Below are 71,668 nucleotides of genomic sequence, written 5' to 3'. Positions count from 1 at the left end.
GATGTTGGGATTATTCCAACTTTATTGCTGGATTTCTTTTTTAGCTCAGTATTGCACAAGAGCCCCATCACAGATATGAGTTAAAAAGCCATCTTACCATGTGCTTGCATACTCAGTTTTTTCTTCTTGGTGCAGATGCTCACATGTAATTTGGCCTAACTTTGAGTCCTGGCCCTCAAAAGACCTATAATGGAGAAATTTGGCTGACCTGTGATAGCAAGCACTGTCAGCCTTGGTTCAAAGGACACTAAAATGGTTTTCCCATGAAGGGTTCTTGGGTAGCACAATATTGAACTGGATGCAGCAGCATCTTCCTCAGATGGTCCCAGCCCTCACTTAGAGCTGTAATGTTTATTCATTAATTCTGCTTGCTGGGTTACAGAGTTCTCATTTACATGTCTGTAGCTTTTGCTAATACAATTCTGCTTTCAAGAAGGCTTCAGTTCCAGCGAACATCCTTTCAAGCTGCCTCAATCTTTTGACCTGGAGTACATTTCTAGGAAATCTCCAAGTAATTTCTTCTTTCCCCAGTGTAAGACCATAATCTTGCTTGCATACATCAGCAGTGCTGTTTTTCACAACTGCAGCCTCAAAGTGCAGAATTTTAGCCCCTCTTCTTGCTGAAGAGCACTGGGTTTTCTATCATGCCAAATTTAGGGTAGCTGTCTACACTCCTATATCCAGGAGGAAGAAACAGCTCCAGATCCATCATATTCCAGGAGAAGTGCCTGAATGGCAGCTGTTTGTGTGATAACTATTTACCACTTATGAGGTGAGATATTTTCACTGTGGGTGTCTGGGTGAGCACAGTTGGTCACTGTTTGGTGTTTACATGTCCCTGGTGTTTCCAGGCCCCTGTGCTGTGTTTGTAGAGAGTTATCCTGCTGCCCTGAGCTCCCAGAAAAGAGAGCAAGCAATGAAGGTGTGCCCTTTTCCAGATGAACTCTGTAAAGTTTGTTCTCAGGAATTCAAGCCTCTGGTGAATAACAGCTCTCTGGGCAGAACAAGAACAAAGCAAAATAACCTGTGGTGAGTGTCCCTGGGGATGCCAGGGAGGGAGGACTCTGCCTCCCTGGAACAGCTGCTGTGAGGCAGAGGAAGGAGGGAGAGATGTCTGGTACTCAGCTGGGTGAGCAAATGCCTGCTCACAGCCCCTGGTAGTGGGCAGGGGGAAAAATACCTCCATCAGGCTGAACTGAGGGGCTGTGGGTTTATTTAACCCAGCTCATGATTCTGTTCCCAGAGGTTTTGATGCAAGAAATGTTGCAGCTCCTGGCAGGATGTGTTAAAATGAAACTTGAGTGAGACAGAGTGTCTGGAGACAGGAGATCAGGGAGAAGTAAATGAACAAAACTTCTTTCTCAGAAAGGGTGGAGGGATTTGTGGGAAATTCCCTTATCTCTGAAACTGAATTTTGAAAGCCACAACCCTCATTTGCTCCTAAAACTGTTTCAGTACCTGTTATTTTCACTGAGCTGTCTGGCAAAGGGGGTGTCTTTGGCAACAGATTAATAAAAGTTAAAATAGATATGGCACAAGTCTCTGTAAAACATCTGCCTTATCTTTACATAATGAATTTACAAAGATGAGCTTGAAAGAAATGTAATAAATTATTCAAAAACCTCCTATGCTTTTGAAATGCTAACAAGTCAAATCCTTTGAGACTGCTTGATCAGATTATGGTGTATCATACAGTAAATCTAATTGGTTATATTCAGTTCTGAATTATCAGATTTACTAGTTTGGTCAAAATAATTTAAACAGTGCTGAAATAATGCCAAACAATTTTAATTAAAATAAATTCACATTTACAAAATAAGAAACTCTACCCAAATTCTTTACAGTTTGGGATCTGGGAATAATTTCCTCTTTTACCAGACCAGTGCTCAGCAGCAGTGCTCATGTCTTCCCTCTCCCTTTTTTTGGGTGCCCAACTTGGGACTATAAATGCCTCAATTTACTCAGTTGCCTGGGACTTTCTGAAAGCCAGTCTTCTTTTAAGGCAAACCACAATAAAGACCAAAAATTCAAATGGAATTTGAATTTGTTTAACTCAATTGCTTTTCACCTAAATTGTTAGCATGAAACATGCACTGTAGTAATTGGCTTCAGGCCTAGATATAATTTATGGGGGAGAAATCAAATTGTTGTAGGATCCACACCTTGGTACCTTCTTTGTATGTGGGTTAGGACAGATCCTTGCACAAAATTCACTTGCATTTAGGTCTGTGAATCACATTCTTCATCACGACCTGATGAAAACTGGAAAGGGTTGTACATCCTGCCCCTTCCAGACACTGCTGTGGGTGGAAATACCTGTAAAACCCCAGGCTCTCCTCTCCACAGATGGAGCTGGGGAATGCTCTCCTGCCTGCCTGTGTGACCACCACCACAGCCCCCTGAGCTGGGGGCACCTGCTGCTGCTCCAAGAGATCCTTGAAGGGGAAGGGGAGGAAGGATTTTAAGGCATGATCAAGTTGGCCTCTGTGGAGATGACTGAGGTTTCTCAGCTGCAGCAGTTCTGAATGCAGCTCTGGAGGTGGTTTTGCTCTGCAGCCCCGTGTGGTGTGAGAACCAGGCATTAGTGGTGATTTGCTGCTGTGTGGGCTGTAAACTACTCAGAAGGAGCTGCTGCAGATCTGCCCATTGCAGATGTTACCAGGCCTTGCTTTATAGGTGATGTGAAAAGGTATAAAAAGTTCTTTAGGCTCCTGCTGGGTAATGATGCTGGTCCAAATCACCAGCTAGAGCAGATCAGTGCAGCTCCACTGAAATCCATAAAGATCAATCGACTGAGAGTGGTGGAGGATCTGCACTGCTGGCCCTCACTGAAATTCTGCTAAGGTTACTGAGCACTTCACATGGGCTTTTGCTCTGGGGGAGGACAACTGAGTGGTTTGAGAGCAGTGAAATATTGATTTGGAGAGACACCACTAAGCAGTTTGCCCTAGTAATCAATTCCAGAACAACATTAGCATAAGTCAGGGAAGGAGCATGTCATTGTAAAAGCTGTGCTGGCAGAGAGATTCCCAAGATGGGCTGGACAAGGATTAAGGGATTTGGGTTTAGTATCTGGAGTGGGGTTGAGACACACAAAAAGGTTTTGTTTAGAATTGCATCCATGTCACCAAAGACAATGCAATCACTTGCAGGTTTGTCCCTGAGTCTCTCTCCCACTTTATATGGAGTGGGAAGAAAGCTCTGATTCTGGGTTAGAAGGCTTGATTTGGGTACTGGCTTCCTGCCTGCCCTGAAATGATGAACTCAGCAAGTGACTCTGAACAAAGCCAGGCAGCATTGCTGATGCTGGAATGGCTTCAGGAAAGGTGTTTGCAGCAGGACTCTTGTCTCTGCACTAGCCCTGCTGCTGGTGGCACATAGGCCTTACCAGAACTGGTGCTGGACATGTGCCTTGTGCATGGAAGCCACATTTGGGGTGGGGGAAACACCCATTAATCCTTGGCCTCAGTGAATCTGTCCAAGGAAGTAGGAGAGCACTGCAGGCAGTGCAGGCTGTGCCAGCTGATAGATGCTATCTGTAATCTGTACTCCCATGTGAACAAGGCTGCAAAGACTTGGATTGGGCAGAAAGGTGATATGGAATTGTCTAAATAGGATGAGATTGTTCACAGGATTTCTTGAAGCTGGAATCACTGGAAATCTGGCTACAGGAAATAGCAAGATTAGTCTGGTGATTTACAAATTATGGGGTCCCTGGCAATTTAAACTTCATAGAGGAATTAACTTTAGCAGCTGACTAATTCATGAACAGAAAAAACTTCTGGTTTTAGTCACTGGTAAAACATTAATATTTCAAACTGTATTGCAATTATTTAGATACTCCATTGCTTTTGTAAGTTTAGCTCAAGTACAGAGAGAAAATGACATCTTTTGTCTGTTGCTATGACTGGAAGGGCAGGTCTTTTCCAGATGACACCAATAGAAAAAGTTCTGACTCCCCTGCAATAAGCCATAAAATGCATAATTATTTTGCTGTCTACACTGAACAATGTTCAAAATGGAATTCCTTCTGCTGTCTCTAGTATCCAAGACAGGTCATCATTAGTTGATTTGAAAGGCAAAATATTGAAATTTGATCCTGTAGACTCAAGTCCAGGACAATAGATACCACCTTAAGTGCTGTAAATCACAGCTGGGTGATTAAGAGGGTTATCTTGAATATGTATGAGTGTGTATATCTCTGAAAAATCTGCCTGGCTTCATTGTGGAGTTGCAATTTTTATTCACATCCATTCTTGTAGGGGTTACTGTATTGAACCATACCAAAAGTCCATATTTGGCCAACCTGTTTCGGTCCCTGGCTGGCAGGTGATTAAGAGTCATTAGGTGCTTTAGTTACCTGTTACCTGTATGGTTTTGCAAGGAATGAGTTATCAAATGCTGTATTTAACACTCAAAGTAGACTCAGCAATGGATGTAATGTTTCTCTTCAAAGCCCCGAGGGGGTTGCTCAGGCATTACTCATTCTGTGCTCTTTGGAAAGGTGCATCTGCAGGAGCTAACCTTCCCATCTTTTCTCATGTTTTTTTCACTGTTTTCCCTTTGAATCCAGTGCATGTGCTCTCTCTACACTTGCATGCAGCTATGGAAGGAACTGTGTGAATGTGGAGGCGGAGTTGTCTTTTGTGTGTAAAAAGTAAATATGTATTTTGCCCCATATCCACTAATTTCACACATAGAAATGCCATTTTGCTGTTCCAAATTCTATTTCATTTTCCCCCAGATCCAGCAAAAATTGATTTGGAATTTTTCTCTCATTTGTTTCCTTCTTCAGACACAGTAATTTTTCTTTGTCCCAGGATCTATATTATTGATCTTGTGTGGCTTGCTTCACTCTGGCAAATGTTTCTATTCCTATTCCAATTGGATTGACTTGGACTTGCTGGCCAATTTGAGAACTGGCAAGCTCCTAAGTGGCTCCTGTTGTCTGTGTGGCACAGTCAAAGGCAAGATTCAGCTGCAATGTTTCTGAAGGGGGATATTTGTTAGGGCTGCTTGGTGTTCAGAGGATTTTGTATTACTCTCTGACTTTCTAGCCCTCAGGCAAATTAAATTGTTGACTGGTGTCAGTGTCCCATAGTTTCCTCTGGCTGGGCTTGGTCTTGGGGACTATTTAAGTTATACAACTTGCCTTGTGTCCTTAGAGCAACCGCTTACCCAGAAAATCAGGAAAACTTCCTGATGTTAACTATGTGAAAATATTACCAAATTCTTGCATAAGACCTGTTTGTACCAATGAAATATTTTTAACACAAAATAGATGCCCTTTTCTATTAAACAAAAGGCTATGCCCTTGGTGCAGTTGTAGTGAGTGTGTCCCAGGCCAGCCAATACTTCAGAGCAGGAATGGGATGAAGCAAAGAGAGCAGCCCTGAGGTTTGGATGAGGCGCTGGGGGGCTGCTGCTTTAACTTCTGTTCCTAAGCTGCCATTTTGGGGTTTGCACCCTGAACTTCCCCACCTTTTCAGTTTAACTGATGGGTATGTTCCCCTTGCAGACTGGAAAAACTGCCTGTTTCCCCAACCTGAAGGTGTGCAGCTCTGCCAAGGGACACTGAATCCAATCAACATCATCCCTAAAAAGTTGCTACTAGGGTCCATTGAACATGTCTGTGTGTTTTTTCAAGGAGAGGCATCAAGATCAAAGTCTGAGAAAACCATTTGATCTTCCAGCTGTAAACAAGTACTAAAAGAGAACATATGCTATATTTAATTACCCTCCATTGAGGTGCTTGCATCCAAACTCTGACAGCTTGTAGAGTTTCTTTTCCCCTTGTTTGAAGCCAGGGGTAGTTGCAGGGATGGGCATTGTCAGAAAAGATGAGTGAAGAAGATAGAAGAGTTGAACAAGCTTACATCCTTGAGCCCTTTCTGTTTCCTGCTGGAGCCACTGGAATGCAGCTGGGACATTGGTCTTGCCTTGGGTGTGTATCCATGGGTGCTCCCTCTCTCATTCCTGTGCTCACCAGCTGCTCTCAGAAACATCCTGCAGAGAGTTCTTGTCTGAGTCCTTATCCTCAGAAGTCTTCTTTTGTATGTATCCTCCCAGCAGTAAAACTGACAGATGGCTAAATCTGAACAGTAGGTCCCAATTTCATAACTAATTATCAGAAAGACCTCACTTTGCTTCCCAAATACTTGAACAAGATGAAGTGGTGACCTAATCACACCAGAACTGCAGGGTGTGTAGTGAAGATTAGTCAGGCTGGTCTAGCAGAGCATTTGTGTGTTGAACTATCAGAACATCAATCCCTGTCTCTAATTGAATAGTCTCTATTCTGAAGTTCATGACTGCTTTTGCATTTTAGAGCACCACCCAGATGTCAAAATTCAGAAGAAGTCAGTGGATTTCCTAGTCATTTATGTGAATTATAGAGTCATTACTGTAATGAGAAGTAATTATCTGTTACCTTGGAAGGTCAATTCATTGGGTAACTGATCAAAGTGGACTTTTTCCAGTGGCTAGGAGCATTTTAAAAAGTGGCCAACCAGGAAAAAACCCAACAGAACAAATGTCCTTGTCTTTTTCATAAGGAGACCTGCTGGATTATTCACAGGGTGTATATCAACCAAATTTACAAGATTTAAGGTTTGACAAATTCTGCCTCATTGTTTGGTACTCCTGAGAAGTAATAATAGGTAGTTGGGCTAAATGACATCCCTAGAAACCAATTTTTCTTCTTCATTCCCCCCTTTCCTGAGCTTCTTAGGTATGATTTTGTTCCAAAACAATGATGCATAGCCATGAAATGGCTTTGCCCTTTATCACTCCAGCATAGGAGAAGATAAACTGAACAGACTTGTTTATTCATTTTGGAGGAAAAACAAAATTAAAAGGCTTCTGTGTATTGTGGTAATGTAATTCCTAATCAATGACAGTGGGTTTAACAAAGATTTATGGGTTTTTAATTTGTAAGATTAATGACTACATACATTGATTCTGTCAAAATGACAGTATCATGGTCACGTACGTCGTGGAGCAGATAGCGACCTCCTGCCAGACACATCCTTAAAGAAATGCAATTATCGCTGCCCATTTTACAGTGCTTAACTTTTTTCTCTCAGTGAGTGACAACAGAAAGGGTTTTGGGCATAAATTAATCTTTCTAGATGAACTGTTAACCCTTCGTGCCTAGCAGCTAGTTTCATTGAGTTACAATGCCTGCATACAGTTTTCTGGGGTGTCCCTGGCCAGTACAATCAAGCAGTGCCAGAAGCACCATCTGGAGGCTCCCTGGAGCCCTCTGCTCCAGCAGGATCAGATCTGCAGCATGAATGCTTCATGTTGGACCTCACTGCTGCAGCAGTCACTGCCAGGGCACGTGGCAACACGACCTTCCCAAAGGTACACAAAGCACCGTGGGGAGCTGCACAGCCTCTGTGGGCAGGTGGGAGATGCAGGGGTGGGGGTTATCTGCTCATGCTGACCATTCCCAGGACTGTGAAGTTATCACAGTGAAGTGTCATTACACAATTACTGGTGTCCCAAGAGCTGGGTGAGGAGCCAGGTCTGGGACAGGGTCCAGGCTGAGAGCTGCCATCAGTGTCACTGCTCTGCTGCTGGGTGGCTGAGGTGTCCCATGCCTCCTGTAGATCTCCCACCTTGTGCTGGGCTGCAGGACGTGCCAGCACAGCCTCTCCTCTGCACTTGGATGTTGTGCTTGCTCAGGACTTGCAAGGTGCTGCTCCCCCACTGTCCAGGGATTGACAGCCATTCCACAATGGCTGTCAATGCATTTTAGCCCTTTCTACCATCTTGAAACCCCAGGGATTTCAAGATGGTAGAAAGGGCTAAAATGCATTGACAGCCATTGTGGAAAGTACACCCTGGCCTGGTCTCCTGGATTTCCCAGCCCTGGCTCTGTTTCCACAGTTTGTAGCCTTCTGTCCATTTGTGACTTCTCTTACTGTTTCATATTAGTCCTTCAAGTGCATTTGGCACAAGAAGTGTAGCGTGAAGCCCTTGGCCTCTCTGTGTTAATCACCTGGTTTGATGTGTTAGGCCCTGTCCTCTGGAGCTGGCTGCTTGTCTCAGAGCAGAGTTCCTCAGCATAACAGGGCCAACATGACCTAAATTGCTGGATGCTGGATGTTGGAATATGTTCCCTGGAAATATACAGAATTCTTGCTCCTGAATCCTTAAACCACTGAAGAAACTTCAGCTTTTCCTCTACAATGAAGCAATGAAATAAAGTGTCTTTGCAACAGAAACTTGTCCCAAGTGACCAGATGTGGCACTGACAGCATTTGGTGTTATTGATGGAGCCTCCTTCAGCTTGCTACAGCTTTGTCAGGTGACACTGGCTGTAGTGCAGCTGTCCCTGATGCAGGGTGTACATTGTGGTTTCCTGAGGGAGGCAGGGGTCCTCTGGAAATCATGCATTGGCTCTACAGTGGGTCTTTAATGTAGGATCATCTATTTGCAGTAATTCTTCCAGCAGATTTCTGCATCAATGAAGTTCTCAAAACAAAATATTTATTTAAAAATATCCAGGCAGTGATCCTGAGGAGCATCCCCACATCATGGAGAGCAGCTGTCTACCTTACCCCCAGGTTAGGAAGCAAATCTCTGTACCTGCTGAGAGGCCAGCCTGGCCAGCCAAACATTTACAGTGTGCCCAGTTCATTATAAACTGGATTCACAAAGTGCTCATGAGCCTGCAGGTGTTGGCTTGTCCTTCGTCTGACTCTGCACTAACTCAGCCTTCAGCTCTTGCTTGTTTATTTACATCAAGGAGAGGTTGGGTTCAGGAGCTGTAAAATTGAGATATCTTGGTGAGCACAATGTGATTTAAAAGGCTTATCCAGATGAGCTGCTTCTGAAATGTCTTCTGATCACCTGGTGCTTGGCTGGGAGCTCACTGGACATGAGCAGCTCTCATTTCCCAGCCCCTGCATGCCTGAGCTGTGCCACAGGCTCACCAATGAGCATCCTGTGGCACTGGGAATGTGCCAGTGCTGCCTGAGGAGACGGGGCTTTGCAGGTGCAGGAAATGGCTTTGCCAGGAGGCGAGGTGGGGGTGGTGGCACTCCCACCCATCAGGAGGCTGGTCTGAGAACCCACAGCAACACTCATTTCTCCACCTGCTCCCCATAATGTGAGAGCTGTGTCAGAGGCTGCCAAGCTCCCAGGGCCCTCTGGAGTCAGCAGAGCTGTTTGCTGCAGAAGGCTGGTGTGGCTCCAGGTAAAGGTGGGAGCTCTGGGTGTAAAAACCTGCTCTGAAGGACAAGGTCAGGACACCCATAAGAATTCAAAAGCTGGGTTTTCCCTGTCTGATGCTGACTGCCATCAACCATTGACTAACAAGAAAAGGCTCATTGTTCCTCTTTGTGACCCACTGATCATTAGAGAAATGGATGGAGAGGGAACATGCTGTGCTCCCAGTGTGCCCATGGCTTGTGAGCCAAGAGGGATGTCTGGTGGCCTTCTGGAGGCAGGAGGACTATATGGTCAAAACCAGCCTGAGTTTTGTCTTTTAGAAAACTAAACAAAGAAAAGTACAGCAAAGTCTTTTAACTTGTTATGTAATAGTTTTTGTTTTCCAGAAAATCACTAGCAAATGTGTGCAATGTAGATTTTAAACGTTCAGTCTTTTGTGAATATGAGGATGAGTTTTGTTGAATCCATTTAGTAGTCATGTTTCATCTCATGGAACATTTAAATCTTTTAAACCTGGTTCCAAAACCATGTGGAGCTGCTTGAGCTATATCTTCAGTCAGTTCTCTCTTGGAATTTAACCCCAGCTCCAATGGGAGCAGAGCCCTGCAATTTCTTGCTGCTCATGAATCTGATCCTGGGTGTCTGCAGGTGAGTCCTGCTCTGCTCAAGGGGCACAGTGGGAATGCTGTAAGGCAGCACATTCTGCCACCTGGGGCTTTCTCACCCTGACATCAATCAAACACCTCTCTAAGTGGGCAAGGCCAGGGATGACTCACCACAGAGAAGGAGAACTTGTCCTCCTACATCTGCCCGAGACTTTAACGGAGTGGGGAAAAATGATGACAAACGCAGCTGTTAAAAACCCCACTAAGATAATGATATTTCTCCTTAGTTGCTTTATGGGGGTGTTGGAGGATAAGTGGTGCAGAGAGGCCTGAGTGGAGAATGGTTTGGTTTTGTTTAATGTACTTCAGCATTCTGATTGTCATCTCTGCCATTACCTTTATCTGCATCCATGCCTAGGGGTGCCTTGCAGTGTGTCTGCTGCCTGCAGTGCAGTAACTGGTACAGGCTGGCAGATGTGGGGTGGCTACTGAACACGTGTGAGCCTCTATTAAGTGCAGCTTTCCTAAACCCCTCTGACTGTAAGGATTCCCACAATAAACCCCTCCTGCTCTCTCCTCCCGCTGCCCCCGGGCTGCGCTGCGGGGCTGCCCTGCCGGAGCCTCCCCGCACGGAGCTCCCTGCAGAGCCTCGGTGCTGCTGATTGCTGGAGCTCACCCAAACGCACTCCTGGAAAAGGTCACACCAGTGCAAGATGGGCTTAAATGAAAATTGCTTTATTATGCATGTGGCTCTTCCTGCAGGCAGCTGATTAAGCAGCCAGCTGTGGCCAGATGTCTGCTGGAGATCCTCTGGGATGCAGTTTCAAAAGGTGGTTTGGATGACTTGGAGTTGTGCCTCTTGGTTGGCTCAGCCAGGCTGGGGATACTTTTTGTCACAGCTGGGCACATTACACCCCATCAGTGCACTCTGCTCCTGTGTCACTGGGCACAGTTATCCCTTCCTTAAAGCTGCCCACGGTTCAATTAGGTTGCTTTTTCTGAAACTCATAAGTAGAAAAAAAGAAAGAAAAGGGAGGAAAAACTCCGCAGTATGTACTCTATTTTTCTTCATTAAAGGATATGGGGGAGAGGGGAGACCTATTAAAAAAAAAAAAAAAACACAGAAGAAATTCAGGAAAATGGATCTCTGCTAAAGACCATTTTAAGCAATGTTTGCTAAAATGTACAATTTTGTTTGGCTGAAGCCCTGTGTGATTTTAGCCCAATACCTGAGATATGCACTAGTCATAGGCTGATGGATTTCCTCCTGAACCTGACATCTCAGATTTGGTCTTTTACTCATACTTTTATTCTAGAAATGTAGCAATGCTGAAGGTCTGAACCTGCAGGACAGCAACCTGTGAGAGCTCAGTCCAGCAGAATCAATTACATTTACAAAGATGACTGACAAATGACCAGGAAGGTTCTGCTGGAAGCTACTGCCTGTCACCAGGCTCATGGTGGTATTTAATTCTCAAGGCTGAATGTCTCCATCCTGTTGTTGGAAAGTCTGGTTGTCCTGAGGCCAGGCTGCAAACTCCATTATAAAATCCAGGAGGGAAAAGTCTTGACTATTTAAATTCTTTGCCATTTTCCAAGTGGGCAGGGTGGCTGGTGGAGGAGGGCTCATTGTGCTCATTTGTGTGATGTACAATGTGGGACCATGGCATGCGTCCCCTCTGCTGCACTTTGGGTGTTTTCAGTGGCCAAGATGAATTTCTCTCTGCTGGCTGGGATGAGTGGCTGCTGGGGAGTTTCTACATGACAGCCATCTTTGTGTCCTGAGGGGAATGCCAGCTGCCAGGCACATCTGCAGGGACAGCAAGGGGCCTGGGCCCTTCTCCTGTGGATGGGCTGCCTCACTGTGCTGTGACACTGCAAGGGTGGGAGAAATGATGTTCTAGAACACCAGAAGCTGATCCCTCCTGTGACACCAGCCCTTTGCTGCCTTTTGTTTGGGAGTGTGAGAGTTATTGTCTATCTGCAGGGCTGTGCCCATCCCTGGGGGTCTCTGTCCCATTTGGGGCCAGGTTCCAGCAGCAGAACAGATCCCAGGGTCTCTCTCCTTGCCATGGCAGGGACAGCACCACAGTGTTCCTCTTTCTGTTCCACATTATTGCCTTTCCCACCACCCCTTCCCAAGGCTGACCTGCACCTGCTGGAGCACAAGGCTCTGCCTGGGCATCACAAATCCCTGCAAAACCCTGAGACCAGGGGCTGTTTCATGGTGCTGCTGTACAGCACAAGCCAGTGCTGAGCCATGCACAGCTGAAGGTCTTCAGAACTTTCTGTTGCAGCAAATTAATCTGTAAGGCTGTAAAATTCAATATCATACTTTTGCCTGCAGTTCATCTTGTCTGTTTAGTCTGCTAGAAAAAGATGCAGATTGGGAGAAATAGGTGGAGCAGCATTTCTAGCCTGTTGGTAAGGCAGGAAAACATGAGCCTTTGATATTTTTTGATACAATTTTGTAATTGTAATAACTATTTATGTGCATTTGGCTCTCTGTAGGAAGCTAATAGTAAATTCATTTTTGATGCCTATTTATTACAAAAGACTGGAGCCTTTCAACCCCCTCAGTGTGTCGGCAACTCCTGGGAATTAATTGCAGCCTGTCAGAAATGCAGATCCTGCAAATCCAGCCCCAGTCTGCAAAGAGTAGGATTATTATTTAATTGTTAAGGACTAAATGAGGCTGCTTTTTAAAATTCTACTCTTCTTGGTGGGCTTAAAGAGGTGTTTGAAGAACAGAAAGCGGAGGCAGAAGTTGGTGTGAGTTCAGTGGGGTGTGTTGGAGTGGTCCCACCTGCAGCACCCACAGTGAGAACTGCTGAGGGAATTGTGGCTCACTGCAGGAACTGCTCTGAGTAGCTGCTGGCTCTCATGGTTCTCATGCTGCCCCTCAGCATGAGATGGGATGAATGGACACCTCTGCTGTCCTTTGAGCTGAGTTAGGTCCCAATGTGTTTTGCCACCTGCCTCATCTCATAATTCTGTGCCTGACCCCACCAGGCTCCATTTAAAACCAGTGGGGAGATCTGGGCTGCCAGCAAGGCTTTTGCTGAACCTCTCTGCTTTGCTAGTTAGAATGTCTTCTAACTTCCAGGACAAATTTACCTGAGGAAAAATTGGTAACTGCTTATTTTTGTTCCAGCTCAGTTTCATCAGGTTTTTCTGTACTGCTATTTATCCCTTTATATACATATGCATATAGCACATGAAGTCTTAGAAAATGCAATTAATACTGTGCTGTATTGTTAGAAGTGTCTGTGATTACATTCTGGGATTTTTCTCAGCTGCTTTGTGTTGGTGACTCATTGTCATTCAAGCCCAGCTGGCACAACTGGGTTCTTGGTTGTTTCTGACTGCTGAGGTTTTATAGCAAATGTATTGTTAGAGGCATACAAGGGGAGAACCTTGTGTTTATTGCTGTTGAATTCATCCCATTTTTATCACTGCAATCTGCAAGGCCATCTGATTCTTACATGAAATACCTGCCCTTCAGTCTTCTGCAGTATAATTCCATTTTTATAACCTATACACTTCATCAGTACTTCTCATGCCACAGCTGTTAATGAAAGTATCGAGAAAGGGAGACCCCAGGCTCCTTCCTTAAGGAACAACTCTGATAAGCTCCATCAAGTCTGACAGTGCCCCTTTACCCTCATTTGTCTCTTTGAAGCTGTATTTTAAAACCTCTTCCCAAGCCTTTTACAGCAGGGAAATCTGACAAGCACTGCCTGCACGGTCCTCTCAATGTGCTTAACCCTTCAGTGTTTGATCTCTAAGACATTTTCTGATCTCTTGATCTCTTCTGATCTCTTGAAATTTTCTGGTCAGTTCTTCTTTATTCTCTGCTTAGTTTTAGTATCATTTGTCCTTTTCATGTCCTTTTACTTCTCCAGAGAAATAAGGAGCTTAATCCCAGATAGTTTTATATTTGCTGGGGGTATGAAATCTGCAGTGTTAGTCATGTTCATTTGAAAAAATGTTGGGTTTCTTCCATGTGCAGTCTTCTGAGGTTCAGAATCCACTTTCTATCTCTTATTTGTAGTGTATCATAAGTATCTATAAATCAGAAGTATATAATAAGAATCCATAAATCAAATAATAGCTCCAAACACAGTAGTAAGTTATGCACCATAATTTATTATAATACAAACAAGTTCGTCAAACACAATATATTGTCTACTTATGAAAATATCAATATTCACAATTTAAATAGGTGATAGGTCCCATAATTTTATATACCAGCAATTCATCTAAAAAGTATTTTGTTCCTAGCTGTGGTCTTCAAGAATGCATACCTATAAGTAATTGTAAAACTGTCCATTCACAGCTTATTTTTTCTAATTGTAGATACTTGAAATATAAATTAGAGTACAAAAGACCATCTCCACAACAAAGATGTTTTTGTCTCCAGAATACTTTTTCCCTAAATAATGACACTATATGTGCTTGGTTAAGTTTTTCTATTGGAAAATTAGGAGGTACAAATAATACAGCAAGACAATGGCTAGTTAGCAACAGTCATTGCAAGATGCTTCACACAACCAAAAATAAGGCAAGTATTATCAACAGCAGCTCCCATATGGCAGACTAAAAAGTCAAGGCTTTATTATCCAAACTGGACTCTAAGAAGGCTTTGAATGTTTGCTAACAAGACACAGCTTGATCCAAAGCCCTCCTAAAACAATGGGGATTGGAAAAACCAACCACAAAACCCACCAGCAGCCTTCCCTTTAACTTCAAAGGGGTTTGGAAGCAAGCTTTTAAAGCCCTGCATTACCAGAAGTGAAATGATCAATCCACTGTACATGAAAATTGCACCTTGTCATCCTAAAAGGATATGGAAAACGATTGTGAGCTTTTCCAAATAAGTTACGAGAACTGAATGTGTTATTTTTCATAGGGAAAAAATATGCAGAAAGATTTTTGTTTTTAAATATGGTAATTTACAAAAATACATTATCAGGACAGAAAAAATCAGATGACATTGATAGTTTGCAGGATAAACATTATGTTACAAAAATTAATAAGTCACAGCATGTGAATGGCAGCATATGCCATGCACTTAATTGAATTTTTTTAATAAATAAAAGCCCTAAACATTCACTATTTTCTTTAAGGTTACTATTATATTAAGTCGAATAGTGAACTTCTTGTATAAATAGATATTTTTTCAATAGATACATTCTCAAAAAATGAACCACTTATCTATATAGATATTGCACTTCAGACTCATTCACATTTAACTCAGACAAGCATTCCTCATAACAAATGTAGAATAAAAATAAGTTATAAATACAGTGTTTTTCCAAAATGAAATGTACAGTACCTTTTCCATAAGGTAACTTTGGTTACTATCAACTGACAAAGACCAGGGGGAGGTTTCTGAGAGAAGGGCAGGGAAGATGGCCACAAAACTGATTTTCTGTAAAACACTATAAAGGGAGCAATAATTTTAACCTTGTCATGACCAATACAGCAAGGCTGAGCATCCCTTTTACACTTCATTATTGCAAGGGTGAAGCTTTGAGATCACAAGGATGAAGAGCCAACAGACTGAGAAGCTCCTCATTCTCTTTGGGGACACTGAAATGGATACCATCCTTTTGGTGGGTGAGGCTGGAAAGGTTCAGCTTTGCCCTCAGCCCCCATTTCCCCAGATATGCCCCTGTCCTTGCTCTGGCTGTGGGGTCCCTGAGGTGCCTCAGCACCCCACAGAGAATTGCTGAGCAGCTCTGCCACTGGGAGGGCTCTGGGCATCCCCTCTCTGCCCTGAGCGAGCCTGGATCTCTCTGGGGAGCACCTCTCCATGCTGTGCCTGTGGCCTGATATCCATGGCCTGGTGTCCATGGCCCAGTGTCCATGTGTCCATGGCCCAGTGTCCATGGCCTGGTGAGCATGGCCCAGTGTCCATGGCCTGGTATCCACGGCCCAATATCCATGGCCTGGTGTCCATGGCCTGGTGTCCATGTGTCCATGGCCCAGTGTCCATGGCCTGGTGAGCATGGCCCAGTGTCCATGGCCTGGTGTCCATGGCCTGGTAACCATGGCCCAGTGTACATGGCCCAGTATCCATGGCCCAGTATCCATGGCCTGGTGTCCATGGCCTGGTGTCCATGGCCTGGTATGCATGGCCTGGGCCTTCTGCTGCCATTCCCTTCTGGGGGAGTTGAGCTCAGCTCTGGTGGGGTTGGCTCTTGCAGGATGTGGGTACCAGGCATTGTGCAAACACCACCTCTGTGGCACAAGGGAACCAGGCTCTTGTCCTCAGTAGGACTTCACTTGGCATTTCTTAGGGGATTTGCACCAAAGCTGAGCCATCCATGTGTTTTAGAGAGATTTTTTCAGCCCCCTGATCCCACCATAGCAGGACTGACTGGATCTCTCCTCAGAGGTCCTCTCTGTGTTAATTCCTGATGCACCACGAGCTCCCTGCTGGATGGAGATGGGCACAGGCACAAACACAGTTAGCACCAAGCTACCACTGATCCTGAGGCTCTGCTGTGTGCACTGACCATGCTGGGCTTGTGTTCACCACACACCTTCACTGCCCTCACACCACACACACTGCCCTCTGGTAAGTGCCCAGTGAATAAAGAGATTGTGGCATGTGGCTCCCAGAGACCACGTGCCAAGATCTGAAAGGGAAAGAAATTTTTAAAAATGCATTTTCAGCCTTCCTGTAAATCTCTAATTTTCTACACTAAGCATTGATGGGATGTTGGTTTTTGAGTGTGAAGGAAGAGAAGCTAACCTCCTCTAAATAAGTGGAATACTTAGATCAGCTTAAACTAAGGCTTCAATGTTTTTACTGCTGTTGGGTATTTAATTAATTTCTTTCACAGTTTTTTGGGTTTTTTTTAAAACAACTAAATGGCAAATCTGCAAGAGGATGGCATCATCCATCAGGAGAAAATCTCAAGTTAAGGTTTTTACATGGTAATTCCTAAAGGCCTGAACACAGGGGATAACTGAGAATCTGTATTGATTAAGAAGGAACTTGAAGGCTTTGATCACTGCTCACAGGAGCAGCTTCAGTGAGAACTGTCCTTTAGGCAGGACTTGGTTTCACCCTTGAAAGTCCTTAGACACCATGACTGAAATAGTTGGGGAAAGATGCTGCTTTTGTTCTTGGCTCTAGAGACATCCCTCCCTCCCTCCCTTGAGCTCCCCTGTCTCAGTCACATTCTTAAATAACAACTTAAAACACGCAAATATTGGCAGCTTGCAGGATTGCTTTCCATGCCAAGGCTGCAACAGGTACTGTATCAGTCCTCAAGCTTGTTCAAATGAGCCACAACCAGGCTTGTCACCATTTGTGTCTCATAGGCTGCCTCCTGCAAGGAGGCCTTGACAGCACAACTGTGTCTGGTGGCATTTCATGCCAGAATTGACACATCATTTTTGGCAAGTGCACACTCCAGAAATGGCACCTTCCACAGTACACAAAAGCATCTGTTTACTTTCTCGATAGCAAACTGATGGTCAAGTAAGGTTTTGTTGTGTTTTAAAAGGTTGTAACTAAACACTGCTGTGGCTTTGCCCTTCTGATGATTTTGGATTGCACTGGTGTTGGGATGCAAAACGTTGGAGTGTGACTGAACACTAAGACTTGAACTCTGAAGCATATTCAAAATGCTGTATAAGAGATGGAGGTGTTTGCCTTCTCACTTTTGCTCCTAAAATCAAGTGCTCCTGTTTCCTCCCGACAGTCTGATCTGCCCCTGGCCGCCCAGGGAAATGAAATCAAATGACCTCTCTTCAAAACAGCCATTTCAGAAAATTACATCCTGAAGATGTAACCACTTGAAAGGAACTTGCACCTGGAAACTCCAACTATTGGCCTTTTCATGGTGATATTTTTATAGGCTTCCCATTCTTATCATACTGGTAAACAAGCATTTTGATGCAGTGAGAGTTGGCTGGGGAAATCCAAGGGCTGCTCGTTATGGAAAAGTTATGGTTTGTATAGAATTGCACAGGTTGCTTCTGACACTTAAAGAAGGCTTTCAAGGTGGCAGCTGCCATTGTGCGAAATCTTTTGCTAATAAAACAGTAGAGGAAGAAATTAATTGCAGTGTTCAGCAACGCCAGCATATTGGCGATGTCCGACACAATATGGACCAGCCAGCTGTTGTTTATAGGAGACACGTAGAGGTGATACAGTATCATGATTATTCTTGGTGCCCACAGTATGGCAAAAATAGAAGTTATAGTAAACAAGATGGCTGTTGTTTTCCCCGTGGAGTACCCTCGCAGGCGGAAATTGCTCTTTTGCCGCAGCTTGTACACGATGATGGAGTTCAGGATGAAGAAGATGGAGCAGGGCACCAGGTACACAGTGAAGCAGTGCACCCAGATCAGGACTTGGTGCACAGACGTGCTGATGTAGTCCTCAATCCAGATGTTGGGCCACCAGTAGTAGGGGATGCTGGTGAGGAAGCAGGTGACGTAGACGCTGACGATGACCTTGCGGGTGCGGGCGGGGTAGGAGACCGTGTGGTACCTGAGGGGGTGGCACACGGCGATGTAGCGGTCGATGGTCAGCGGGACCGTGATCCAAATCGACGTGTGGATGGAAGAAAACTCCAAAACCTCAATTATTTTGTCCAGTACCTCAGGCATCTGTTTGTTTAAGATGAAGTCTTCCATGAGGAAGTCAACAAAGACAATGAAGAAGAGAACCAGGATGTCAGCAGCAGCTAGAGCTAGAAGGTAATTATAGGAGGACTTCTGCCTGCGAGCTACAAGCTGGGAGAGGATGATGACTGTCAAGATGTTTGCTGTGGAGAAAGAAACACAGAGTTAGGCTATTAAGATGTAGCATCAGATTTTCTGAGCACTTCCTTGAAGTTGTTCAAGCACTTGGCAACATAACCACCTTAATAAAGTTCAAGAAACCAAAAGGAAAACACTCCAGTGGGGTCTCCAAGAGAAGCTGTTGCAATGACAGGAGCATGTGGCCCTGCTCTCATCTGTGGAATCCAGCCCCTGAGCAAGGGGTGCTGGGGCTCCTGTCTGAGCACACAAAGGGAGTGGTAGCAGGAGAACAAAGCTCACTCACACATTTATTCTTCTTTCCCACCTTGCTTTTTTCACTTTTTCATATAATAAGGGATGAATGAGAAGGGTAGTGAATATAAACAGCCCTTGTAGTACTTGAGAGAATTGCTGGAGAACTAAGGTGTAGCCAAATTTTAACTACTTCCTCTTGTTTACTAGAACTTACTGTGCAGTCTTGAATTGGAAAAAAAATAAAAATTCCTATTATTCCTACTATCAGTTTGGCTAGAATGAGACAGACAAGATTGTTCCCATCAGAGGCTGGTATCACTTGGCTAGAATACTTGAAGTGCTTAAAAATCAAAGATCTGGTTTACTGTACAAATGACTGCCAAATGCTTGTAGTTGATACTTTCCCAAGTTCTGTAAATCACTTCTTCTGGGCATTCAGTGCTTCAAACATTTCTGCCAGCTTTGATGGATTTCCCAAAACAAATCAACAATAATTGTAAAGATTCCTTTAAACCAGAGAAAAAGGAAGTTGGTAACATAAAGGTAATGACAGCCTAGGACACATCCTACAACTGAAAATGCTTGGGTTTTTTTGTTGATTTTTTTTTTAAAGTGTTTTACTTGGCACTGAAAAAACTTCCTCCTTCATGAATGCCTTCAAAGCCTGCTGTCTGGGAGCAGATTTCTGCCACCATGGAAATGAACCACAGCAGAGTGAATGATCTTGACTAACAGCCCTCACCTATTTCTGTGTTAACTGAATGTATTAATTTTGTTCTTGGAAAAAAAATACTAAACCAAACATGACAATCAACTGACTCTTTCCTTATATTAAAAAAAAAAAAAAGAGAGAAAAAGAAGCACGATCTTTCCAATGGTTCTGTCTCAAATTGCCTTTAGGGGAATTTTCCCAGTTCTGTCCTCCATTAACGTGAATGCAACTGCATTGATTTCAGCTCAGTGCAGACGTGGGAGACAAGAGGTGATACAGCCAGAACTGCTGTGTCATTTTTCACTTCCTTGCTGAGAAATGCCTCTGCTGTGCCTGCTGATGAGCCCTGGAGATGCAGTGAGTGATGTACTGTCAAGGAAATCCTCGAGCTGGAGTGTTTATCATGGCTCTGCAGCCACTGCTGGTTTTGGCCAGCCAGGCTGACTGGCTCAGCTTCACAGATATTGGATGTGACCCATGGGGTGCATCTTCTCTTTAAATCCTCTGGATTTGACTCATTCCAGCCCCAGCAGCTGGAGCCAGTGAGCAGCAGGGGGATGTCTGAAGGCCCTGGTCCCTGCTGGTAACTCTGCCTGACTGCCAGAGCAGCTCCTGCAGGGGTGCTGAAGCCATGCTGTGTGCAGGTACAGCAGCCCTGCTCCTCTCACTTTCTATCTATTGCAGGGCTCCTGCTGCTTGCTTCTAACCCCACTCTGTTTTGCCACAGGAGCAGATTTATGAGCAGTCCCTTGTACCCTTTGCCCCTGCCTCTCTCAGGGTTTCAACACACAGCAGTGTGCTGAAATGTAAGTTATTTATCTAAGGCCAGCAAGCCTTGCTTGGTGAGGCAGATTAGAAAATTGATCTGACAAAGTACACACCAGATCTACCCAATTTTTTCTGCAAGGGTTACTGTATCTTGTACTGGAAATGCTTTCCCTGGGATCACTTTAGAGCTTTTTTCTTGCTGGATGATATGAAATATAATAACACCATTTACTTTGGGAAAGCAGACACATTCTGGGGTGCAGCAGAAAGTTGCCAATATGCCAGTGTCTTAGCACAGGGTCTGTGAGTATTTTTGCTGCTGCAAACTTTAGGGAAAGTGTGGATGAGCTATGGATGCCTCAGTCCTTCATCCATTTCCTAGCCAGTGTTAAGTTGGTCCTTGGTGTGTCCTCAAACAGTATCCAAAGCTCAGTAAAATGGGAAGTGGGAGGGCACACCACTCTGTGACCAACTGTGTCCTTGTGCCAGTCTCTCAGTAGCTCCTGAGTGTCTCCTCAGTGTGCTGCTCTCCTCTGGGCAAAAATTACCCACTGGGGGTGAAAGGTGATAGAAGAGTATTTGTGATCATATTTTAACCCTGCTGACACTAATTCTTGCACTAGCATGGTAGTCTGTGATGAGAACTGTGGCAGAGATGATGACAATGATGATGATGGAGATGTAAAAATATTTGTCTCTGCTGTAATGTAGGTGGAGCTACATACAGCTGCTGGATAAGTCAGCACCCCTAAACTGTCCTGGATGGTACTCTGCCCATTTCTTGCAGAGTATGTTCTAGATACTAAGTGGTTAAGATCATTTGAATTTGAAAGAGATTGATCAGTGTGCTGGGAGATGATTAGGGGATGACAGATGGGAATTTATGCCAGCATCACTTGCTGCAGTGCAGTAGTCTGAATTTATAAATATCTGTTTGAGAACCAGGGCTTGATTGGGGACTAGCTGGCTGAAGCCTTGAGGTGCTGCTGGCAGATTTAGCAGCAACTGTACAAAATGGCAGCCTCAATTCTTTTCCTCCAGGCATGAGGACATGAGACATTTGAGACACAGCATCCAAAGTCTCTGATAGCCAAACACCTTTGTTCCAGGCTGCTTCTAAGGCAACGTTCTAACTCAGCCAGGCTTCATCACAGGACACCTACATCCCTCCTTTGACATCCCTTCTGAATTTATCAGCTTCTGAGTACAAACTGCAGCCCCAAAATTCACACCATTGAGGTCCTTTGTGTCTGAGAGGGACTTTCCTTTAGGAGTAACTTTGGTCCCTGTGTGGGTTTGGGTTTACTTCCCATAGCAAAGCTGTGCTGCCTTGGCTGCAGAGCCTGGGCAGTCCTCTGTGCCTCAAAGCAGTGCCTGTGCCCCAGGGCACAGGTTTACCCCAGTTCTCATTTCATGGATTGCAGCCATCACTCAAATAGTGTCTAAACATGGCCTTTGCAGGGCATTTGAAGAGCTCCTTTCAGTGACTATTTTCACTGCATGTGAACTTCAGCAGGAGTGGTTGTATCTGTCTAAAGAAGAAATAGGCATAATTCTGGGCTTTATTTGTGGGGTTTTTTTTTGGTTTTTTTTTGTTTTTAATTGAGAGCACTTTGCACGTACACAGCAGCCTGTGCAGTCAAGTGGCCTTTACAGCACAAGCAGCAGCTCCCTGCATTGGGAACAAGGTGATTCTGTAGTTCAGCAGTTCAGCTTTATAAACTACCTACATGAGGAGCCACGAGTGCTGCTCACTGAGCATGATAAACATGAGGTCATGGAGTATAATGGACAGCTTTTACCCAACACAGTTGTTGCTAGGATCACCACAAATTATTGTGTGATGTGTGAAACTTCTCTGCAGGCTTAGCAGTGGTCACCTGACTGGCACAGAGACAGCTTACAAATGGGAAATTTCAAGTTGCTTCAGAAAAAATGTTAGTAACACCTCCTTCTCAGATTTAAGAACTCCAAGAATGTAAGTACAATATGCTAAAAAAAAAGCTGTGAAAAAAGGGATGTTCTGGCTTGATGGGAATAGATGATTTCCTCTAAGCTAGGAGGCAATATTCAAATGTAAACAGGTACTGTGTCCAGCAGGCAGATCTGACCACGGTTCCTAACACAGCTGCTCACCAATAGCTACCAGACTGGAGATGAGGATGGCATTCAGCCTTTATTTTGTGTGGGAGCTCTCTGGAGAAGCTGATGACAATGGGTGATTCCTGACAAAGGTGCTACATAACAGAAGTTATTAACAAAACAAAACAAAACAAACCAAGAATACTGTGGCAATGCAAATACATTATAATTGCTCATGTTGGATATAGCTGGTCATGTGATCTTTTTAAACGACCTCTGGATGCTGTTTGCCCTTAAAGAAGATAGGGTAGGTCCACATTTTCCTCTTACAACCAATGTAGATCAAACTCAGCACTAGAGCAGATGGGGACAGACTGAACAGTGCTTCAGTTTGTTCCTCTTTTTTATTATCATATCCTGAGTTCCTTCCTTAAACTATTGTGAAGCATAAAGGGATACTTTATAGAATATAATTAGTGCAATACAAATTTTGTCTTCCCAGGGAGTTCCTGTGAGGATTGATTTTTGAAAATAAATGGATTTATTTGTTATTCAGCTGTCTGAATGCTGTCAAACAGCACACAGCAAGGCACCCCATGAGGGAAGAGCTGTCAGCTTCTGCTAGTGCCTGCATCATCTCCCAGGGAATGGAGAGGGGATATATGCCAGAAAAAAAAAAAAAAAAGAACATCATAAAACTATGGTAGGCATGGATGCAGGATTGCTACTGGAGATTTCACATCTTGTATGAAGGCCCTCGTGTGGCTTGTGCTTAGAAAATCCCATGTGCAGGGACAGACCATGCCAGTTCTGAGGGTGGAAGAGAACCTGGAGGTAGAGGATGCCCAAGCTCCTGCCCAGGACAGCCCAAACTCCCTCCTGTGTGCAGGAGCCTGGATTAGCCACTGCCAGGGAAAACACAGCACAGCCCTGTGCTTACAAGTCACAAGTGAATGAGACAGTCAGCGCCAGAGGCCACACTCTGACAATGAAATCTGGCCTCTGGGGCCATTTTTCTCACTGACAGCATTTATTAGCTGAGATGGCTCTGGGGAAGGATGCAGTGAATGAGGTACTCTGCTCTGCAGCTGGCACTAGCCCTCAGTGGGTCACAGAGGCCAGAGAAGGATTTCAGTCCAGCACAAGCACTCCCTCACTGGTGGAGGGCACAGACACAGCACTGGCACAGAGCTGCCAGGGGCTGATACTCCCTCTGAGCCTGCCAGCCACTGAGGCTGGAGTGCAGCAGCTTGTCTGGCAGAAAGGTGTCATTGTACTGGGCTGCTTTTGGCTGTCCCAGACCACTGGAGGCTTGCTGGAGCACTCTGTATAAAATAGGGCTGTTTCTGCAGTATGAGAATGGCCCAGAGGGAACATTGGGCTAGGATGTGGGGAGGTCTGCTTTGGGCTCACTGGGGCCACACGTGTGTGAATGTGACAGGGATCTGGTTCTCCTCTTGCCATCTTCACCCTCCTTGTCCACCTTTCCTGAGATGGACCTGCAGAGCAGAAAGTCTCTAAAGAATCCCAGACATTCCTCCAGCCACTCCAAAGCCTTATTCAGAGGTAACCACACAAGGATAAAAATGTCTAAAATGCACATCTCAAAGTCTAGCTTTGCATCTTGCTACTAGAGCAGTACAGCTTTCTAATGGAAACTGCTGCTGGGAACAGAAAAAGTGATCTGCAAAATGATGCAGAAAACATAAAAGGAATTTGGTTATTCATGCAATGTATCTGGACAGACAGGGATTTTTCAAGGCAATTTGGGTGTCTCATTTGGCAGGTGTCTGTGCCTTCTAAATGTGGGCTGTCAGTGCAGTGTAAGGGGTCTCAAGCTGAGTAACTCAAGCTCCAGGGTGACAAAACCATTCTACCCTTTTGATACCAAATGCCAAAGTACTGAGGCAGGTGCCAAAGGTGTTTCATGGGATGACTGGGATGGAGAGAGGATGTGATATCATAAGGACATTGCCATGATTTCTTTACTCAACATGAATAATTAAGAGGATTTTACCTTTGATTGTGGTTTTGCTAAAATAAACCAGTCTTTATGTCTTCCTAAAGCATTAGGTAATGCAATAGGAGCTCATGCTTGCAAACCCCATGGCCAAGCTTTATCAGAGACAATGCCAATTTTACACAGTATGCAGGAAATTACAGACTTTGTAAAACCACTGCAGTTTGGCTTTATTCCCCCATGGAGAATATACTGCATCCCCACTAGATATATCACTCTTCAGTGTGCTAGTCAGGACATTGAAGAAAACACACTTGGAGTGAACAAATATGTGAGAAATAACCTAGTCTGATGTAACTGACTGACAGGTGATTTGTCTTGAGACCCAAAGCAACCTCTAGAGCACCTGTCCATGCAGGCAATACTCCATATGATGGAGAAGATGGAGAGGATTAATGACTGTACATTGCAGGGACTCTGTTTCAGGTGGTAGAAGGGAAGATTTCAGTGTTACAACAGGCAAGCTTCTCTTTTCTTCCATGGATAGATGGATAAAATTCTTTTTGGTCATTTTCTGTACTGCTAATTCTGGTCCTGCTTGGCTGCCTGCACTTCATTCTCTCTGCACAACCACACTGGGGACCTGAGGGACAACCCAATACCGTCTTCTCCCATGAAGTCACCCCAAGAGCAGCACCAAGGGCACTCCAGACATCAGGTTTTAGTATCTGTAAGTACATATCCTGCAAAATGAAAAGTGATTTGTGTGTAAGGCCTCCTGTGCTCAAGAAGTGAATTTTGGCTTTATTTCCTTTTCTGGCATCTCAAATCTAATGAGAAAAGAAATTTTAGGCTCAAAAAGACCACCTGAAACAGCAGGTGGAAGCTCTTGTGGACAGGGAGTGCTTTGCCCTTGGTGTGTGAAAGCAGAGCACACAGCCCACCAGGACATCTCTGTGTTGTTTGTTTGCCCACACCAAATCGTGACGTGTGTGGTTAAAGGCCTTCTGCTGGCTTGTTTCTGCTGATTCACCCCCTCCTCACAGAAGGGAACAGAAGGAGGATGAGGAGGAGAGAACTAAGTAAGGGGGTGGATGAAGAACAGCAGGATATTAGACTGCCTAGTGCTTCTGAATGTTTTGACTTCTTAACAACTGGGGGCTCTGCATTACCCACCTACCGTGGAAACTGGCTGTGCTCTCTCTTTTGTGTCGTTGTCATTTCAAGGAAAAATGTACTTTGGAGTTTTTCCTTTCCAATCCATTTTAGCAGCCTGCCATGCAAGGTTGTGCACTTCATAGTCTGCTGAGCCTCCCAAATATGGCACCTCATTATCATTACAGCCCTGACAGTGCTGCTTCCTACTGACGTGGCAGAAGAAATCCAAAGTTAGCAATTGCACTCTGTCTAGTGGCATCCAGAAATGTACAATCAACTTCTCCACAATCCATGCATTAGCATGGATTCAGCCACATGCTGTCTTTCAGGCTGCAGGATTTTAGCAGCTACAGGCTCCATATGTACTGGCCAAAGGAAATCACTCCCATCTGCACACCTTGCTGTCACCAGTTCTGTGCAGGAACAGAATGAATCTATTACTTTACATAATGGTTTTCCTCTCCTAAAGAACAAGCACTCATTTTACTATAGGAAATGACTCATTTTAAGCATGTTAGCAGCAGTTTTGTTCCCCTCTGTCCAGTACTGCTACTGTAAATGAGCTGTAATGCCCTTCAGTTGCTCCAATAGCCAAGCTAAAGTTCTGGCAACCTATTTGTCCCCTTTTTAGTAGGATGCAACGTACTGGCTTTGTATCCAATTCAGATTTTAAGTCAGAGAATATATGGCCTTTGAGTAAAAGGGGTGGTTGAATCAGGTCTCAGGAGGGTTTTGTTCTTATTCACTAATGAGGAGCAGCAGAAGAGTGCTGTTTTTTCAAGGTCATAACTCTACATTGTCACAACTCTCCCACTCGTATTTTCAGATCTTCCTTTGGCACTTCTATTTTTCAGGTGTGCTGCTATGAGAAAGGCTATTTATCCAGGTGTTGGAAATGGTCTCTTTAATCAGAAGCCTGTACCGTGATTGCAGAAGAATATACTAGGCAGCAGATGGCAAGGATCCAAAAGGAGTCAGACACCTCACAGTGCTGTGTGCTCTGTGTACACCTCCCTCTGCCTGCTTTGGCATTTACTGCTACTACACGCCACGTGAGTCACCACCAAACATTGCTGGCTGTGCCCCTTTCTGCTCGTGGCACCAGCTGGGTCACAGCTGTGGCACAGGGACAGCAATGCCCTCCAGGTCTCGTTCCCCCACACAGCTGAGGGGTGCAGGGAGCACAGCTGGGCTGCTGCACAGTGGTGGTCTCTGATCAGGGCTGCTCAGCCCACCAACAGTACCTGCCCTGCCAGGATGATGACCCAGGCATGCACATCTCCCAGACAGCCTCCTAATTCCAAACTTTATAGAGAGAGAAGGCTCCAGAAGGATCAGGTCTCCATCTTTTCTATGCCTATGGCTATAGTGCAGTTTGCACTGGCACAGTGCACCATGTGTCAATCCAACACCCTAGGAAGCATCTGCCTTGCTGTGCAAGGACAGCCAATCTGTCATCTGTCAGGGCAAGGTCCATAACGTGTATCTGTCTCTTCACAGAGTGTTAAACCAGTTAGGCACCCCTGCTGAGCTGACAGTTTCCTCCAGGTCAGGACTGCAGCTTCCCTCCCTCCACGTGGAGCCCTGTGAATGCACTCTGTGCTTGGCTGGGCTTTCAATGACCCAGGTTGTCCCCATCCCCACGACACCTTGTTCAGCAGCAGGTCAGACATGAACTCTACCTGTTCACACCTTCCAGCTGGGAGCATCCAAGCATGTCCAGGCTGCCTTCCCAAACTTGTGGAGTCCTGAATCTACATTTAGATCAGTGTGACTGGGTTACTGCAAAAGCCTGATGCACACATAAATGAAGCAGCTGTGGACCAGGCTCCTGAAGTTTGGAGTGGCACTTCCCTGGGATGTTGCTGTGAGTCTGTTGCCTCCTGGAGATGCTGTAAAGGTGCTGTGCTTTGTGTCACTGGGATGCAATGATCTCTGGAGCCAAGGCACATCCCAGGTAGGCAGCTGACTGGGGAGCAGATGGAACTAGCAATCCCACTGGGACTGGCTAAGGAAGCCAGATTTCACTCTGCCTCTCACACTGGCAGGAGGAGATGAGCCCTGGGAACTTGGATCAGCCAGACCCTGATCTAGGAAATGCTGATGCTCTGTCCTTTCAGCAGCAATACACATTCCTGATGGAAAAGTGACTGCATGCAAGGCAACTCCACTGCTGCTGCTCCCCCTGATGAAGCAGGAATCAAGGTCAAAGCCAGGTGTCTGCAGCAAGCAGTGCTGCTTCTGTGCCTGACCTTCTTGGCTGTGTTCAGTGGCTCCACCACAGAAGGAGCCCTTTGGTGAGGGTGCTTTGTGCAGCTCTCACTGACAAAGGGATTGACTGAGAGTGGTACCTGTTGATCTTTGCTTTCTCACCTTTACCAGCCCCCTCTTGGACTGAATCCAAGCAATTTATTCCCTCCTCCACATCCAACACCACCCCTTTCCTAGATTTTCTCTCACTAAAACAAGGAACATTTCTATTAAGACTTTTTCCAGCCCTTCTCTTGCCTCCCAGCTAACTGCAGGCTCTTCAGAGGTTCTCTCAAGGGGAGAGACAGACAAGGGGAGTATAGGGTTAACAGTGCAAGGGCTGCAGAACAGCTACAATAAATGCTCCATGAAATCTTCCCCAGTGCCTCTGCCTGGCATTTTCTTCTTGTTCCCTGCAGCCTCATCCTGAGACACCCCACTCCTGGTAGCAGGACCACGTACCTGCGGGACACCTTTGCACGCCTGCACTCAAAACAAGTTTCAGAAAACTGTCTCTGTCTTACCAGCCTCTGCTTAGAGGGAAAAGAAGCAGCCTCCTGGCCCAGCTGGCATGATGACCCCTGGCAGAGCTGCAGCCACCTGGGGAGCAGTACCAGCCATGCAGGGTCAGCGTGCAGTGGTGCCTCTGTGGGTGCAGCCTGAGCAGGGATGAAGGGAGTTCATTTTGCTCTCTCTCCTCTCTGCTTCTTACAGGCTTTCTGGTGCCTGGTTGAACAGAGAGGGAGAAGGAGCCACTGCTGAGAGCAGGGTCTGCTGAGGTGCCTGGTTTATACAAGGGCAGGAGGCAGAGGATGCTTCTCCTGCACACACAGCCAGGCCTGGCAGCGCTTGGCCTCAATGTGGAGTTGTTGAGTTAGTGAAATTTCCTTCAGACAGTACAGCAGGAAAGGTAGAAACAGTTAACTGGCTTCCCTTCTCCTCAGTGTTTCGCCAAGATTTGTGGCAAGGATTTAACTCTTTCCATTTCAGCAAAACACTGCACTAGTGCTGTGTTTGAGGACAGATGCACGACAGGGTTTCTCTTAAATTCTTGGCATCACACTGAGCTAATTAAGATCCCATGCAGTTCAGGGCTCTTTTTCTAACAGCCAATAAAGTCTCCTACCTTTACAAATTTCTAATGTTAAAAAAATGAAGAACAGCTTCAAATTAAAACATGAAAAGCTCTTCTTAACACTGGTGTCACCCTGTACCCCATCCTCAATGAAGCCTGGCTGTGTGAGTCTTCCCCTAAGCACATCCAGCTTGTTCTCATCTCTGGGCAGTCTCATGAATTTCTCATGCACTCAGTTGTGCATTTACTCAGCATACTGTACATGTGCAGTGAGTCCAAGTGTCAGTGCCAGTCCTCAATGTGCTCTGGACACATCCACACCTGATCTAAGCCCACTGAACTCAGCATGCTGTGCCACCACATGCTTTGGCTAGCTCTGTTAAGCACTGGCACTGGTGCCACTGCTCTAATCAACAGATGTCTGATCCCTTGAGAAATGCAGGAGACCATTGCTAATTTGGACCACATCTGATTTTAACCATGTTCCTAGAATGACAGTGTTAGGTCTGTAATTACAATGCAGCATCCTCAGGGAACTAGTGCAAGTATGTGCAGAATGTTCATTAAATGATTTTTCTTGTCTGTGCATGCAAGACTTTTCCCCATTTCAGAAACATACAAAGGGTATGAGTGCTTCATGACAACTGCTTCACCTGATAATCCTGAGAGGGTCTTGCTCAGTTTCTAGGGGACTGGTGCTGAATTCAGAGCCTGTCATTACTATGGACATCTAAGCAGCCCCCGAGGAATTAATAAAGAGGAAACAACCTGCTATCCCTGCTGGCTGGGTCTCTTCAGGTCAGGGCTAAGACTCATCAATGGTTTGGAGCACAGACACTTGCCTGTGCCCTGCATCCTTTGTGGGTAAATACAGGACTTAACTTTCCAGTTCTCTGAACTATTAGCCAATTGGGAAATTTTAATTACAAGCCAGAAATGGGGGGGAAAAAACCCCAAACCAAAACAACACAAAGCACGTCAATTCATACAGAGTGGTGATTGCATGCATGATGCTCAGAGGGAGGCTTCTCTTCATGCCTGATTAAAAATTTTTCTATGAAATAATTGCTTGAAGAAGAAATTGAGGTGAACAAGCATTTAGAAACTGTAGACTATGACCTATCATTGCTGCTTGCCATTCCACATGGCACTTAAAATGTGTGGCTCTACACAGACACAACCAAACTCTCCTTTACCACACTTTAAAATACCAATTCACCTTGGTGCATCAGAACTTTTCCCCAACTTATTCTACCTGTCCTTGGGATCACTCTAAGTCACTCTTGGCTGGAGGTGTTAAGCCAGTGAGCAAGACACGCTGTTTGTGCACCCAAGCTGTGCTGGGATGGCAGCTCTGCCTACAGCAGCTCCCCTTGGTCCTGAGTGCTGAGGCATCTCTCACTGGCAGCCCCAGGCAGCCCCTCGGGGGGAAGCAGCTGCTCAGTGCCCGTCTGGGCTCAGACAGTGCTGCCGATGTGATGCTGGGGCTGCCTGCTGGCAGTGCAGCCTCACAGGTGTTCACATCCAAGCTTAGGACATCCTTTCCTTTCTTATTTATGATGCTTCTAGCTTTTCTTGTTCCAAGCATTCCTATCTCTCATCTCTGTCTCCTTTTTAAGCAGGAAATTTTGCTCAGGATTATACACTCTGGAGACTGGTGCCTGTCAGCTGGGACTTTCCTCCAAGCCCTGTACCTGCACTCAGGGGTCTCAGCGTCAGCATTGCCATTGCCTTTGCAGTGCACTGACCTCAAGACTGGACTCTCTACCTCCTGTCCTGCTCCACCAGCCACAGGGACAGGCTCACGAGTATGACAACTGCCTGCTGAGCTCCTGACAGCGTGCTCCTTCCCCACTCAAATTCCCTGGTGGTGGCGCGTCCCTTCCTAAAGCCAGCCCTGCCCCACGGAGTCGGGTGGGAATTTGCAGCAGAAAAACTCGGCAGCTACACTTGTGCTCACTGCCGGCCGGGCAGGCGAGGTGGGGCCGTCCGGGTACCGCTCTGGGTACCGCTCTGGGTACCGCATGGACAAAACAATGGCAGAAATTTCACGACAGGCTGACTCTGTGTGTCAAGTTCAAAGTCAGGATGCCCGAAGCCGGCGGGGGGGTGAGGGCGAGGGCAGGCAGGGACAAACCCCGGTGAGGGAGTCAGCGCCGGGACAGCAGCGCTCCGGGCGGGGAGATGATGCTGCCGTCCGGGGGATGCTGCTGTCCGGGGGATGCTGCTGTCTGGGGGATGCTGCTATCCGGGGAATGCTGCTATCCGAGGGAAGCTGCTATCCGAGGGAAGCTGCTGTCGGGGGGATGCTGCTATCCGAGAAACGCTGCTGTCCGAACCGCCCGCGCTCATCCCGCCGGGCACGCGGAGCCCGGGGCATCCCGAGGACACGGCGGGCGCTGCTCCCGCCCCGCCCCGCCCCGCACAGCGGGCAGGAGCCGCTCCGGCGGGCGCTGCCGGGGCCCCGCAGCCTCGCCCGTCCCGCGGCACTCACCCGGCAGCCCGAGGCAGAGCAGCAGGCTGTAGTAGACCACAGGTGCGTACCCCAAGCCGCAGCCATAGCGGTGGTGCGCCAGGAGCGAGCCGTTGTGGAGGTGGAGGTGGTTGTGCTCCATGGACCCGCTGTCCCCGCTGCCGGCGCTCGCTCCCCGCACGGGCCGCCCCTCGCACGCTCCGCGGCGGCGGCGAGCGCGGCGCGGCCCCGCGGCGGGCGGCGGCACATGGCGCGGCCCCCGGGCGGCCGGCGGGGCCGGGCCGGGCCGGGCGGGGCGGGGCGGGACCGGCCCCCGCCTCGGGCCGCCCCCGCCGCGAGCGGGGAGCTCCGCCGGGAGCCGCCGCCTTCCCGGTGGGCAGCGGACTCGCCCCGCAGCGAGCGGCAGGAAACGGGGTTTTCATCCTAGCTGGCGCACGAGTGGGCAATAGGAGAAGGGCAGAGGCGAGCGGCGTGCCTGGCTGCAGCCCTGGGCTGCGCTGCGCACCGCCCGGGGAGGCAGCGGCTCATCCGGCGATGGGCGTTTGTGTCTGCGGCATCAAAACCACGGGGTTAATATTGCAATGTCCCCTCGTCTCCCCGCGGTGCCGCGGGGTCAAGGACGGGGCGGGCGGCGGGGACACTGCCCTGCTCCAGCGGGGACACTGCTGTGCTCCAGCGGGGACACAGCCGTGCTCCAGCGGGGACACTGCCTTGTTCTAGCGGGGACACTGCTGTGCTCCAGCGGGGACACTGCCTTGTTCTAGCGGGGACACTGCCTTGTTCTAGCGGGGACACAGCCGTGCTCCAGCGGGGACACTGCTGTGCTCCAGCGGGGACTCTGCCGTGCTCCAGCGGGGACTCTGCCGTGCTCCAGCGGGGACACTGCTGTGCTCCAGCGGGGACACAGCCGTGCTCCAGCAATGACACACTGCCCTGTCCAGCGGGGACACAGCCGTGCTCCGGCGGGGACACTGCCTTGTTCTAGTGGGGACACAGCCGTGTTCCAGCAATGACACGCTGCATGCTCCGGCAATGACACACTGCATGCTCCAGCAGGGATGCCCTCGTGGACGGCTCCCGCAGGACAATGCTGAAGGGAAATCACAATTTGTAAAATCTTCACCCATTCCTTAAGGCTTGTGTTCGTCAGTACATTGTCTCAGGTACAACTAATAAAGGATTTAGAGTTAGGCTTGTTACATTAGGGTGATTGAGCCCTGTCCTTTGTGCTATTGGGTGGGCTGGTCAGGTGTGAGTACATTGATATTTCCAGGAGGTTACAGTTTAGTGATAAAATAGAAGTTTCATTACAGTGCATGCCTACTAAGCAGAAAACAAGATGTCTTTTCACCCAAAGTGTGCAGGGTTGAGCCCATAGACCAGCACTGTGAGTTGGAAGAACCCCCTGGGTTTCTGAGGCTGCCAGGAAAAGCCACGAGGGATGTACGTGTGTGAGAGGTTGGTCAAGGAGTGTCTGATACACACAAGATACAGTAGGTGGCTCACAGAAGTAAATAAAGATGTGATCCTTACTCTCTGAAAACATCTGACTGTTTAGAGTGGATAATGGTGAACCATCAGGTGACTAAGTAAGGACTTCTGCACCTTTGGATTTCCATGGTCTTGTTTGAAAAAGAGTTTAGCTTCTGTTTGGAAACACAACCAGAAGCAAGTAAGGCTCTGGTCTTGTGAGGACTTGAGTACTTTGCTCAGAGAGTCAATAAGATTATTCATGTGCTTAAATGCTAAATAGGTCTTTTAGAACAGTACTGAAACTGCTGTCTGCATTCCCAGGTTAAACATGCTGGGAAAAATATGTTTTTTCTCTGCTTTTTCAGTGGATGTCTTCAAGAAGGTAAGCTAGAGTCTGGTGGTACAGCTTTTATGTGGATGTATTCCTTTTGAAAAGAGTATTTTCTAAAGCATTGATTCAAATAACCAGCAGAAGTGTATCCAGAAGTGTATGTGGAGGTGATTATATAGTACAAAGTCCTGTGAATTCAGCTTTGTCTGTTTTTTCCCTCACCTACTGAACTTTTTTTTATTTTTTCTTTTAAGTTCTTTTCGTGTTTCTGCAGCAGACCTGAGGAAGAAAGAGATCTTTTATTGCTTCCTGAAAGAGAAGTAATTTTTCCTGGAGCCTTTTCTTGGGGGCAGTATCAGCAGGGCTGGAAGCCTGACTCACTGTTTGGGAGCTACGTGAAGCTCATCAGCAAAACAAAACACAAAAGAAGGGGATGGCAGCAGAGCAAGTGATGGTTTAGAAGTGCCACATGCAGTTTGCAGCACTATGAGTTCCTCAACTTTCCAGTTAACAACAGTGAAATGCCATGAGGAGCTGGAGGCAAAGGAAGAACCTCTGCCATCTATTTTCTGTTGTGCTGCTGCCACTTTGAAGTTTGGCCTAGTTTTGAACATCCTGAGCAGTAGGGCTTCCCTGGAGAGGGCTATTTCTACAATAGAAGCATATGTTTCCTCAGAGCTGGAATGGTCTCCAGGGCACAGTTCAGGTAGCTGCTCATGTGCTGAGGAGAGCTGATTGTAGGAAGAATCTTCTCCTCTCTCCCCATCTGGAACTCTCAGTGGAGCCTCGCTCACAGGAGGCTCTGCTGCATGTGACATGTTTCTGTGTTGTGAGAGGAGGGAAACTGGGAAATTTGTTCACATTCACTAATGGTTCCCTCTCTCCAGCCCTGCAAATGGAGAGGCCACAAAAAGTAAAACTGCTCCTTATAGCTCAGTTGGCTTAAGTGAAGCTTCTTGAGGAACTTTTCTGCTTTGCTCCACCAAGAGCTTCTAAAGCAGAATGAGCTGGGTTTCCAGCTTCACTGTTTTTGCTTCACTGAAGTAAAATTAGTGAAATCCTTTGTAATATATCAGAATTAAAGGCCCAAAGTAAAGGTGGAGATTGCTCTTGTGTTCTGTGTGTAAATGGTATTCGGAGGGGCTTTTGCCCTTCAAACAACTTCAAACCACTTTTGGCCTAAATGAAATGAATTTGCTTGTTCTGCTCTCTGAATTGTGCAGCAACAGAACCCCAGACATAAATGTCAATAAAAGCAATTCAAAACTAACCACAATGCTTGCTTCTACTTATAGGTATTTATTTTTAAGCTTCTCGATGTTTTCTAAAGGAATGACATTTATGTGTAACATCAGGGCCACAGTGAGGAGGGCACTGCTCTGCTGCTGAATTAACAGACAGATGCCTCTGGAGCCTTGAAGAGAGCAGATCCTGAAGCTCATCTCCTAAACAGCCGCATGCTTAGACAGGGAATGATGTTTATTCTTTTCCTAAGAGCAGTTTATTGTTATCATGACATGCTACATAACAATAACAGGTGGATGTGCTTCACTTCAAAATTCCAGAGGCACTTGAACTTGGTTATCTTTCTTTTACTTTTTTTTTCCTGAGGAAATGAGCCTTCCTAAACAGCTAGAGAGTGATTCTGGGGGCAGGAGGGTGGAGTGCCAAGTTAGTCACACACACCCCCATCCACTGGGGCTGTGGAACAAAGCACTGGTGACTTCAAGAGACAGATGCCATTTACTGAGGGAGTTGGGAAGAACAAAATGTTGAGTTGTTGCAGCACATTGGTGTGAGTAACATTCCTGGAAGATAGCAAAGGTGGAACTGGAAGGGCAATGGTGGAGTGTGTAAATGGATTGGGAGAGGCTGTGTGAGGGTAGAGGAGTCTCTCAAAGGAGGAGTTGTCGTTTGGCCAAAAATATGTGTGTTAATATTTTAATACAGTTACAAGAGGCCAGGGACATTGGCAAGAGAACTGGTTTAAGGCCTGATCAAAGTTGTCTTACCTTGCAGGATTTAAACTCAGAGCTGCTACAGAGAAAATGTTACCTATAGGAATGACAAGTCTTAGATTATACCTTATTAGATGCATGTAATTTTGCTGCAACGAAACCCTTTTCTTCAAAGCAATATTTTCATTTTTCCCTACTGTTAGAATGCAGGATAATTGAGTCAAATTCTACTCCTTTTGAGTTAAAGAAGTGTCTATATCAATAGCATTCTGCAGGTCTCTCCAGACTTGGAAGGTGAGGGAGACCTTTCTATATCCTCATAAAAGCCGCTAAGGTAAAAAAGGTGATGATGCAAGTTCTTTGCTAGAGACTTCGCAGTGCCTATGCATTGGCAGGCTCCAGTTTTATGAGAGAATAGTGAAGATTTATTAATTTTTAAGGTCAGAAGTATTTCTTGTTGCCAGGGAAGGCTGTGGGTGCATTGTGGCTTCTGCAGCTTGTGCTGCAGGTCCATAGCCTGCACCCTCTGGCTCCCCAGCCCTGTAGACTTCTCTTCATCTCCTCTTCCTCTGGCCTCATATCTCCTTGGAGACACCATGAAGGTTACAACAGGTCTCAAACACTGCCTGTAATGGAGCTTTGCCTATGTGAACCTACTGAAAACAAGTTTAAAGCTTTTAAACACCAATTATTTCCTTCTAGAATTAAATGTTTATTCCCTGAACTCCTTTTTAGGTTTCAGCTGACAAATCTCATTGTAATTAATTTGAACTCTATTGTGAATACATTTTCCAAGGGAACAGAAAGCAGATGTGATAAATGCCTGAACATGAGATTTAACCTAACATCTGTTGTTTTAAAGAAGAGTTACAAAACAAACTGTGTTTTGTTTGTGTTTAATTGGTAGATGATACACCTGATTTTCCATTGTACATTTTCAGGTTACATTGAAAACATCTGATAGAAATGTGCACTGAGATAAACTCACTTGACCTGTCCAGCTTGCAGTGGTTATGACAAATTAGTGCTATTTTTGCAATAGTCAGCATATAGGTGGTGTTTCAGATAAAATGAATCTGTTACACACAATAGAAGTCAAACCCTTTCTGGAAGACAAGAAAGTGAAAAGGATCCATCAGGAGCTTGCATGATGTAATTGTATGATGCTTAACTATGGAATTACTAGGCTAATTCATATCTTTAACATAAGCATATGCTTAAATCCTTTGCTGGGTTTAGACACAAATAAATTAGAATTAAAACGTAACTACTTGACAAATATTTCTGAAGGTGGAGGCTAATTTATCCTCTCCCCAAGGTGAAAAGAAAGAACATGAGATCCATGTCACAGACTGCATTTCCTCTACTGCCATTTAAAAAGTTGGATTAGAAAGTTCTCAAATGTTCAAGTTTGCTTGGGGTGGAAATTCCCAGTGGTTTAACTGTAGAAATGGTGTGGCATCCACAGAGCTCACAGTGGAAGGCTGACAAATGGAGCTGACACTTCCTTACCCCGTTACTGAGCAGAAATCCACTCCAGCCTGTGAATACCAAGAAGAAGGGTGAAAACAGTTAAGATTATCTCTTATTTTAAAATCATTGTACCAATAATTTTTACTAATTATTGAAAAAAATGTATTACTACAACATTTCAATGCATTACTATTTGCCATGCTAAACCTCATCAGGCCTCATTTCAGGATCAAGTCACAAAGTTAAGTACTCTGTTCTGCAGTTTAGGGTTTCCTATGCAAATGCCATTTTTGGCTGGTGTGATTAAATCCTCCCTGCACATCTCAGAATAAGCTACATAATTTGGATTTGGAGCTTTTCTTTAAGAAAATCCATAACCCTCCCCATAGTTACTTGTTGGAGCTTTTGTGTTTTTGGAGCGCAGCGAGCGCCGGCCGCGTCAATGCTCCCGTTCATGGGGCTGGAGTGGCCCCTGTGTGGCACGGGCGTCACTGCCTGGTGACACAGCTCCCACAGACAGTGGCTTGTCACGGGGGGTGGCTCTGGCACGGCTGTGCCTGGCACAGGCATGCACAGCAGCACCCCTGCAGCCCCTGCAAGCCCTGCAGCGCTGCAGCTGCGCCGGTGCTGAGCACTCTGAGCCTGTTGAATTCACAGGCAACCCCCGACGAGGGGGAGACAATGATGCATCTGACTCCAGCTTATCAGAAGGCTAATTAATTACTTTATTATACTGTATTATTCTGTACTATATTACATTACATCTAAACTGAATCTGCCAAGCATTCAACTCTGCACACCCTGCCCAGAATCTCGTGACTGTCAGCGACAGTCCTGACACACACACACACACTGATAGGCCCTGACAGGCCAAGGAAACAAAACCCCATCACTGTGGGTAAACAGTCTCCATATTGCATTCTACTTTTGCACAAACACAGGCACAGCGAATGAGATAAGAATATTCTTGGGAAGAATTGTGCCTTGCTTTTCTCTGTGCAGAGGAATGTGGGGCTACAGCCTCTGGCTGAGTGCAGCCTGGAAGGTCCCGCAGCATCACCTTCGTTTCTGTGGAAAGGAGCAGGAGGCACAAGGGAGTGAGGCTCCATGGAAAAGGAGCTGATGCAGACTCTGATTTTGTGGCCAATTAAATAGATTGCCAGGCCCCTTGTTAACTTCTGCCCGTCCGCCAAATGAGCAGCCAGCCTGAGCAGAATAAGATTACTTTCTCGTTTTACATAAAGCTTTCACATGCTATCCCCCCTGTTAATTAAGTAGATTAAAGGTTCTGGCTTCCTTGAACTCCTCTTTTCTTGTCTGATACACTTTGAATTAGATGTAACCATTATAAAATGATCAGAAGAAAAGACTGAGTTTTTTCTCACTTTCTAGGTATTGTGGGTATTTTTAGGTACCACACTTAGCAGATACAGCAAAAATCCCTGCAGGTGGATGCTTTAAGTGGTTATAAAAGCCACTATTAATTTGGCTTTATTTCCTTGATATAAAAAAAATCCTATTTTGATTTTCCAGTAAGAGTAATTTATCTGTCAGTGGACACAAATTTTCCTCCTTCAGGGTTGAATTTTTGGTGTTATTGTTCTAGGTTAAAAGAGTAACTGTTTAATCAAAAATTAGTGCCATTAAAAATGTTAATGAGCTTTGTATCCAGTCTTACTCTCATGTAGTTCCACTGACTGTGCCATGATTTCTCTTGATTTACTTTGGCATAAGTGAGGCATAAGCAGAATCCATCTCAGGTTAGCCACAGCTTTACTGTAATCCAGGAGGTCAGTGAGAGCACCAAAGGAAGGAAGCTCTACATAATCAGAAATCAAATAACACAATCCCCCTACAGCTCAGCTTAGTGCTTGCTGCTGATGTCAAACACGTGTCCAAGCCCACACCAGAGGCACCTCCAGCAGTTGCCCAGGGGAAGAGCAACAAGACCAGTCGTGTGCCTGAGCCCTGAGACTGGAAATGGTTCTGATTAAATTCACGTCATTTTACAGGCAGGTGCAGTGCTCTGATATCTTTATGTTTATTCTGCAGTTCACCTGCCTCTGTCTGTGGCAGGAGGGAAAAAATGTTGGAACACATCATTGAAGAAAGGAAGGAAAAAAAAAAAGGGGACGAAAACAAACTGAAAAAATTGAACTTGTCAGTATGAGTAGGGAGAGGGATGTAACTGCAAACAACCTGATGTGGCTCAACTCAGCCGAGACCGTGGAGAAATTCTCTGTGCAGCAGCAGAGCTGCAGTGAGCCAGGTGGGGACTGCTTCCATTAACTTCACTCAGATTGCTTCACTGAGTGGGATGAGCAGGATTTGGGTTTTAAAAAACTGCAGAGAATACTCTTGCAGGGTTCTCAGATATTTTCCCGTGTTTAAATTGGCTCAGCAGACCTTGCAAAAATCCCTCTGGGTTTGAACAAAAAATTATTTGCAGTTTCCTAGAGGCCAACAACTGTTTCTCCTCTAATCAGATATTGCCCTGAAGGGAGTTTTGGTCTCCCTGTGGATCAGGCATCAGTAATCTAAAGTTACTTAAGTGGGGCCAAATCCTGCTTGCTGGCATGTTTTAAAGAGGGTTAGTGGTTTATTTTACATCCAAGTGCACAAAGGCTCTGGATGATATACAGTGTGTGGTAAGATTACATGGTAAAAGTTTCTGTCCTTGATGATATTAGTGCTTGGGCACACTTTTGACAAAGACATACAGCTGTGATTTTCCTACCTTGAACTTGAAAGAGAAGTCAGGATTTAATTTTATGTCAGCACCCGGAGGCTCTTTATTTCTTGCCTTTGCTCTTTATTGCTCCCACACTGCAAACACAGAAGTCTCCAATAATACAGCCCATGGAATCAGAAATGCAGGGTCATGCAGTGCTTGCTATTGGCCCCTGAAGTCCAACTTGGGCACTGCTATAAAAGCAGAGACTCCTCTGCCATTGACTCTTCTCTTCCACTGCTGTTGGCCTGGGAACACAAGAGCACTTACTGACCACAGAGCTTTCCTTCCAGACACTAAAGGAACAGTTTTTTCCAAAGGGGCCACTGATCTTTGCCTGTGGAAGCTGTCAGTGGCCATCAGCTCCAGTCTGAGGCCTCGAGCTGATCATCCTGCTCATGCTCTCCATGCTTGATATGCAAGGGCTTTGTCAGATCAATGGCAAAATTAAATTCCAGAGTCAGACTTGGCTCTAATATTTTTTAATAGATTTGAGTTTATGTGAGAAGGGAAAGGCAAATCATAGGAGGATTTCAACCCCTTCCTTTTTGTTTTCCTTTGTCCCAGCCAGTGTCCCGGGCCAGCTGATGCAAGTGACCCCTGTTAATTTTGTTAATTGCTGTGCAGGCAGACTTTGATGGGGTTCTGTGCCAGCAAGGAGTTGCCTGCAGCTGTGGGTTGGATGCTTTTCTTTTAGTCTTTGTATGAGCCCACATATTTTTGAACTTCTCTTGCACGATATTGGTGGTAGATCTTAGAGTACATTTTGGATCAGACAGCTGAGTGTTTCCCCATTTTCAGGGATTTGTAGTGTTTTGTGATGGTTGCACAAAGAAATAAGCACTTGTTTTGCAGTTTGAGGTAGCTAATGGATTTCAAAGCTATTTGCTATTGTAATTTTTCTGCCTAATTGTTTTCTGTCTGTAACTGTATGCCTTCACTTCCAGGACTGACTCTTACATTGCCATGTAGTGAGATTGATGCAGATTCTGTTCACAAAATGACACTGTTCAATAGTAATCAGGGATGCAAACTGAGGAGGCAGAGGCTGCAAGATTATTTTCATCTGCCACTCGAAATGCAATTTCTAACCTGCTTTTGGAAAAATGACACCCCAGTCTGAGAAAGTGGGTAACCTATCATTTTATGAGGCAATAATTTAAAACTGTTGGGCAGCTGATTAATGGAACACACAGGCTGTACACAAGTCAAATTTCTGAGTCAGTTTTACAAAGGTGGTTTTTGCACAGGCTCTGATTTATAACCAGTGTGGTTTTTGAGATCCTTGATTTGGTGTGGCCTTTGGGAAGGGACTTGTAGGTCAGCACCATGTCTAACATTAGGGGGGTATCTAGTTTCTGTAAATATTGATTTCTTTTTGAACAGGTTGACTTTAATTTGTTTTTAATTAGTAATGGCAGATGTTCAGCTGGGAGAACATCGAGGGATCATTATTCTAATAATGTCCTATTAGCTTTTAAACCTTCCTCTTAATGTAAATCTGTAATTAGTGTGCTGTCTCTATCTGCTGCATCCTACTGCCAATTCTCTCTGTAAGCCAATACAGTGGGATGCCAAAAAGCTGCAGGGATTGTAAATTGTGTCTTATGACTCTGTGTTTTGGGTAATTGCACACTGAGGACAAAGCAGAATAAAGCAGAAGAGCTGCAGCAGCTGCCCTCAGCTCCTCCCAGTCCATAGGAGGGACATTCCCTTGGGTGAGGATGCTGTGGCAGCAAGGTGGAGCTGGAGCAGTGGCTGTGTGTGAGTCCCACTGGCACCAGCCTGGGCAGAGCAGCCCTTGGGGAGGCTGCTGCTGTGTGCCCAGCCCTGCCTGCAGGGGTGCCTGGCTGTGTGCCCCACATAGGCTGTGCTGGGCTCTCAGGAGGCTTCCCCTCAGCTGCAGGCTTTGGCTTTGTGTGTTTGGGGGAAGGTTCCTCCTGCAGGTCTCTGTTTCCCTGCCTCTCCCATGTGCGTTTCCAGCACAGCAGCCCTGACTGGACACTCCCTTGGAGAGATTTTGTACCCCCACAGCTGCTCTGGTTCCCACCAAGCCATCCCAAACTGACAGTGAGTCACCAAACCAGCAGAAATCAGGGCAGGAGGTGTCAGGAAGTGTAAAATTTAGCTGGTTTGGTGGTGTTATCCATGTACCTTGTCTCTTACAAACAAACCCCATTTCATTCACTGTCCTCTGGGGGCATATTCACTGTTACCCACATTGATCCTTCCTCACAGATCCTTGCATGTGTGGATCCCAAAGGAGAAGTTAGTGTCCTTTTCTGCACATACTGCAAACCAGCTGTGCAAAGACCTTGTTAACTGCTTACAGAAAAACACTTGGCCTTTTGATGGCCTCCAGGGGGTCAGGAGCAGATCTAGAGTCCCCTGCTCTCACCCCAGTGTGTTACTCATAAAATCCCAATCCCATTCATGATTTCTATTGCAATAGAAAATGCTAGTCCTAGCCATCAGATAGGAGGCATATGTGACCGTGTCTATATATATTTCATGTTTCCCTTGAGAATATAGTGTCATTTAACTTCTTCAGTGTTGAGTTTTTGTCTTGTACCCACATTGAAAATAAAACAACACTCTGAAAAACTCACTCCAACTTTCCATCCTCGTGGAGTCAAGCCTAGAGTGGCATAAATCTGCCATGCTGTCTGTGGAAGATTTATTTCTAGTCCTGCAGTGACATGATAATTTTGACTTACCTGCAGAAGCTTCCTGCCTTCCTCTCTTCCTGTCCTGCTCACTGGATCTTTCTCTTTTCTTCCTGCAGGCACAGTGCTTAGCTGCTACTTCAGTTAAAATAAATAAACCATGGTCTGAGGTATTCACCAGACTCTTCTGGATCTCTCCTGAAAGGCCACTCCTGACCCCTGTGCCATGGTGAAGTTACCAGAGCCTGCTGACCTGTTCTCTTCTCCAGCCTTCAGTAGTTGGATCATCTGCACAAATGGAGTCAACAGGCAGCAGATGTAGGACAAGAACCAGATTTCATCTCTTTGCATTTCTTTTACAAGATGAAGATACCTGATACACTTGAGAGCCAGAAGACCTGTAGTGATAGCTAATAAACTGCTGTCCTGATACACATGCTGATAAGCCCAGCTTATTTCATTAAATCCACACCTGCTGCCTCTCAGGGTGCCATGCAGTCTGGCTGGAAGCCTGTCCTGCACGTTTAGAGAAGCAACTATTAGGTTCCTTTTCTAATTACTGTGTATTTCTCAGTGTTTAACTTCATTCTTTCATTCAGGCTGTGCTTGAAGCATATCCTGCCTGATGTGACTAAGCTGTTGACTCACTTCTTTTATGGCTGCAATAAAACTAGATCTAATGACCAATGTCTGGGTATCAACCACCGACAGCATTTGCAAAAAAAAAAAAAAATCCAGATTGTTCCTTCTCAGTATTGTGTGTCCTGGTATAACTTCCACATCATTTATAATACCAGGCAAGCATGGCACTGGTGTAATCAGAGTTTTGTTTCTTCTTTTGTAAAGATTATCTGCTTGGCTTTAGCATTATCCCAAACCCTCCAGTTCTGAGTTTTAAATAGTGCTTGCTTGGAATCTGTCCCCATAACCATTAGTGCTGGTAATTGCACTCAAAGACCTAAAGTAGACAATTAGACTTGCACTGGGCCCCAGAGGTTTCCTAATTCCATGAATTTGGAGTTCTCCTCAGTTTTCCCATCCATCTGGGGTTTCTTGGTAGTCTCTCAGCCCCTGCTGCCATCTCAGGTGGGCTGAGATTCCATAGGGCTGGGGAGGGGACAGCATCTGATTTTGCTTGCAGGTTGACCCCAGCAAATTTCTGCCATGCAGGGAAGGCTGGGGTGAGCACTGCAGGAGAACGAGGCCCTTGCACCTCTGCTCGTGTCTCCTCTGAGCACAAGGTGAGCACCAGGCAGGAGAATGGGGCATTTCCCTTGCCAGGGGCAAAATAATGGACTCTTTGATGTGGAATAGGGCATGGATGGGCAGGAGAATCAGGGACCTGGAACTGATTCCCTTGAGCCTCCACCATCTGCTGCACTGAGGAAAGCCCACAGTAATTCCACACAATCAGTCCAGACTCAGGGAAATGATAGGTTTTAGCCCTAAGACATCTGCAGTTGCAAGTCTCCCAAATTGAGATTGTATCACAATATTTGATGCTGGAGTCATTCAATTACATAAGATTCTCAGTTTCATTTAAAAAAAAAAATAAGTTTCTGTACTGCAGAGTAGCAAAGATTAGCTTGCACAGATGAGCTGAGGCAAGGCTTACAGGCCAGAGGACTAAAGAGTCCCACTTTTGTTATTTAACATCTCATGATTTTAGAATGCATCTCCCAATAGAGCCAATCCCATAATGGGAAGTTGCTTTCAGTGAATGCAAAATTTTATTTAAAAAAAAAAGTCCCAAACCCAACAACAGCATTTTCAGCAGATCTGAAGCTTTCTGTGAATTCAGATGATATTCAGCAAATACTTTGGGAGAAAAACTGGAGACGTTTGCTTTGGATAAGATGAATCATTTTTCTGAAGCATTCTAGCTTTTGCTTTGACACAGTGTTTACATTCCAAAATTGAGTTGTTATTAAAAAAGTAAATTAAATAAAGAAAATAAACAAAACAATAGGGGATGATTTTAAAAATTTGGAAGGTACAGACATTTAGATTTGACAAATTATAGACCCATTATATGTACAACTCTTATTCTGGAGATCAGGTTTGTGGGGATGAATGCTGCAGGGAAAGCTGCCTTGGAAAAATAAACTGAGGCTGGATTTTAAATGTGCTGCACTGGTTTGTGTCCTTAGTACCAATGGAGAAAAACCCAGCACTCCTGAGAACGTGGCCTCTTTCCTAAAGACAGAAGTTTTTTTGATGTGTGTGCAAGAATTAATGGACTTCCTTCCCTTTGGCTTTCTTGCCACACCTGAGCTCCCCTGGCTGCCTCATCTCCCCAGGTGTAATCAGCAGGACTTTAAAACACAACTGAGCCTTGGTTCAGCAGGAGCTTTGAGGTCCTGTGAGATCCCTTTGTGAAGCCCAGGGAGGCTGCCCCTGAGTGTGGCTCCTTTTCTGATGGCTGCTCTGGGGGGCTTTGCCAGGGTAACCCCTGGCATGGGGGCTGCAGTGGGAGCAGGGCTGGGACAGGGATTTCTTCTCCCTTGTTGCCAAAATTTGATAGAGTGGAAGCTCTTCAAGGTGGGGATGGTCAATTTGCTTTCTGTACAGCATCCAGTGTGAGCTGAGGACTCCAGGCCTTGTAGGTGCCAACTGATGCCATCATTTGTATTAAGGAGGTGACTGCTACACCTCCAGTGCCAGCACCTTGCTCAAACAGCTGCTCCAGAGCCTCTGGAAACATCTGACCCTGCAGAAAATGATGCATAAACCTGTTTGGAGAAGTCACCAATCCTTCATCTGCATTATTTCAGGAGAAGTTCAGCCTCTGAGATTCCTTAAATAAACAAAAAGCTGGAGAGGAAACAGCCTCTTGACAGTTTTGGGGAGGAAAGAACACCCAGCTTTCCTCTGATAAAAGCAAGGAGATGTCTGAGGATCTGGTCCCACATATGGAATTGTGCCTGAGAAGCCCCATGGTTTCTGGGCTTATGCAGCTCTCACAGGGTCCAGGATTCCTGAAAAAAAAGGGACTTTTCAGTGGAGCTAAGCAAGAAGTCTTTATGCCCAACTCTAGGAGCAGAACTGGCTTTTGATAAGTGGTTGAGTGGTTTTAAACAATGAAAAATTAAAACAATCATTCAATTAAATGTGAGCAGATGCCCTGAAGTGAACTGGTGTGGCCAAATTTACAGTCTTATTGATGATAACACATGGAAGTATTTGATCATTCTTATTTCATGGCTCTCTTGTTTAATATTATCCTTTTTTATAGATGAGGTGATTTAAAAACCCGAGATAAATTTTTGCAGCAGCAATACCTTTTCTGGAAAAAAAAAAAGGCAAATCTCCAGGAAGAGCTTGGTTAGAGTATGCTGAGCCAGAGGGGGGGTTCTTACTCAATTTTATTTAGAACAAAATTTGAAAAGCTATTTAGATATCTATAGATGAAACTAACAACTAGGATTTTCAGAATTGCTTAGGCAACTGTCCCTCTGAATACTGTTTGAAAAACAGGTGATTATTTCATATGGAGACAAAAATCTCTATTATCAGGGCAGCCCTGTTCCATTTGCTCCCCTGAGGGCAGAAGCTGCTTAGCACCTGCAGGGGCTAGCATTGTGTGAAAGCAGGATCTAAACTACTTTTAAAGAAAATATGCTCCCTTTTAAAAAATAATTATTTTATTTGCCCGGTCTTTTGTAAAAATGAAAAGCTTCCCCTTTAGCAGATGTCATCCCTAACTATCCTGAATGTACCTTATTGATAACCAAATGTTTTTTCAAGGTCTTGGTTTCTGATTTTAGCTTACTTTTACACTCATGTAAGTGTTCTGAGTTTAGGGAAAGTGATGAGGAGAAGCTCCAGCTTGGAGATCCTTCACATTATTGCATTCAAAAAATGGGAAGTGTTCCTGTAGCCTGGATCCTAGCATGAAAACACCTTGCTGCATAATCCCCAGGTATGGGGAACTGCCCTGTGAAGCCAAAACAACCTCAAACCCCTCCCTTTTGTTTGGTTTCCATGAACCCCATTGCAGAGCTGTTTTCCTGCCCCTCCCAGGCTGGCTGCCAGCAGCAGGGCTGTGGTGTTGGGCAGGTCCTGTCCCCCTGAGCCATCCCTGGAGCAGCCTTGAGCCACAGGGGTGGACGAGCTCAGGACGTGCCCAGCAGCCCCTGTGTGAGCTGCAGGACTCCTGGAAATGCTCCTGTCAAGCTCAGCACACAAAGGGCCTCAGTGACACTGGAGAACCACAGAGTGGCCTCTTCCTGCCAAAGCTGGACACTAATGAGGTGACATGTCTGAAAAGCACTTTGTCTTAGGGCTGGGTTTGTCCTTTTGCTTACCTCTGGTCCATTGTGTCCTTTTCAGGAGCTTTTCCTTGTCATTTCTGTATACATGTACTGGTCCTGCTGAATTTCTGATAAATCAGGCAGTAGCTTCACCCCACTGCAAATGAAGAAGGTGGTGCAAGTACTGAAAAGCAAGAAGAGTGCAAATAATTACTTCCTTGGAAAGGTGAAATGTGGTTTAGCTTATTACAGTAAACTAATTAAAGCTGGGCTCAAATCCTGTCCTTTGGGCTACACATCAGTACCAGCTGATAATATGGCTAAGGACACCTAAGTCAATGGGAAATAAAAGTCCCATTTGTATTAATCTGCAGAGTGAGCAGAGTGCCTCCATTTGGGTTTCTAGGGCTGAGTATTAACAACTTGTGTGAAAATGCTGCTCTACTGCTTCTCTCTGACCTTCCAGAGCAGCCCATGGCAGCAGGCACTTGGGAAGGAAACTCACAGTTCTGGACCAGCAGTTAATTTTCTGGAGGCAGAGCTGTAAAAGCAGTGCCAGCCAAGGGATTGTTCAGGCTTGACCTCTCTCTAAGCTGCCTCACACCCCAAAATGCTTCTGTCTCAGTTCAGGCTGTCCTCAAGAGCTTCACATTTTCCCTCACCATGAAGGTGAGGTGGTGGCTGTAGAGGTCCTGCTTGAGACCTGGATGGATTTCCCAATCTCTTCCTTATTTTCCTGCCTTCTTTTCCCAAATCCACCACCAAAATACTTCAGAGATACTTCAACAGGTTCCCTGCAGAAGTTGCACTGGTATTTTTTGGGCAGCAATTCCTCAGTATACTCCCTCCTTTCCTGTATCTTGATTTCAGTGGATTTTGCATTGAATTGGCCTCTAATTATCTGTCTGTCCACACTGCACCATTTGTGGCTTTGCATCCCAAAGGGATTTTCTAGCTGAGAATGCAATGGCTTATTATTCACCAGCAATAAACTAGAAATAACTGACCTGCCAGTGAGTGTAGGAAAACAAATGAGATGAAGATGCCCACAAAGTCAGACAGCAGGTTTGCATCTCTGAGAATTGCAGGGAGATGAAACTCAGCTCCAGTCTGAGCGGAAAGAGCAGCATGAGCAGCTCTTACATGTGCAGAACTGTCATTTTGAAGGTACTGCTGGTGTTGCTGACTTCTTAGCAACTGCACACTAAAATGCCAAAAACTCAGTGTTAAGCTGAAAGAGGAGAAACAGAGATGAGAACTTCAAAGTGAGAGGCATCAGTGCCTTAGGCATCCATTTGAAAATCCCATGAGAAGGGCCATATGTGAAACCCCAGCCATGCAGGGCCAGCTGAACAAACCAGCAGCCTCCTCTCACACTTAAGCTGGATCCTTAGCAGATGGAAGAGACAAATCCACCCTCTCATCAGGCTGTAAAACATGTGCAGGATGAGTCCATGGCAGCTGTGGTGGTGTCCCTGGTGTGGTGTCAGCTGGGACTCTGAAAACCTGATTTTAGTGATGGCAGACCCTGAGCAGCTCCAGTCCAGGCCGAGCCAGCAGAAAATCAGCCTGGGAAAGGAGAAGCAAAGTGTGGGTATAACAGGGCTGCTGCTGCTGCTGCAGACTTTGGGGAGGAGTTGCTTGGGCTTTGTGCCTCTCCTCAGAGGGCCAATGAGTTACAGGAGAGCTGGAAGTCCCTTGCTCTGTTCCTTGGATGTTGTCCCAAGAGATCTGTCCTGCACAGGCAATTATTTGGTTACCATTGCCAAGGAAAAACACAACAGTGTCAAAGGTGACATGGAGAATGCCATGCTGAGTGTCTGCATTTTGGGCAACAGCCTTGACACCACTTGGGATCCCTGGAACACTCCTCTAAGGCAAAATGAAAAAGTCATCTTGAGGTGTGGAGTCTGAAATGAACTGTTTTGATTTGGTTTTGAACTCTTAAACAAACCCTCTGAGAACATTGGTCAGAATCTTTATTTTGACAGAGCCTTATTCAGTATAAAACTGTTGAACAAATTCAAGTAGGAGCTTTTTTATTTAAAGAATTCCTTTCAGAGATGCCTGAAGTGAAGGAATACCTATGATCTCTGCAAAATGGTACACTGTGGTGTTCTTAATAGGATCAAAAGATTATGTGTTATTTTCTCAAAGGCTTTTAACATGAAGGACAACGTATTGAAGAAGAAAAGCCCGTGGCCCTTGTTCAATGAAAAAGCAACATCTGTAAAGTGGAAGGTGTGCCTTCCTCACAGCAGAGGTTAATTGTCAAAAAAGGGTGCTAGTTATGAATTACATCTTGGTAAATTGGAAACATCTGAAGATACTGTGTGAGGAGTTGGGGGGTAAAAAAGCCTCCAAATGGCAGACAGGGAAATTAGAGGTGAGGAGAAGGTGAGTGGCACAAAGTGCACAAAGTGCAAGCCAACACTTTTCTCTGATCAGAAATATGCCAGTTAAATATAATTTTAAAAATCACTTGTCTGAGTCAGAATCTGAAAAAGGTTATAAGAAGAAATCTTTCCAAAATGTTGATGAACCACAGGGGAATGTAAATCCCACTTGAGTTTTACAAGCCCAGAGACACTGCTTTGGACTCATATTTTTGTGAATCTCTTTGTACATATTTAGTGCCCCATCATTTTTTCCCCTTTTTTGGAATGGCAGTGCAGATTTCTTTGCTCAGCAGAACAGATTTTAAAGAATCTTGCAGTGAATAAGAAGCTATAAAAGTCAGCTGGTTGCCACAAAGTTTTTGGTTACTAAAAATTAGTCCACATTGGAAGGCGTAAAACATGTGGGAATTTTGAAGAAATATGAAGAAATAAATTTTTTTAGATCAAATTTGACCATGCTGAAGATCAGTTTGTGTCTGTAAGTGATGGCAGCTGTTCTGAAAAAAGTTATAATAAAAGACACACTGCCCTGAAGGGAACACTGTGGATGCTTGTGAGGAGTCAGAGGACAGCACAAGTCCCAAACTGTTCCCATCTTTATGATGCATTGCATATAATTAAGAGGAATGATGAAGAGACTGAAGGCAGAGCCCTTTTGAGCAGAATGTAAGGTGAAATGGTCTCTGTGTACTTATTGAATCTAATAATTTACATCTCATTGAATCCAATCAAGTTAGCAGTTTATCACATTAAGATTGCATTAAGTTGCTTGTCTCCAGTGAGGCTGAATTACTGCCAGAGGGAATCCTACAGCTCTCTGCTCAGGGCTCTTCTTTTCCCCAAATAAAAGGTCCAGCTTTGGCTGGGATGTGCAGCAAGGAATGAAAAATCCTCTGCAGGAGCCACCTTGCCTGGGGTAGCTCCCTGTTGTGTGTGCTGAGGGTGGGAGACAGCTCCACACCCAGATCTGGCTCACACCCAGTCCCTGAAATGGCACTGAAATCAGCAGGCTTGTTCTGCATTTTCCTTCTTGCAGCTGAGGGCTGATCAAGTCCTTTAAATGTGGCTTTATGACAGAAGGCAGCTGTTAGCCAGCTGTGCTGGTGGATGGCAGCAGCAGTGGGTGTGTAATCCTGCTTTAGCCTCACCTACTGGGCTGCAGAGTGCTGTGTTTCTTAGTGGAATTCTTTGAAATTCAGAACTTTGAGTTAATCAGGTGTGATCAGAAGGAAGAAACCAAAGTGTCCAGTTTGCAGCTGTTTCAGTGACAGCCCACAGGCTGCAGCAAGAGAGCAAGAGTGAGGGACAGAGTTAATCTTGATGCTGAGAAACAGAAGTTAGAAAATGAGATATTTCATGTAGCCCAGTTACAATATCCCAGATTGTACTAAAAATACCAAGTATTTTTGTAACTAACTCTTGCTTATGAGGCAAAACCAAATAACTGTGCTTTTCCTTTTTATCTGTAAGTACCCAGCTTGTTAATTGGAATGAACTTGAAGAGAGCAGAGCTCTGTAGAGACTACTTGAATGCCATACAGATTTTCACAGAGAATTTTGTTTTTGAGGTGGAACTCTGTTCCAGGCAGCTCTACAGTCCTGGGGGAAGATCCCAGTTACTCCTTTCAGAGGGCCATGGGAGCACCTCCCTGCCTGCCATGGGGAGACAGCCCCAAGGGGCAGGCACAGCCTGGCTGCACTGGGAGGCTGCAGCAGGGACTCACAGCAGCTCAAACATCTTCTGATTTCCTGGGTTCTTTGTCTTGGGCAAGGATGGCTCCTTGTGCAGCCAAAGGAGTGTCCCTTGCTGACCCCTGGTGCTGCCTGGTCTGCTCCCTGGAGCTGTGCCTGGCAGGGTGGGCTGCACTGGAGGGGAACGAGCTCCAGCTGACCCAAAACCTGAACATTTCCGCCAGAAGATAAAAAAACAAAGGAAGAAAATAGTGGGAGAAAGTTATTCTGTGTATTTTACAGGTGTGAAGGCAAATGTTTTCATTGGAAGTGGACTTTTAAGTAGCATTTCCTTCCAGCTTGCAGCTGCTGGTTGCACAATGTCACTAAGCCTGTTGGTCTGATTCTCCATTCTCTCCCTGCTCTGCAGCTTTCCCACTTTGCAGCCTGCTCACATTCTGCTGAAGAGTGTGCAGAGAAGGGGTTTTAATATTTTTTTTTTAACAGCTTGTGGGCAAAAGATTACCAGTATCCTGCAAATTGGTTGTCATTATTTAAACATCAGATAGAGAATTTTTGCCCTAGAGCCTGGGCCAAATAAATATGGCTTTGCTGGAAATGGTTTTATAATAGTAATTTGAACACGAGCTGAGGAGAGGGGAAGGCCTTCATCTCACTGCCCATATTTCATTACAGTTTACCCCAGTGCAGTAACATGGGAATCATCAGGAAAGGCAGCTCAATTTCTATCCAACACTCCACATTATTTTTCTTGGGGCTTGCAGTAGCTTTAAACTGATTAGGTTTGTTTTGGAAGAGGCTGGATAAAGCAGAATTCCACAGAGGCTAGATGAAGATCCAGGTATTCCTAAATTATAATTCTGGGGTTACTGGAAAGGCATTTATATATGTACTGCATTTTCAGAAAGAAATGCAGGTTTTCAGTAAGTTGCTATTTAATTTCTGCATCTGTTGAGAGTCAGTGGAGTTGCTTTTCAATGGTGAACCAATGTTCATGTCCACATTTAGCCCAGGGGCAGTAATTAGGCAGGTGCTGTACCTGACCTCACTTGCCAGAGCCCTCTGCATAACTGGGCTGCCTTTCAGGTCCTGCTATCCTTAATTTAGCTGTGTTTTTTCCTCAGCTGACACCTTACTTTTAATCAAGTAACACTTCTAGTCCTTGCAAAGACCTTTCAGCTTTTGGGAAGGGTTCACACCTATTTTAATTCAGCCAGACGTTGGTGCAGAGCAGGGACAGGCACAGAGTGAAGCTTGGCTGGTTTAGCAAAGGTGACTTTGAGCAACCACTGTGCTCCAGTAATTGTGGGATTGGTGAGCTCCGAGGGAAAAACTGCAAGGGAAACCAGATTTTATCTGTGTGTGATCTCTTTTCTTTGCCATCATTTACACGTTTTTGAGACAGGAGCACCATTAACACTTCCAGCTGATTTTATGTAAAGTCTCACTGAGTCACTGTGTTAGTCCTGCTATTTTTAAGTCTGACTTTTACCATCACAAAAGAGATTAAATACACTCATGAATGGAGTCACTATGTTTAAGATTTGGCCAATGAGCAGCTGAGCAAAAAAGACTTTAAGTCAAGTCCTCCCATAGGTAAAGATGTTCTTTGTGGTTTTGCTCTTCCACTGGGTTAATACAACAGTGAACACAATTAATTTAGAATCTATATTCCAAATAATCTATGTGTTCTTGGCAGTGAAATACCAAAATATTCAGAAGTGTTGTTACAGTAATTTCTCCTTTGAACAGTTAAACAGCTGTTGTATTTTGACAACGTGGAAAATCCAATTTCCAAGGCTGGGAAAACATTTTATTTTTTAAAAATTGGGCATGTTTATTAAACTGATAAAAATTAATGGAAACAACAAAAAGCCAGTAAGGACCACGGAAGAAATAACAAGGAATAACAGAGAATAACAATGTTTCTCTCCCTATAGCACTGCCCCTGCCTGGGAGGGCATTCGCTGTTCCCCTGCATGGATGTGGCTGGTCCTGGCACAGGCTGAGCCAGTGGTGGGGCTCACAGGTACCCATCACAAAAATCACCCTAAAAACCTCTCCAAAGCTGCGAGCACTGCTCACCCTCCAAGCCAGGAATTTGCAGGTGAGCTTGAGAAAGCAGCACCTGCAGGAGAGTCCGTGAGCTCTCCCCGTGCCCAGGCAGCTCCGGAGCCTGGCTGCAGGGGCACTGCCAGCAGGGATGGAGCTGCTCTGACTCTGCTCCCAGACAAATTTCTGGGGTTCCAAAGGAGCAGAGCTGTGTCCCCCGGCCATGTGGTGTGGAGGAGCAGGAACTGGAATTCTGTTTTATGCAAGAAGGCTCTGTGATCCTGCCGAAGCACTTGGCCTTAGGGAAAGGTTATCAAGCACAGATCCCAATTATTTTTTAACATGCAGAGGAGAGAACAGTTTGCTGCTTATTTACTCCATTCTCCTTGGTTTTCAGGTTTTCTTTCTAGCAGTCAGTGCCTACCACAAGCTTGGCAGATGACCCAGAGAGAGAACACGTGGAGTGACTCTGGGAGGAATGGAAATGGCAGTGGGGAGGCTCAAAGACCCAGAGCAGAGCCAGGTTATGTTATGGAAACAAACACTGCTGGAAAGCAGGGCAAGGGCTCTCTTGCTTCTCTGCAGAGTAAACTAAATAACAGGGGGGAAGCCCATCTTTTCTTAAGCTGCAAGGAAGACATCCTAAACCATTTAGGTCACGAGAAGCAAGAGAAGAGCTGCATTTAATGGGTTAGAGCTGTAGGAAATGAATAGATTCCTTGGAAATAGCTGGCATTTGGTTAAAGCATCCTTCAACACAGAGCCCAGCTGTGCCCCTGTTTCTCTGTAGGGCTATTCTCAGTGCCAGGTGCCTGACCCTGATGAGAGCAGTGGTTGCTGGGCTGCCAGTCAGAGCTGCTGAGCCTCAGTTGTGAGGAGAATGTGTGTCTTTATTCCTCACAATTAACGTCACCGTGTATAAATCTGCTGTGGGACTCCAGTGCTAAGGAAAACTGACATGCACCACTCCAGAGCAATAAATCCTTGGGCTCTGGCTGTGGGGATGCCAAATCCACTCGTCAGCTTGTTATTCTTGAGCCCATCAATTGTGTGGCAGTTGTTGCTGCCTCTGAACACCATTGTTTGTGCAGGGGCAAAGCTCTGCTCAGGCAACTGAAAAAATCCTGCAAGTGAGAAGTTCAGCTTTTGCTTTTCTACACAGTCTCAGCTTTCTATAAAGGAACCTGTCCCCCTAATAACTCTAAGAGCCTATAGCTCGTTTTCCTGCCCCATTTCAGTACTGACAATTGTAGATTTTGGGGTTTAACTCACGCTTGTGGATCTGTGTGCACAGTGCATGCACCTGTGGGGAGCTCTATGGATGCAATCAGTCAACTTCTCAGCCTAAATGACTGTTTTCTGCTGGAATGGTTCTGCACCAACATTCCTGGTTCTGAAGTGGATCCAGGCAGAACAGACTTCAGTCTCTCTGCTCTCTGAGTATTCCTGTAGGACATGTTGTAGGAAGGATTTGTTCATGGCTGGGGTGCCTGAGAGTGTCCAGGTTCAGGCATGAACATTTTGAATTAACCCACTCACAGAGAAGCTTGCTCTTGGTGGGGAAATCTCTCAGCCTTGGGTTCAAAGAGGTCCTCTGCTCTGAAGCTTTCTGACACTAGAGAAGTTGAACATTACCTTTCTTCAAATAAATCACATTATTTTTCTCAAGACCTCAGTATTTTATCCAACTGGTGCCAGGTATAATCCAGCACATCAGGCTGGAAGACTGAAGTATTGCAAAAGCCATACAGCTCCTGGTGATGGACCATTTGGGGCTTGTCCTCATCACAAGCTTTTTAATCATTATTCTCAAAGTAGAAGCCTGCCACAAATATAAATGTAGTGTCTGGCATGAGCTAACTAATGGCCTGCTGGCAGGATGGCTATTTTGCTGCCTACAGTACTTTTTCCTTGAGTATTCTAGTGGGATGGGAACTGTGTAATGCTAACTGTGGTAATGATGGGCTACCTGCACAAACCTATATAAATGTCCCAGAAAACAGCTCCCTTTGGTACTCATTTGTTCTTTAAGCAGCTTATATTACACAGGCAGTAACAAAACCATAATTTGATATTAGAAAATATGGGTGAAATGCAAAAAACCCACCCCAAAACAAATGAATAACATTGTACATAAATCATATTAGCCTATTTTTTTTCAGAACCACCTTTATTTCTTGAAGAGAAAGTGAGGGACTGCGAGAGTTGAAATTTCTGTTCTGAACAATTCTTACAATTATTTATGTCACACCATGACAGCAGTCCCACTATGGGGCCCTGTCTTTATGGTGGCTGCATTGTGGCATGAAAGATGATGTTCCACCAGAGGAGAGCTGTGACAATGTATTACAGTACCTGGAGAGCTTGGGCAGAGACTTGGGTTTGGGGAAGCTTCTGAAAATCATGTAGAAGGGAAAAAATCAGGGAAAATTACTTTAAGAGTTTGGTTTTTTTGCATTTCTTTACTGGCTATTTAGACTTTTTGAAAATAAGTTAATTGCTCAAAATTTCAACCAACTCAAAGGCTGAGCAAGCGACTGCAGAATGTTCAGTGTTTGCCCTTACAGTTTGTCCTTACAGGGTTGGATCTGCACCTTTTCCTCCCCCACTTCCTCATTATCTGTAACAGTGAAAACCCCCTGCAGATTCGCTCTTAAAACTTGACAAAATTTGAGCAGCTGCAGGAAAAGCATTTCATGGAAATCACCCATTGCTATTTCTACATGAGTATCATTAGGTTTCAGAAAATATTTCTGTGCACAAAAGGAAAAAGGTAAGTGATTTTTGAGCAAGGGTATATGGCTGTAACATAATCATATGTTTGTGTGCCTGCATTATTATTTACATACTTTAATTTTTCCTGTTGATGAGACAATAACCAAACCACTGAATAGCAAGTTGTTGGTGCTGGTTATGCCTTTCTCCCTTCTATCAGGGAGTAATGCTTCTTTTCCCATCTATATATCCAAAGTAAATGTGATTGAACAATTCATAAAACAGATTAGCACATGGAATTGGATCTGCTTAAGCTCATGATGCACAAGCAATGCAGGATCAGGCTCATAAACTTTGTGAAATTTTCTGCTGCTTTCTGTGTGCATTTAGCCCACTTAGCTTGGAATCCACGTTAAAAGCTAAATGCTTCAGAAGCCACCATCACTGTGTAATGTGTCAGAAGACTGGAGCTGTTAACAGTCTTGCTGTATTAAGATAAAATTGAACCAACACAGAGTTTTCCAATTTTTGTTTAATTACCCGAGTCACTTTTTAATAAATTAGGAAGTTGTTTCACTTCTTGTAAACAAGTCTATTTGTATGAAGTTCCATTCAACTCAGTTCTTGCTTGAATTCTGGGTGTCACTTTACATCACTGTCAAGATGATGAAATTCAAATTGGTGATTAAAACAATACCCTGAAGGATTTCATTTGCTTTTAAGAACCCTGAAAATGCAAGTGGTTCAATTCAGACCTGCCAGCTAAGACAAAGACATTACAGTTTCTGGAAATGTGAGAAACACCACTAATGAGAATTATCCATCCCCACCCATGGAGGTGGGTTTAGCTCTTTGAAAATTCCCTGAAAATGCTCTTTTTTTCAGATGCTTGGTGGACAGGGCATGGACAGAAGGGGCAGGCACTATTTCAGACACATTTTGTTTTCAGTCTTATTTTTGCTTCTTTTCAGTTGCTATTTATTCTCAGCTATTATAATAATTCTGTACTTAATAAGCACCTAGATAACCAAACACAGACAGAAACAGAGATAAATAAAATATTGATGTTATCTGGACATGCTGTGCTCCTGCAGCAATAAAGTAAACTATTTATACTGCTCTGAATAGCAGCATAAATTATAGATCAGATAATTATACCATGTGATTGTGGGAAATAATAGGATGAAAATGAACCAAAACAAACCAGATGTGTAAGGAAGCAACCTTACACTCTGCAGTGGCTTTATAAGGATTAGCTGTGAGCCAGAGGAACAGGTTCAGGTTTTGTTGATACCAACTCTACACACAATACTTGTTGCCTGGGCTGCATCTAATGATAGCCAGTGATGAGAGCCTGTGCTTTGAATGCTACACAGAATAACAGATTTGAAGAGGGATTTTGGTCCAGGAATTTTAATTCAACATCCTCCAGATTTCTAGAAAATTTGAAAAAAGACATATTAGTTTTATGTTTGAGATATAAAGATTTGACTAACAATTCTGCATCAATTTTCTTTTTAACATGGATATGATATTCTAAAAGAATGAATTGTGTTTTGGCAATATTTTAATGAAAACTGGCTCGTATTTGGTTGAGCTATTGGCAGGTTTTAAATGAAGCTTCAGAGCCTTGCCAAAGTAGCACATTACTGATTTTTCCTCCTTGTCCTTAAATGACCAACTCTCCAAAATGCCTGAGAGAAAAGACAAGAGATGCCATGAAAATCTGGCAGAAGAAGGGGGAAGGCATTCTCCAGAGGTGAAGGTTTTCCCTGGTAATTCCTTATCACTGGATATCCTCCTCCATCAAGGCAGCTCCGTTTGGAGCGGTGTGGGTGAGCTCTGAAATGTGAGCCCTGCTCCTGCCTCCTCTCCTGTGCCAGAGGAAAGCCCAGCTCTCTGCTGGCCCCACACCACCAGAGCTCGGTGGAGGGATGGCTGTAACTGCACATGGGAAGGGTCCAGCAGCTCCCGGCTGATCCAGCGCTCATTTGTGCTCCTAACCCCAACCCTTGCAGCCAGCCCTTGGCAGCTGGTGACAGTGACCTTGTCTGCAAGATGCCAAGGGACAGGGAAGCCTGGAAGAATGCAGCCCTTTGAAGTGCTAACCCAGACACTCATTAAATGCCCTGGCTGGGCTTTCATCCCTCCTCTGGATCCCTGTCTGCAACTGCTTAACTGCTTGTGTTTCTTCCAGATGTGCTATTTCATTATGATGCCTCCTGGATTAGATAGAAGAGCAATAATAATTTTTATTGTTTAATCATTGATGAGGCTAGGCTAAATTAGACATTAATTGGGTTTTGTAATTCTAAATACAATATTTTGGGATGGAGCTGGGAAGGGAACTTGTCCCAAGCTCAGGTAGATGAGTCTGGGGCCAGCCCTGCCAGGCTGCAGGGGACACCTCTCCTCCTGCAGGGCTTCCAGAAATGGGGAGGCCATGGGGAAGGATGAGAAGAGCTCTGCAGTACTCCCAGAACACCCAGCCCTCTGCCAGGGGAGCAGGGAGAAGCAGGAAGCTCTCAGTGGTGCTTTCAGTGCTGCCTTCATGCTTTTCTCCATTCTCCCTGACAGCAGAAACAGAAATCTCTGGGGTTTTGCCCCCTCCTGGTTGTGTCCTTTGTGCAGCCTCACTGCAGAGGATGCTGGTGCTGGGCTGGAGGTCAGACTATGATGACATGAAATGTCCCATGCCTGAGACAGCAGGAAAGGAAGAGAGGATTCAGAAACACCCATTTCCAAACCTTCTGCAGCCCCCTCAAAAATCCCACTCACCCCTCCCAGCCTTCCTCTCCCAACAGCTCCCCAAATCTCCTGGTGACTCCCCTGCCTCTCTTGTCACCGTCACTTGTTGGCCTTGCTTATCCCCACTGCCACATCTGACCTCTATGCATACAGGCTTTGAAAACCATGGATCTCCCAGAGAGACAGCTCCCCTCACCCACCCCCTGCCCTTCTCTCCCTGGCACCAACACAAAGCTGAATTCTGTGTTTGCTGCTGAGACGCTTTGGAGGTGTCTCCAAGCATGAAGTGTAACAGGTGAGTGCTGTGCTGATGAGAGGCTCTCAGGAAAGGTGTTCAAAACAATCTGAGTTTGTGTCTGTGCTCTGGGGTAACTGCCTGGGAGCATCTCTGCAGCTGCCTGTATTTGGATTGCAACTCACCCAAGCAAAGCAGTAATGCCTGGTGGGGGATGATACCCAAGTGTGGGAACCACTGAGTAACCTGGTGCCATTGCACATGAACCACAAAATCTGCATGCATCAGCATATGCATATATCTGCATACATAACAATGGAGGCATAGGTTTACATTAATTTATTAATTTGATTCATAAGAACCTCCTATATTCTCTTCCCTGTTTTTATTGCCTCTTGTATATATTCATATGCTTCAGTTTGCTTTGCTATGAAAGAAAAATAATAAAAGATGATTCTGCAAGTATTATCATTGTTTCTAGCTCTCATATATCTCTGCAAAGGGAGGCTGGTTATTAGGAAGCCTGGCTACAGAGCAGCATTATCTGCAGTGATATAAGATGCTTTTCCAAGCAGTGTGGTGAGTACACAGAGCAGTCACACCCCAGTTGTTCCCTGCATTAATGAACCAACACAAAGCTAAAGATCTGCTCAGCCTAAAACCCAGTGTAGACAGCCTTGCTGGTTTCCAGTGCCACTTTTGAAATAATTGAGGAATGTGCTGGGACATTTTTCTCTGGAGCCTTTTATTCAGAAGTTTCACAGCCATAATTAACTGCAGTGAGCTGATGCCTCAGCTGGTGCAGCTCAGGACAGACAGAGCCTCTGAAGGCACTGAAATAATTCCTGCATTACAGTTGCCCAGTTGTTTGTAGGAATTGAATCTTGATTTATTTTTTGGAGATCTAAGTGTTAAGTTAAGGGTCTTTGTGTACCATGAAAATACTCTGTAGCTGTAGGCTAGCACTGTTCCAATAACAGAGATTTTAATAACAGAGATTTTATAGGTATGATTATTTGTCTATGTCTTGATTTATTTACCTTTTTCATTGGATGGGTGGTGTTAGTTGGATGCTAAATATTATTTCAGGAGATCAGGAGATAAACTGTGTCATCAAATCTTCATGAGAATGAGTAAACCAGCCTGAAAATATGAATCCATTCTTCTAAAACCTGCTAGGAATGGAGTCTAATTCCAAGCAGAAAACCTATCTAGATGGAGAACCCCAGTGTGCAATGAAGTGAACTGTGATGATTGGGTGGATTAAGGTAGGATCAGAGATCAAATTGAAGATCATTTTGTGTATGCAATAAAGGTGTCTGTGTTTTTGGAGTTACCTATATCTGTATTCTCAGGCATAGCTGTATAAATGGTATGGACACAGTGAGAATCATGCATAAAGAACTGATATAGATAGATAGATAGATAGATAGATAGACAGATAGATAGATAGATAGAATATATAGATATATAGAGATATATATATATAGGACCTATACCCTGGGCACAGAGCACTGGCTGTGCTGCTGCAGGGAAAGCTGTCCTGCTCATGGTCACAGCTGTATCAGAGTTATTCCCATCCTATTCCCATCAGTAACAGTTATGAAGACCTTTGCAAATTGCAATTCCCTTGTCCTTGCATCACCCCTGAAGTAATATCATATCCATTTTACAAATGGGGAGCTGGAGCACAGAGAAACTAGATGGCTGTCTCTAGCCTTATCCTCAATCAATGAGTATCAAATTAGCCTAATGTTCATTGGAGGGCTCAGATTTGTCTAGAAGCAAGTGTGATCAGCAGCAGATAATGCCATTCATTGTCATTATGGTCAGAGCAAATGCACAGCACAAAGATGTGTTCCTGCTTGTCCTGGGAGCCAAGTCACACAGGTTGTGTGTTCCAATCATGAAGATTCACACTAAGCGTGGTCAGGTTGCAACCAGGCTCAGCTCAGCTGGGGAGAATATCTGCTCTCTCCATTCCCCCCATTAGGGGGTATTAGGATAGTTTAATGTAAGGATAATAAGACTCTCCTTTGAATGATAAATGCCATTTTCTGGCTTCCCAGTTCTACCATCTGTACAACAGGTAGAGAAGCTGTCACTCCCAGAAGGTCATCTCTGGTGAATCCAAATCTTTGTCTGCTGAGACAAGGAGTACTGAGTGTCCTAATAAAATGATAATGAAAAGAGAAGAAGAAATCATTTTTCAATCAGAGATTCTGGCTACAAATCAATTATCCTGCACGCTTATGGAGAAGTAACTCCCTACAGACGATGATGTTTTGCAGGACTTCAGACCACAGAAGCACTGTTATCTCCAAGGGTTTCACTTGGCTTTGCAGGTCCAGCAGGAGGGGAGCAGCCCTGGCAGCTTTTCCTGGGGCTCTGGGATGTCCTGGAGGGACCCCTGCATGTGCTGGGAGCCAAGGCATTGCTTTGATTGTGCTCTGGGAGCGTGAATGGGACTCAGCTCTACAAAGTGAGTTTGAATGTGTGCTGGGGGAGTCCCTCTCTCCTGGGAAAAGCCCCAGTGAGCAGCAGAAGGGAGAAGCAGCTCCACAGTCAGGTTTCTGCTTGGGAGGAGCATTTTGTGCTTCCCAGGTGTCTGTCTGATCCATGTGACAGGCAGGAGGAGACTGTGCTGCTGAGATTTGAAAATCCTTTGACTCTGGGAGTCCTGAGCAAGGACAGATGAAATAAAGATTAATAGTAAGGCATGATGTACAAAATCTGAATGAACACTGCAAACACCAACACAGAAATGAAATCCAAGCAAGACATGCTTTCAAAGAAATAAAAGACAGTGCATTCCAATTGAGTGTTGTTCTGATCTCTGATTGTAATTATTTTGCCAAATCATGTTTAAAGAACACGGAGAAACCCAAGACAGACTAGCTGAAGGATTTTCAAATGGAATAAGGAGTGCTGCAGATGTCTCTTGTAATTGCTGATACATATTCAGCCTGAGTTTCTGTGCTCTGAGACATATGTATAGAGATCTGAAAGGGCTGCAATAACATCTGGATGATGTTTTGGTGTCATAATGGGCTGGTAAATAACATTACTGAAAGTGAGGAATGTTGCTCTGCATACTCTTTTTTCTGTTTCCACTCTAGCAGTAGTTTTCAGTGTTAAAATGAAGATGTCTGATAATGATCCATCCAGGCACTTCTATCAGATTTGCAGTGGAGTTCTCGAGGGTAAAATTCATTAATAACTAATATTTGTTCTATTAAACTGCCTAAACTGAAGTCTGACTGACCTGGTGGAATCCTAAATCCTGAGCAGGAGAGCTGCTACTCTTCAAAGAGATTTGGTAGCCTTGATGATAAATTGCTGGCCCTAAGGGAGACTTTCAAAGCTAGAAAAACGTGAGGAGCAAAAAAATTAAAGCATGCACTTTACACAAAGCTGTCTGGTGCTGAGGAGAAGATGAGAAGATCAGTCATCACCACCCCACTGTTTGGAAATAAAAGGTGGGGATTCTCACAAGCACCTACCCTGATTTTATAGCCAGTGCTCCAGTTGTATAAACCAATTCTTTCCAGTGTATAAACCATTTCTTTCCATTGTGATGTGCCAGTGTGCAGAGATGGGAGCTGTCCCCTGTACTTGAGCAGACTGTAAATGTCAGCTCTTAGCTGCAGAAACAGAAAAAATGAAGCCCTGTTGTGGTGCCCTGCATGATCATCAGCCCTTAATCTACTTAATCAAGCAGAAATAATAGGAACTGGCTAATCCTGGCACCTCCATTTTCCCTTTCTGGGGAGTGTTGACTTTTTCAGCAATCCCCCTACTAATGAATTTTCAGTGAGAGGAGGAAAGGGGAAAAAAAGAAAATGACAGTGAGTTTGTTATTTGCATGCATTTTCCTATCACATAACTTGAGGCTAATCCCAGCTGCTCCTATCAAGGTACATTCCTGTCTCCAAACACTTCACTGCAGCATTTTCTTAGCATTCTGCTGAGACATTTTTCCTATGTTTTCAGGACTGACAGTGGAAGGGATTTTTTTTTTAATTAAACAAAACTAGATATAAGAAGAGTACCACAGTATATTTAGAAAGCAGAGAGGTAAATAAAGTCTTGAATAAAATAAACTCCACAAGCTCAAGGTAATTTCTGCTGTATTTATTTCCTTCTATTCATTATAGCACTGCAATACAAAGGCCAAATAAATAAATAAAGGCCAGTGTTCCTTTCTCTTAGAGATAAGTCAGACCTTGGCTCTGGTATAATTTTTTTTTCTTTACTATCTCAACCACTGAGAGACAAACACTGAAGATGAAATCCTCCAAATTCAGCTCTGAAGAAAATTTTTTTGTCTGAATTTTTATTTACTCTCCTTGAAGATAGTGACATGGGGGCAGAGGGAAGAACAGCTCTCAGTGTTGTAAAGTGTGGGTGTAGCCAGTGCAGTGAACACACCAGGCTTTCCAGGACATGTCCTTGATCTACACAGGAGGCTGTGCCTGCACTATTCCCAGGGCCCCTTGGTTAAGGAAACACTGCAAAACCCATCCTAAGTGATGGTGCTTTGACTCAGGGAGTGGGGGTGAAGAGCAAGAAGGAGCAGGAGCATCCCTGCATTCCTTCTGACCCAGTTCCACAGGAGATTCCCATTTTTAATACTTTGTGAGTATCCTTTCCTAGGGGTCCCACTGAAGTGCTTCTCCATGTGGTGTGGGTTACAGCATGTCGTGGAGAGAAACTTCTTTGGCATGTTCTCTGGAAGTATTCAAGAGCTGAGACTGAGCTGCATTTTTGGAAATGCAAATGGCTGAAGAGAAAGGTCAAGAATGGCTCTAATTTGGTAACTAATTTCTATGCCTAAAGATGTCCTGCACCTGATGGTTGATCATGGTACATGTCTGATCATGGTACAATTGTTCATCAGTCCTGTGCAAAATGAAGACTTGAGTTCCTTCAGGAAGCTTTGATGTAGATGACCAAGGCTCCATGGTTTCAATATATCATTCATGGCTCTTCCAGACACTGATCCTCCTTGTAAATAAAACCCCCTGGAGATGGTGCTGGAGGAGGCAATGGATCAGGAAGCAGAATTTGCATATTTTTGTGAAGTATTTTGCAAAGCAGAAGTGAGACTGCACAAACCCTGGAGTAACCCCCATCAGGCTGTGAAACTGAGTAACCAGGAGGCTTCTGCTGAACTGAGCACAGCAGTCTGGAATCATCACAAGGGAACTTTCAGTCAGGGACAATGTAAATAGACTGCACTGGATATAAATTAGGATTTTTGAATGTAAAATACAAGCGCATTTTTAACTAATGTTTTGAAATATGTGATTCCCTGTAAAGGAAGGCTCTTAAATTCTATGTACCTAGCAGCTACACATTGAGACTCAGTTAATTTTTGCAATTTTTTTCCCCAAGTATCATTGGCATAGTATGATATCATTTGTATAAAGCATGCCTGAACTTAGTGTTTTCCCATTTCCAAGCTCTTAGTTTTATTTGCAATAGCAGGGAAGCTGCATCAAATGTATTTACAGCCCTTACAATATGAGTCTTAAAGTTGTAATGCTGCAGGAAGCTAAGAGATAAGTGACATAATGTGTGATGGATGGAAGAGTGAGTGCAGCTGGAATGGTTAAACAGCTCCACAGCCATGGGTTTATACAGAGAGACATGGGAACCATGTCTGAGGTAGAGCATTCATTTTTGCTGGCATTTAGATGGCAGAACTGAGAAGAGAAAATAAGACCATGGAATGGACTTTTTAACAGTGGGTTCTCCTGACCCTGTTCAAGGTGACAGAGCCCTGCAGTGTCTTGGCCCTGGCAGAGGCTGCTGGTCCCTGCTGAAATGGCCTTTGACACTGGCAGAGCTGGAGCTGGCAGTGCCAGGGCAGGGCTGGAGAGAAATGAGGGATGAAGGACAAGAGCTGGGGTCCTTTCCAGAGGAGCCACGGGGTTGTGTCCCAGCATTGGTGTCAAACAAGATGGACACACACTCAGAGGCTACAGGGACTTCTGCTACAAGCTTCAGACTCAGCACCTGGACATCATAAACTTAAATGCTTTGGTCAATTGTAAAATAATGATGAGCTGCCAAAGTGTCCGGTCTGGAGAGAGCTGCCATAAAATTCTCAATTGCATCAATTAAAATATCCTTGGTGAAGGTGGGGAATGTTTATACAACAGTATAAGACGTTGGCAAATTTTCTTTTACAACAATCACAAATACAGGGAAAACTATAAAATAGCTCTAATTTAAAAGCATCAATGTTTTAAATAAATGAAGGAATGTCAAGTGTGATAGGCTCTCCAAGGACAAGGTCCATTCACAGTCAGTGGGATTCTGTCCAAAAATCCACAGTTCTCAAGTATTACAGAACATTTCCAAGCTCCAGTGAATTAGGCTCTAATCAGAGGTCAAGCTTTTATAAACTAAATATACTTGGAAAATAAAAAAAGGCAAGCTACAGTAAGTCATTTTGAAAGACAAACTTGGAGAAAAAAATAAATGTTGCCCTATGTGGAGAAAATATTACAACAATTTATCTTTTTGTGTCATGATGAACCTCTAGGAAAGATGTAAAGTAAGGAAAAATAATAGTGATGACAGATATTAAGTTTAGAATTGTAGCACTTCATTTATTAGACAGCAGAAATCAAAATGCTCTAAAATGTCTGTTTTGTCTGGAGGCAAATGACTTAAAACAATCCATGTAATGGTTTATTGCACCAGTAAACATTTTGGGAAGCTCTGTATGGAGTATTTTATAAAGAAATTAGTTAAATTTTGTGTAAAGTGCACATAATGACTCTTTAGAGAGCTCAAACACTGCTGGATTTTACAAACATGAAAAATAGATCTTTTGATTGCTGCTTAACACTCAGGGCCTGATTCTGCCCTTTCTAGCAAGGAAAAGCCATGAGAATGGGATGCCCTTTATCTCAGATAAAGACAATGGGCCCTGGAGCCCACTTTTCCTAAGATAAATTACCAGGGATTCCACAGGACAGCTGAACCTGTTGTGCAGGACCCTGCATCCCTCACTGTGGTAACACCTGCACAGTTTGGCACCAGGACATTCACCAGCCCCTCATCAACAAAGTGCACTCAACAAGGTTTCCTTTCCTCAGGTCTAATCATTTACCAGAGCAGATGCAATGAAAATATCATAAAAAAGCCATTTTATCTCCAGAACTGTAAAAGAAATCTATTTACATGCAAAACACAACCACCTCAAAAATAAAAAAAAAAATGGAGAAAGAAGAAGCCAACCAAAACTATTGTAATGGTATCATTTTCATTATCATACACAGTACTGAAGAAGAGTAAAGGTTTGAGCCATAAAACTGTGTTCAGAGCTATAATTGCAGCCTCCAAGTTTAAAACATATTGGCTCTTACCTTCTGCAGTGTAAATCAGTCTTGTCCCATGGTAAATGGAGCTGGACCCCTCACAGACACCAGGGATCTGTCTCATGAGGGTCATCTGACACAGTGGGCTGGAAACCACATCTTCTGCAAGCTCCACAGTTATTGCTGCCAAAAACTTTTCAACCTTGAGAGACTGAAAGAAATGTGTGACAAAACAATTGTACTTTGGGGATAAGGCATCTCCTAAAAAATCTGTTTTTCTCTGTCTGGTTGCCAAATGTTTCCTCCCATATAAGCAATTGAAAAGTCTTCTTTGAGGCACTTCTCATGAATAGCATAACTGCAGCAAAAATGTATGGTCTGAAAGCCCACCCTAAGTATTTAAACAATCCATTCTCAGACTCAGGGGGAATGGCTGCTGACCTCTCACAGGACAGTTCTGGCTGATTGTGGAGTTGCTGGTAAGACAGGCAGCACTTGGAAGATGAATTTCTGTCTCATCTCCTCCTGCAAACACTCCCCAGAGCTGAGCCCTCAGAGCAGCTGATGTGATCAGCCCCAGGGTATTCCCAACAATCCAAGTGTTTCTTTAGGTCCTTAGAAGAGTTTCATAGACAGGAAAATACTCATGTAATTCATACAGGTGCCAAAAGGTGCCTGAGGGGCAGTGCTTCCTTGTTTAGTGATCTGAGACAAGGAGATATCTAAAATAACCAGGCCAAACTCCCCAGGAAGATGGGGCAAGGTCAGAGGAGTGGCCACATCTGCTGCTCCATGGGAAATCCTGCTCTTCTCTGCTCTCTAGCCTCATTCAGCCAGACATCACAGGGTTAAAATAATTGGAGAGGTGCAGGAGGGCAACTTGATCAAGCAAGGGGCTATGCTAGAAACTTGCTATAACCACTGAAAAACAAAAAAGAGAAAACAAGATGGGAAGAGGTGCAGTATGGGCCCAGGAGTAGCAAAGAAGTTATTGAAGGACTATGTCTGTCTCCTTTTGCACCCTGGAGTGAAAAAGTAATAAAGGACAAGGACATATCATCCTAATGGTGGCATCTAATTTGGCAGAAAGGCTCAGAACAGGGTTTGCCCTTCACCAATTCCATTGGTGACCAGCTCGGGGTGAGAAACCCCCCTGGTGTGGGACATGACCCTGGAATTTGGGACAAGGGCTCCACAGACAGATGGAAACCTCTGGAGGTGACCACAAAAAGGGTTATGAAATTTACCCAACTGCAAATTCTCTGCACTCCTGGGACAAGAGCATCCTCCCCAGGGAGCAGCTGTGCAGTCCCATGTTGGCACAGCAGAGGCTGGGCTGACTGTGTGAGGATAACAGGCACTGATGGGACTCTTGGTGCTGGAAAAACAGTATATATGGAAAATAATATCTCTGAAAAACTTACCTACTCTACTGGTCAAAATTTAGACTGGCAGGTAATGGATGTTTTACTTTTCCTTTTAAAATGTAAGTATAAAGCAAGTTTAAACTACTTTTGTCATCTGATGTACAGGATTTTTATGCATTAAAGGCTCTGTTATTGCAACATTTATATGGCTGGAGAAGTCCTAATTTATCCCTATTGATTTTAACTTTGACTTACTTTTACACCGTGGGCAAGCTTCTTCAAAAATCAATATTTTTATCTTTTGACAAATCTGCTGCAAATGCATGGTTTTCTTATCAATCCTTAACTTTTGAGTGGCAATAAAATATACAGGGGGAAAAGAAAAAGAAAGCTAGTCAGCATAAAAGCTTCCCTACCTTCCCCACCATTGCTCACAGTAAGCCTCATTAGGCATATGTGGTATGTGCTCTCTGCTAAATGATCAGGGCTTGCATTTAAGGTCTCACTCAAAATTATGGCATTGTGGGATATCTTATTTCTCAAAATGGGTAATTTAACAGCGCTGGGGAGAAACTTTCCAAGTGTATTAAACTTTAAAAGCATATTAGAATGACCACAACATCCTCATTTTGCAGGCAGAGAGGGAAAAGGTCTGTCAAGGTGACAGGAAGGCTGTGGAAGGGGTAAGGAATTTTCTCCAAGGATGTGCAGCTTCAGCTTTGGGCACTGCTTGGTGGAGCACGTCTGGCTGAATGGGAACAACTTTCCTCCCAGTGAAAGTCCCTAAAACTGTGCTATTGCACAGTCCCTAAAATCTCTGCTTCATTGCTTCACTGAAAGCTGGGGGATTCTGCTATTCACTTCAACACCCACAAAGACAGCTCCAAAATGTTTTTTGTACTATTTTTTTTTATTTTTTAAGGGCTGCTTCCAGTAATGCTTCCCTTATGCAACATTAACTTTTGTGACCAGCACTTAGCAGGTCATCTGGGGTCCCACTGACGTGGGCAGGATTAAGCAGGGTCCTAATTTTAATAATGAGAAGCTGTCAGAAAGAGAATTTCTGCTGCTGTTTATTCACAAATGTAAATTCCTTTAACAGTCATTGTGGACTCTGAGGGACACCTGTTGTTGTTTAATTTCTTGCAGCAAATGCATTTATTATGATTATGTCACTTTCAGAGACAGGAGCACCTCGCTGCCTTTTACAGGGAGATTAGGAGGAAGGATGATGGGCACCTCAAATCCAATTTAATCTGTTTAGAAGGCAAATATATGAAAGTGTTGCAGACTTTTGTTCTTGGGTAGAATTAATTGGACATTTTAGGGAGAAGCAGAGAACAGGAGCTGTTGCAGCTCTCACTGATTTCAGCTGGAAAATGGCCTTTAGCTTTCAGCATTCGATGGGAGCCCATTCCTGCATTCCACCAGGGTGAGGGCAAGGCTGAGGAAAGCTCCTCCTTGGTCTCCACAGGTACTTTTGATTGTTCCTGTTATAAGGAGCACAAAATGAGAGGTGTGAAGCCCTGCAAAATGAGGCTGTTAAATACATATTGCTATTATTTCATTATAGTGTTAATCCAGCCAGGCAGTTTCTTGCTTCCTGCTCTCACTCCACTCTGTAAGACATCGTGCAGATTTTGGTTTCTTTGGAAAAGTTTCTCCATCTGACAGAGAAAAGAGAAAGAACAGCTAGAGACTACTCTGCAATTCCTCAAATGCCTTCAGTGCCAGTGGCTCTGTGGATCTGTCCCCAGGAATTTAGGATTTCAGTGTGTAGCTGCAGAGGATGCAGTCCTGGAGCCTGCTCCCTGCTGCTGCTGGAGCCAGTGATGGCTCAAATGCCACTGGGCCACTGAGAGACATGTATTGCTTCTGCAGCTTTTAGATGCTCCCAGTGGGAGTTAAAGTGTCTCCTTTATTAAAGATCCAAATTTCTTTTGAGATTACAGGCCAATCACTTGATTTCTGCGTGAGAAGGATGCCCAGGATGCCCTAGCCCAGGTTTCATAGCCACATTGCAGAGGTTTTGCTTTGACAAGTAAGACTGGGGAGATCTTTCCCAATTTCTAGAGGCCAAGGACATCTCCAGGCCTGAGTGATGCATGAAAATCCTGTTTTGTTGTTCACTGTCATTTCTCCTAATCAGCCTCTGGCAGCTGGGTACAACTGCCTCTCAGATTTAGGGGATAGAGACCTATTGTCTGATGGTATAGTGTTACCCTCTTGATAATTATTGATATTAGCTATATATAAATAATAACAAGATAGTGATTGGACTGCCTTAGTGTGAGGTATTTATATCTTATTGTTTGTATCTAATCTCATTGCTATTTTGTAGGATTTTCTGGACCCTCTCAAAGGCTGTGCACAGCCCTGCAGTTTCCTGTTAAGCTGTGAAATGCTGTACCACTGACACTATGTATACATCAGACAAAAAACCCAAAATGCCTGAGGTATGAGCACCTCAGTGCTGAGCTCTGACATCAGGAGCTCAGATCTGGAGGCAGTTGCAGAAGGCACAGCCTCACTTTAGGGTTTATTTCCCAGTCCAAGGACAGGATGCCACGCACACTATTGCCCTTTTTGTTTTCAGATGCAAGCCTGAATCAAGCCAAAGAGATCTTGTTTTGCTGAAATGTTAAGCTACTTTTTTTTTTTTTTTTTTTTTTTTAATAAAAAGACTCAGCTTGGTAATTCCAACCATTTAATTGGAAAATACTCTGTACTGTTCTTCTGACCCCTCTGAACAAGGCAACATTATCACCAGCATGCAGAAAAGTCCCTGACAGAAAGCACACAGAGCTCTTTAATACAGCACAAATAAGGGGGTGGGACTGAACTTTGGGGTGCTCTTGCAGCCAGGCCATCTCTTCCTCTGAGAGTGCATGCCCTCTGCCTGCCTCAGGGAAACACCAAATGGCCTTGGCAGCTGCTCTGAATGCTCTCAGCTGAGATCAGGGCATCTGCAGCCTCAGGTGTTCGCTCACATTCAGGAATGCCCTCCCCTGCAGAAGTTCCTTGTCTGTGCTGGTGTGTGTGGGGTCAGCACATCCAAGCAAGGCACAGGAGTGAGTGGAATACCTGGGGTGGGATCCAGGCTGGGAAGCTCTTGGCACAGGCTGAATCACAACAGAGTCACAAAAAGCTCTTTTCAGCAATGCTGGACAGGAAAGCCAGAAAGATACAATCAGTGCGATCTAAAATCCACCAGTTCCTGCTCACTGCTTGGAAACTTGCTGTGTTTTCTTTGGGTTTGCTTGCTAACTCCTTCTCCAGGACCAAAAGCTGTTTTCCTCTCCATTTGGGTAGAAAGGCTGCAGCCAGCTGGGAGGGGGAGCAGGGCTGGGGCTTTCCTGGTGTCCCCTTTTCCCCAGCTCTCACTGCCCCTACAGTGCCCCTACAGCAGGACCACACCAGCTGACATCCTTAAAAGCATCACCATTGCTTTAAAAACCAGAGCAGTGATGAAACACACACAATCCCACAGAAAATAGCCTTCCTTTTTTGTTAAAATACTGATTTTTGCTCTTAGGTTAATATCTGTCATGAAAATGGTTTTAATTCCAGAGTGTTGAAAACACCTTGGAGGCTGTTAGCTTTGCTTTTTGTTATGAATGTCATGTCAGTACTATAGGCCCTTGATTTTTTTATCCCCACTGGAGTAAGAGGCATCACTTTAAATGGGAAACACAGAGTCATTTTCTATGCATAGGGGAAGCTCTTTGTTCTCAGAGAAAAATGAATTATGCAGTCAAAACAGGTGACACATAGTAGATGTTGTTGCTTTCCACAACCTGAGATGTAACCCAGCTGTGCCCTTTGCTTTTGCAGATGTCAGCCCTACCATCTGCTGCTGAAAAAAAATACATGCATTGCTGTGGCAACACTGAGCAGCTCTGTGGTCCTTTCTGCACTCTGCTCAGGCTGTGCATTTTTAAATAGTGTGACCTTTATTGATTCCTACAGAAATGAACTGTGCAAGATGGAAAACTCAAAAAAGTGTACTGCCAGAGTTCCCTTTCAGGACAAAGAATACAATTATATTACAGAAATGTTAAAACTAGAAGAGATGAAATCAGTTAATTTCCTCTGAAAAATGTTCAAAAGAGCTTCAGAAAAATAGAATGGGTGACAAAGGGAGCAGAGATCTGATCAGAGAGACAGTGGGATGGGAAAAATACTTGCTCCATGGAAATCAGAGGTAGTTTTGGCATTGCCTTCAATGGAATGAGGATTTCACCAGCTATAGTGTTCAACACACCACAGCTCTGCAGTGCTTTTCCTAGGGAGGGTGCTGTGTCCTGAACTCCTGTTTGCTGTGGGCAGCAGCAGGCTCCAGGTGGGAGCTGTCAGGGATGGCTCAGAGGGGTGGAATCAGTCCCTGCACAGCAGGGCAAGCCTTGCTGCTTGCCATTCCTCCCATTTCTGCACCAGCTCAGCTCTTTCCTTCCTCATCTCATCTCCCCAAACCTACAGAGGTGTTTTCTTTCCATACATAAAAATCCTCCCCTCTGTTTTCTCTAAGATCTCTAGGACAGCTTCCCTCAGCTGACACTCCTGAGGAGTAGATTCCAGACCTGACAAATCAGCTTTTCTTCCTCTCTTCACTGTCCCCAGGCACTTTTAGCAGCAGGAAGAACACACGAGCCCTTTTGCAGCTCCATCCTCGTGCACTCCTGCTCCTTGCCCACCTGGAGAGCATTAGGTCTCCAGCTGCAGACTCTATTGCCAGGCTCCAGTGAGGTACAGCCCAAAGTCAAACACTCAAGCAATAACTTGGTACTGTAAAGATTTAGCAGTGGTTTTGTTTTCTTTTCTTCACTTGACCCAGTTTGAGATGGCTCTAGAAGGAAAAGAAGAGATGTGTTTTAGTGGATAACCAAACAGCTGCACTGTGCATGGCAAGCAGTTCCAGCTCTGCAGCCTTGTGCTGTTCCTGGCTGTCTCCAGC

At 44.8% G+C, this 71,668-nt stretch overlaps 1 protein-coding gene and 1 long non-coding RNA gene across 2 annotated transcripts; one reads left to right on the top strand and one right to left on the bottom strand.

Annotated features, from left to right (window-relative positions):
• Nucleotides 1–13,914: 13,914 nt before the first annotated feature.
• Nucleotides 13,915–31,579, bottom strand: GPR139 (G protein-coupled receptor 139). Its single transcript, XM_054643983.2, has 2 exons — nucleotides 31,309–31,579; nucleotides 13,915–18,577 (listed from the first exon to the last, which is right to left on the bottom strand). The coding sequence occupies exons 1-2, from the start codon at nucleotides 31,427–31,429 to the stop codon at nucleotides 17,643–17,645; spliced, it is 1,056 nt and encodes a 351-aa protein (XP_054499958.1). The 5' UTR covers nucleotides 31,430–31,579; the 3' UTR covers nucleotides 13,915–17,642.
• Nucleotides 31,227–34,361, top strand: LOC143695355 (uncharacterized). Its single transcript, XR_013184471.1, has 2 exons — nucleotides 31,227–31,350; nucleotides 33,346–34,361. It is a non-coding gene; the product is annotated as an uncharacterized LOC143695355 (long non-coding RNA).
• Nucleotides 34,362–71,668: the final 37,307 nt, after the last annotated feature.

Source organism: Agelaius phoeniceus, chromosome 16 (genome assembly GCF_051311805.1).
Source record: "Agelaius phoeniceus isolate bAgePho1 chromosome 16, bAgePho1.hap1, whole genome shotgun sequence".
Classification (NCBI taxonomy): domain Eukaryota; kingdom Metazoa; phylum Chordata; class Aves; order Passeriformes; family Icteridae; genus Agelaius; species Agelaius phoeniceus.
Note: the sequence above shows the minus strand (reverse complement) of the source record. Positions and strands in the feature narration are given on the sequence as shown.

Bases quoted from the DNA above. Each gene is read 5' to 3' on its own strand.
- GPR139 (XM_054643983.2), bottom strand. From the start codon at position 31,429: ATGGAGCACAACCACCTCCACCTCCACAACGGCTCGCTCCTGGCGCAC. The intron at 18,578-31,308 runs GTGAGTGCCGCG...CTTTCTCCACAG, and splicing joins GCTCTGCCTCGGGCTGCCGG to CAAACATCTTGACAGTCATC.